Here is a 72,089-nt window from a genome sequence, read left to right as displayed (position 1 = left end):
TAGGATTTCTTCTTTTTTTTTTTTTTTTTTTTTTTTAACTTAGAGATATCCTAACTTTTCGACTAGACTAATTCTCTGAGAATGTGTAAAGTGAATGTGTAAAGCCCTGCTCCAAAAATATACAATAAGATAACACATGAAAGTCGATCACGAAATCTGCTGATAATTACCAGACTAAGAAATCAGTTGGACTACCCGCGAGAGCCCGTAGGATTTCTAAGACAGTTTGAACTGCTTTTGTACTTGTAACCATGCGAGATTTTATTGAGAAGAGATATGTGCATACTGGGGTTAGTTCTCAACAAAGTCTTGGATGTTTTCTTTTATTATCAATAACTAACCTTAGTTTGCCTAAAGAGAGAGGGAGAGAGGGATTATCAGTCTCATTATTGTTATATGGGTGTTTATTCCATGGTTTACGAGTTATTATGCTCCTATGATTGGTGGCATGCTATAAAACAAAACAAAAAAAGAACCAAGTGGCTAATGTCCATGTTCTTTCGATGTACGTCAACAACCCCACAGGCTAACGTTTACTGTCCATGTTCTTTGGATTTAGGGCATAGAGTTGAGGTAGATGGAGGGACCGTGGCCCCGCAACTTCACCTGCATCAAATTGAAAACTTCTGTAGATTTATTGTGTCTTAATTGCGATGAAATCTTCTTCGTCAAAACTTTCTAGCAAGTACCCTTGACTCGATTAGGTTTATAAAACAACAAAAGTCTGATTCAGGCTGTTGAAAAAAAAGTACCCTTGACTCGATCCAACCCCAGATTCATGGTCCTTCTCTTCTAGGAAACCATTATTGCGCCAAGAAGAAGTCAAATTATCCATCAGCCTTATCTTTCTAGTTGAATTCCTACTATATATAAACGCTGTGCTCCGCTTGATTCCAAAAGTAGGTATAAACATGGCTATGATGCAGAGCTTCAACCTTTTCAATCTAGAAATGGGTTCTGCTGCCTCTGAATTCTTCCCATTTGAGTCTTCATTCTGGTGGGATGATAACGTTTTTCTTGACGATAGTACAACTTCGAAAACCGAACATGAGAGTGGGGAATCCAAAGCCACAGAGTCAATCAAAACAGGTTCTTGCAAAGGAGTTAGTCATGAAGAAGAGGTCACCTCAAGCTTGAAAAAGAAATCTAACAAGAAAGAAAAGAGTTACATAGGAGTCCGGAAGCGTCCATGGGGAAAATATGCAGCAGAAATCAGGGATTCAACAAGGCATGGATTGAGAGTTTGGCTTGGAACATTTGACAGCCCGGAGGAAGCTGCTTTTGCCTATGACCAAGCAGCATTTTCACTGCGGGGTCCCATGGCGTCCCTCAACTTTCCAGCTGATCGAGTCCAAGAATCACTTGAAGGGATTAAGCACAATTGGGAGAATGGTTGCTCACCAGCTGCTGTTCTCAAGGAAACACACAAGATTAGAAGTCTGTCAAAACGCAGAAGAAATCAAAATAAAGACATAAACCCAAAAAAAATTGTTCTGGAGCTTGAAGACTTAGGAGCTGATCTGCTGGAGGAGCTATTAAGTTCATCATCTGAAAGTACAACAACAACTTAGGGAGTTTGCTTATTTTGGTTTGCCTAATTGTATGTGATTATGTCCACAAATCCCGCGTTTGCGTATAGTTGTTGCTATAAAATGTAATTCCATCCTACTGCTCTTGATAAATTACTTTCTTTTCTTCTCTTACATTAATTCGCAGTGTCAAAATAATTTTTTTTTTTTTAAAAAAAGAACTAATACCATATCTGTTAGTCAAGACTAACTGAATCAATTAATAAAAATCATGAAGCGCTCCACTCACAATTAATTAGTTTTGCGATAAAATATTTAACATCTCTCGCTCATCATCCATGTAAGAATGAATTTAATCTCTCTATCTATGTTGGTTCAATAATTCATCACCATTGACATTTGCACCTGTTAACTTTTGAAAGTAATAGTCTGAGGAATTTTGGGCAGAGAAGACAAGAAGCAAAAGTGGTGGTATGTGTTCTGTCAATTGGGGGCATCCAGTGAATTAATGTTGTGTACTTGTTTTAGATTGAAAATGACACCTCTTGAGAGTCTTCTATTTTGCAATGCCAACTTTGTCTCAAACTAAAATTTATACCGCAGACTACAAGGGCTTTGTGGCTTTCTACGCAATCCTAAGAAGCTACGTTTGTAAACATTTCTTTAAAGCATAAATTCGTTTAAAAGTTCCAAAGAACCAGCTGTTGTTTTAAAAATTATTTTGATAGTTTCCTCCCATAATCAATTTTCAGCTTTCTTTAGCACATAATTTCAGCTTCAAATGATTCAAAAGATCAAAGGAACGTTTATTTAACCAACACACCTTTACCTAGCTTGTTGCTTTGTGAGAGCTTCCTTGGTGATTTAGTGGTTTTAGGAGAGAAGAAGTTCGAGCTCCTTATATGAGCTTGTGCAAGCTTGAATTCAACCTAAAACGCGGTGTATTTTTTAGCCAAGAACATGCTTAATGTTTATTGGTACAAGCTGGGAATTAAGTACAGAGCCAAGAAAGATGGAGCCTGGAGGAGGATTCTGTTCCTACTAGTTTGACAAAGTAAGGATTAAGGAACTATTGTATTATGTCAGATCCATCTGTTAAATTACAAATCTGTAATGTCTAATGCATGTTTAACCTATCATCAGAATAGTAATGTAAATCAAATCAAACTGGATGAATTTCAGGGATCTGTTAATGAAATTTGCTTTTATTAAAGAAGAAAAAAAAAGAGTACTACCTAGTGAATCGATACACTAAATTTGGTGGGCTGATCTTAGGTGCAAAGATGTAAAGGTTAACTTGGGCTGAACTGGTCCGTTTCTCGGTGGCGAAGCCCAATTGACACCATATTATTAGTAAATAAATTACTCCAACCACTGCCTCCTTACTCCCCAACAATCCCTACCCAGCTTAGGATAGAGGGAGATGGAGATGGAGATGGAGGGCATGGATGGATGGCTACACGGCCAAGAAGCATCAGAACATTGAGAACTAATGGAGTTCTTTATGTTTCATATGCTGTCGTTTACTTCTAGCTACTTCGAAGCTACATTTTTTCCAGTTACTATATTGATATCTACGAGCTCAAATTAGTTTTCAATCACTGCAGAACACCGAGGTCTAGATTTACCTAGGGAAGTTACAGGTTGATGTTTTGTTTGACATGTTCTATACATTGGCGTTTCTGACGTTTCAACTTTAATAAATTTGATTATCCAGATTTTGAATTCTATAAGATTCAATCTTTAATATTCAAACTGTCAAGTTGAACTTCTCCACTATAATGTTTATGTCATGTCTTCCAGAGAGATATAACTTGCGCAATTTGGTAAAAAAATAACAATGTAGATAAGACATATCCCAAATTGAGGCTAAACAACAATACATGCAAAATTAGAACAGGAGAAAAATGATATGCATATGCAAGCCATCAAGATCGAATATGAAATGTTGTCTCATATTGCAAGCATTGCATCTTGCTCCTCCTGATTTTGACGATCATTTTGCCACTCCTTACAATTGTGATGATCATTGGTGCAATAAAAATCAATAGATCACTATCACAAATTAATCTGTGTACTTTGCATACCTTTGCCTTGATTTTCGTGTGATAGGGGAAGAACCGAAGTTGGTCTGCACCGTTGCCCGTTGCAGGAGCTGTGAATTTTCAGCCTTGACCCCGGCCCGGACTCTGGGATTTGCTTTACAATAATTTGGTTTAGGGGCACCCAAAAGGATACTGCCAATACCACCAGGTCATGACTCGGACCAAGCATTCATGGTAATAAAGAAGAAGTACTGGGTCCGATACGTCGATTTTCTATGGTTTTTGTGCTAAAGTTTTTAAGCTTTTATTCCTTATTCGACGCGGAGGTGTCCTCGTGCGGAATCCGCCGACGGAAAATGACAAAGTTCAGGGTCATAATGTTCCAAAAAAAAATGACAATCTCATTAGAAAATTAATCTCGATTGAGGGCCAAATTTGGATGGGCACATTATATTACTTGCTTCATACAAGGTTGAAAAAGAATTTTTATTGTAAGGCCAACGTCACCATGCACACGCCAGCTGCAAATGAAAAAAAAAAACATTCATATCATTAATTTATCTACCATATATATATAGTTTAATGCTCTTGAATCCTGACCTAATTTGGAAAATAGGTGGTTTTCTTTTCTCTCAGTCTGAAATCTGCCGCATTTACTGAATGATAGAAAAACTCTAGCTTTCATTCATGATTATCTTCCAACAGAAGTTCTTATCCAAAAATCTGGTTGCCTTGTTTTCTTTAAGGGATAATTTCACAAACCTCCGCTGAGTTTTATGACAATTTCACTCCGCTTCTCTCAAGTTTTACAAATTACACTGACCTCTCTTGTTACAATAAAATAACTATAATGACTTTCACTTAATAAATAATTCATAGTATAATAAAATAAAATTTAAAAAATAGAAAAAGAAACCTAACCTATTCGGCTATTCTGTTTACAAGTTATAGCCAACAACGATTCTCTCTCACTTACTGTTACTCCGGTTTCATCCATCAACCCCTTCCTCCTATAACTCGCTCTCAAATTACCACCAACCATTGCTTATAATTGCAGCCAATCACACCACAAGTGATCTCTCAAACTCTACTATATATTCCTATTCCTCCTTTCTTCTCGTTGGAATTGCCAAATCGCAAGTTTAGTTAAGGGATTAGATTTAATGGTTGAAGTAAAATCTGATTTTATGGTCAAACTAAAAGGAGATGAAGAGGTACACAATAATAATGCAATCATCGGCCAAAAGAGGAAGAGGGATTGAAATTGGTAAATTTGCTAATTTGTCTATCATCCATCCAAAAAACTTTTTAAGATGTTAATAAGTACATTAATATTTCTTTTTGTACTTGACAATTTTTGGTTATGGTTTCGCTATAGAGATAAAGTTTCTTCTCTGTGTTTAAGACGTTAACATGTTTGAAGATTTAATGGTAGGCTAAATTATTTTATTTTGAGAAGGTGTGGGCATTGGGTTTGAAATTTGGGGTGTGATTAGTTGCAAATAGAATTTTGGTTTTTAACAAAATGAATTTCTTGAAAATCTCTATAGTCATAATGATGTCTTTCCTTCTCTTAAACTTAATTAATCCCATCCATGTCTAAGTCTCCCCTAAAGATTTTCTTCAAGGCCATAATGTGGCTCATGTAGTAGGAGTTGAGCCACTTATATGGAATCAAACCATGGCATCCTATGTTAAAGATTATGCAAGCCTAACCATCGGGCAGTTGATTGTGAGTTTAACCATTCCATGGAACCATATGTTAAGCATATTTCTAAAAAATGGAACGAACCTTCAGAATTGAATGCATGATGGAATTGATTGGGTTTAGAATTTGGAATTAGAGTATTTGTTAGACCTGTTTGTTAGTATAGTGGGTTTGGTTGACAAATGGAAGAAAGCAATTGGCAAAATAATTTTTATTTTATTTTTGTAAAAAAAGGGGTAGTTTAGGCTTTTTGAAAAAAAAGAAATAGTCTTTTAGGCCTATATTGTTGTATAAACGGTAAAAGCAAGGGAGATAGGTGTAATTCAATAAGTTTGAGGGGAGGTCTCTGCAATTATTAGAAATCACAGGGGAGGTTTTTGAAATCATCCCTTTCTTTAAATCACTAACACAAATACTAATATACACATCAGAATTTGGTCCAAGTCGTTTATAATGGATATTCTCTTTTCAGTTGCAGAAGAGGATTCAACTTTTTCCTAAGAATATTTTCAGGCCAAAGCCTCCAGTTGGAGTCCAATTGAAGTATCCCCTTGAAAAGGAAGCTGCAGAGAATTTCGACCGCTCCTGCATTGTACTAATTAAAAGAAAACAGTCTCGTCAAGAGAAAGCCAACATGTGATGACTGAATATATATATATATATATATATATATATGAAAATTTCTATCCATAGATTCTTGCAGTCAGAAAATGGCTAATTAATTCTCAAATTGTCTTCCGGTGTACTATCTGTTTTTGTACAAAATCATCAAAAATCAAACATTAAAATTAAAATTGGATAAGGTAGCAAGGGCTCATCTAATTTTGCACCGCAACTACTTAAACCATTTTGGCTGTCAATATTAGCATCTTCAAATTTAAGTTGTTTGGAAACTTGTCTCTCCAAGATATACTTGGCTTCCTAACTTCTTTATTGGTTGTCATGTAGTGCACCATCTGTTCCTTGTGTAAAATCATCGAAATAATTTTTAATTTTAACGTTAAAACTGGCTGTTGTAATATTAATTCATGCTATAAAAAACTGTAGATGAGGATTTTGGTATAGAATTTAGTCTGTATTATCAATAAATGATGCAAAAATTATGAGGAAGGCCAATTAACCTTACCTCTTAACCCAGTTTAAAAAAATAAAATTTACGCATTCCCACCCAAATAAGAAATTGGTCTTTAAAAAAAAAAATGCGTTTGCCCCAGAATTCGCAAAATATTTATTGGATTGAGCTATAGTATTGCTAGTTTTTAAAAATCTTTTGCAGCTTTTGATCCAAATCAAAGCAAACAGAAGATGAAATTAACAATTGCTAGCATAAAATTGACGGATCAAACTTTCCACGTAAAGTCCAAAGCGCAACAATTTTGGGTTCAAAGTAGAATTACTCGGTAATCCCAGAGATAAGAGAAAGCCATAAAAGCCACAGTAGTTATCACGCAAGCCCCCAGAAGATAAAGTAATAGTAGTAAAACTAACAAAATAATTAGCAGAAAGAAGAAGGTAACGGGGCAATAGTTCAAGTTCATTTGCATATATATATACTAGTTTTTTAGGCCTCGTACTACGCGCGAGGTTGCCCTAACTTGTGTTAATTTAATTTAATTTTATGGAGTAGGTTAAATGATGATAATTGGTAATATGATTGCATTCGATAATTAGAAAGTCATTTTGTATAGAAGGTATAGATGTATCAGTGTATGTATATAGATATATACATTTAATGTAGAATGAAGATCAACTGATTCTTTAAAGACGTTGGATGAAAAAAATGTCAGATGTGTAAACAAAAGAAACCATAGTGTTTCGGTACTGTGTTATCACATAAGAATATAGGTCGTTTATAATAACGAGCTCTTCTTTCACTTACACTATAAAAGAAAAGAGGGGGGATGGAGTGATAGACTCAGATTGATTTCAACCGTTATATGTAGTTGTTTTTAAACTGGTTTTTTTTCCTCTGGTTGAAATATTTATTTTAAGTTAAACGTTCCTTTGTTGGAACACAAGGGAAATCGTAGTGAAGAACAAATTCAGTTTATCATGAAATTCTTGCTTCTCAAGGTAAAACAAAGCAAGAAAGCTAAAGTGGGAAAACAAAAATGTTGGGCTTGAATATAAAGTATGGAGTAGAGGTGTTGAAATGGGTGACTTTGGTGGGTTTGGGTTGGATAAAATGGGTAATGGGTATAAGTGAATTAACTCATTTATACCTATTTAATTAGATAGGTATAAATGGGTAAGTCAAAAAATGAATTGGGTAACTCAATTACCCATTTACAACTTATTTATTTTAACTTTTGGTAAACTCATTTAAATTTATTTTTGCAAAACAAGTTATCAATTTATACCACTCTTTGTACCCATTATTAGTTTTCAATATTTATTTATAATGTTCAATAAATTTAATTATCAATTTTTTTCATTTATACTCTATGTTACAAAATTATCTATTATTTAATAATTGAATAATAAGAATATAAAAATTTGAACTAAGTACTATAAAAATTAATATAAAAATTTAATTCAAAAATTTTGAACTTATACCATCTATTCATGGACCGGTATAGGTAAATTTAATTAGGAGGGTTGATTTGTCACCTCTAGTATCGAGCCATTATAACAATTGGTTTGAGTTTTATTAATATTGTCAACAAAATGGCTACGAAAAATGAGTACGAATTTGGGTTGGATAAAATGGGTAATGGGTATAAGTAAATTAACTCATTTATACCCATTTAATTAGATAGGTATAAATGGGTAAATCAAAAAATGAATTGGGTAACTCAATTACCCATTTACAACTTATTTATTTTAACTTTTGGTAAACTCGTTTAAATTTATTTTTGCAAAACAAGTTATCAATTTATACCACTCTTTGTACCCATTATTAGTTTTAAATATTTATTTATAATGTTCAATAAATTTAATTACCAATTTTTTTCATTTATACTCTATGTTACAAAATTATCTATTATTTAATAATTGAATAATAAGAATATAAAAATTTGAACTAAGTACTATAAAAATTAATATAAAAATTTAATTCAAAAATTTTGAACTTATACCATCTATTCATGGACGGGTATAGGTAAATTTAATTAGGTGGGTTGATTTGTCACCTCTAGTATCGAGCCATTATAACAATGGGTTTGAGTTTTATTAATATTGTCAACAAAATGGCTACGAAAAATGAGTACGAATTTCGTCCAACATGGTAAGTTGTTTCTTCTACAATCTATACTGAAAATGTTTAAAAGGTAAGATGAGGGTTTGAAAATCAAAGTCAAAGGTAGATGCCACGAGTGCAGGACCATCTCTCGCTCTCTCTATCTCTGTTGGGCTCAATGTATCCAAAGTGGCAAAATTGTGGGATAGCAGGAAATTTCCAGCAAAGCCACCACCACTGAATGCCGAAAGACCAAATCACCCCTCAAGTTCACAGAAATCACGCTATAACCGGCCCACTTTCACTGTAGCTAAGCCAACTGACGCCTTTAGTATAGTAAAGATATATAAGTCCTTGTTGTTGAATCTTATATTTCTAAAATTGTCATCACCTCGAAGGAATCCGCCGACGGAAAAAGACAAACTCTAGAAGTCAAGCCCAAGATTACACGAGCATGAAGTAACAGCTTAAATATTATACTATATCATCGTGACGCACAAATATATGCTGCTACCCCAGTAATCTTTTTTGATGTGATAGTTTCCATTCATTAAGAAAACAAATTACACAAATGGAAATTTCCAATTTCCTAGCAAAAAGAAGATGAAGATTGAGATTCAAGAGCTAGCCACTCCCTTCTCAGAGAGCAGTACGTGAGGAAGGGAAAGGAACGTTACCCGTCCAGCTGCGCTTTCCCCCTGAGGGGAAAAGATAACTCGTAGCTCATAGCTCATAGCTACAAGAACTGATAACTCAGGATCGGTACGAGCCTTTGCTGGTTGAATCAAATCAAAAGTATTTAACCACAAAAAAAAGGAGGAAAATGGAAAGTGATCTAGAGACTCTTATCCTGTATAACATCTTAAAAATTAAGATTGTAAAAATGCATGATGTATCCTCGAATGCTTAAATCTAATATTCTGAAATTGATTATCTGACTGGGAAGACAATGCAGGAATAACTAACTAACCCATTAACCTTTTCGATGTACAAGAAAATTGCTGCAATATATGTTTGAAAGTGTCAAGAAGGTGTAAACAGTTTACAAGTACCTAGGGACACTCTTTCAGTGTTTCTGACAAATTATTCATTTCTGTGATTGGAAATAAACGCCGGGGGGGGGGGGGGGGGTTCCCAAATTTTGCATGCCCTTAATAGCAGAGAAAGAATAAGTCGCCTTCTTTTAGGTAAAAAATGTATGCTACAGTATTATGATGTTTTCCATGCTAGCTTTGGCCTGTAAATATTGGGGTTTGTATAATAGAAAAATTACACTAATTGTCTTTCACATATTACTGATGTAAAGTTTTAGTTCCTTAGAATTAAAATGAAAGATTTTAATTCCTAACAAATAAAAAGTGCTCTTTTTTTTTTGTCATTTGTCACCTTTTTTGTTAAAATTTGGTCAGAGTAGATCACGAACCCATTACATGAATAATTTTTGAGGGGCAAATTTAGTAACTCATTTAGTGTTGATCTATTTCTTACCTCATCCACTATTTCTCCCAATTATTCTCCAAGTGCCAAACTAAGGTTCCGTTTGATAACACTGAATCTGAATTCTGAATTCTGAATTCTGAATTCTGAATACTGAAATAATTAATTTGCTGAATTTTAAGCACTGAAAAGAGATATATGAATGTCTGAATCTTAATGCTGAATCTATTTATACTATTTGATAAATATTCATAATTTAATGCTTAATAAGCTAGATTGTACAATTTTGCTCTTCTATCTTTTAATCCAAAAAGGAAATAAAACCTATGATTTAATTAACTTAAAATTGTTAGGTATGAAAATGACAATGATTGTGAAGAGCAATGCATACAATGACAATGTTTCTTTGTGTGGGAAAAGGGTATGGTTTCATCGTTTTGAGAATGGGAAAATGAGTTTTTAATACTCTAAAAGCACGTTCAATTACATTTCTCAATCTTGCATGTGCTTGGTTAAAGCGTTCTTCTTTTGATCTTGGATGAGAAGCATTTCGAAAATCAGACAACCAATATCTAATATTTCGATATAGTGTCATAAAGCCACGTGTGTGTGGATAAGCTGCATCACATAAATAATATTTATCTGTACAAAAAAAATATATATCAAAATATAAATGTTTGTGGATGAAAATTACTGCCAAAAAATACTATTGTTAAAAAAAATTTTTGAATAGAGAATATCACGTTGTTTTGTTTAATTAGATAAGGATTTTGAATAAGGAATATTAGGTTGTTTAATTAGATAAGGATTTTGAATGTAATTAACAAACATGAATATATTTGGTAGATAAGATAAAGTAGTTGAAGTAAATCTCTTGATTCTTATCAAATTAAGCATTCAGCTACGATTCTTGTGTTGAAAAAAATACATACAAATTCAGCACCACTTAATAAGTTCAGCAGGTGAATTTTTATTTATCAAACACCCACAACTTCTGAATATCTGAATGAATTCAGTTTCAGCACTTTTTTATGTTATCAAACAGGCACTAACTAAAATGACACAATTTCAGTAAAACTTCATTCTTTACTTTCTTTCGTTTTCTTTTCGTTTTCCTTTTTTTTTTTATCATCTCCTTCCTTCTATTTTCTTGCAAAGCTCACAAGAGCTACCATACCAGATTCCGGCAACATCTACAATAGAACCACTGTATATCGCCATCTTGTACTCGCAAAATTCTCTCAAATTATTACTTTCTACTCGATTTGACAAAAATGACCAACATGAAATATACAATACCAGTAAACCCCCAAAATCACCCATATAACCACAAGAATCAACAAAGTAACAGCAAATGTTTGAAACTTAACAAAACCATTTCCATGGCTTTTAAAAATTAAAGGGCGAAAGAAATAGATCTATTTTCAAGACCCATAAGATGGGGAAAGAAAAGGAGGAATGAGGGAGAAAGGGAAGAGGTGGCGAGAAAGGAGTGAGAAGGGGACAAATGGCAGTGGTAACAGTGATGAAAATGGAAACGGTGTGGAAGGACGGTGGTGGAAGAGAAAAATGAGTGATGTTGATTTGGGTTTAGGTAGAGAATAATTAGGAGAAATGGAAGATTAAGTGAGAAATTGGTTCAATGTTAAATGAGTTACCAAATTTAACTTTCAAAAATTGATCATGTGATTGATTCGTGACATATTTTGGCAAAAATTGGCCGAAAAGGTGTTAAGGGATTAAAAGTGAGTGTTTTTTATTTGGGTATAATTAAAATCGCTTATTTGAATTTTGAAAGACTAAAATTTCATATCAGTAATATGTGAAGGATGATTGGTACAATTTTCTGTATTAAATTTTAAAAAAGGACATTAAGGGGCATTGCCTTGCTATTACAAGTTTTTGTGTTCTAAAAATTAAATTGTAGAATTTACTACTTAATTAAGGACTTGTGCTTCAGTGTCAAGACCAGGCGAAAAATCCACATCAATGTTGATCTTAATCAAATTAGTTCTTCGTTGAGTGGAAGAATCAAAGGCTTTTCAAGGAAAAATATCATAATTTTATCAATGTTTTTAAACCTGGACCGGAGAGTGAGCCGGAAAACCTTCCGGTTCACGGTTCGATCGGTTCAACTGGTTCAATTCCAGTTCAAAGGTTTAATAAGTTTTTATTTATTTTAATATTAAAATTTTTGAATAAAATAAAGTATTTATTTTAGAAAATAAATACTTAATAAAAACCGGTTGAACCTCCCGATTTTTACCGGTTCAATCGGTTTTGACCGTTTTAATTACTTTTTTGAGTTTTTAATTAAACCAGACCGGAGGCATGGTTGATTTGCGGTTTAACCGGTCGAACCGGCCAATCTGGTCCGATTTTCAAAACATTGAATTTTATTGATATGCAGGACAATTTTACGAGTGTAGTACTCATGTTCAAAGGAACATAATACCCAATCAGTTGTCGAAGTAAACAAGAAAAAAAATACAGAAAATACTATTAAAAGCATCTAAACTACAGTCCAGACTCCATTGCCAAATCTTTGTCTTAAGGTAGCCCCAAATAATTCACATGTAGTCTTAATTTTTCATTATAAAATGAGGATTAAATATTTTCACACTTTTTCGATTTCACTGGGTTTTCCTTTCCACTCCTCCATATATAAAGTATTTTTAAAAAATAATAGGTTTCATTCAATTAATAATAGCATTTAGACTTGTTGAACTATCTTCCCTGAAATAGGGAAAACAAAAAAGATTCAGTTACCGATCCAGATATACTTAGATGTTTAGTCTTATTAGAATATATTGAGTTTGTTTTTGTATCCTACATCGAAAGTTTATAAAGAAATATCTCCTCGTGGTAGTTATACATATAGTGAATTTAAATGAGTTTAATTATGTTAAGGGTACTAGCTCAAGAGAATTTTAAGGGGTTTATGCCCTAGTCTAAGAGATATTTTAGCTAGGCATCAAATCAAAAGAGCAAGTTATGGGCCTTTGAACCGTTAAACATTTTGTGCTATTTAAATTCTTTTGTATTTTCACTTTTAGGTGTCTTTTGGATTTAGAAATTATTTCCTAGGTTTTGTATTCTCTCTTTTGTACTTTATTTTGTTTTCTGTTATAGTATTTTCTAGTTATTATTTGAATTATCAAAAACCCTATTATTCTCATTTGTCTTATTTGTCAATTTCCTAGGACCAGAGCTAATAGAATAGTACCTCACTACATTGCCAACTGTGGTGATGAAGTTTTGTATTAGGCTGAATTGAGTGCTATAGATTTCACTTGATACAAGGATGCTACTAAAGAAGTACAGTACCATAATTTGTCATGAAGAAGAAAAAAATAGTCAGTATACTGGCTTTGCCTTCAAGAAGGAGTTCACTTAAGCTCTTGGCAGTGTGAAACCGCATGAAAAGAAAACCAACCTTCCAAACACTTTGGTTCTATACTTTGATGTGTTATCCTTTCAAAAAAAAGAATACTTTGATATTAAACTAGCTTTAGGACCAGTTAATGACTATTGGTCCACTTTTCAGTAGTAGTATTTGTAGCAGCATTGGCATCTTGTTGGATGAAAGTAATTGATACTTTTATGCAAAATGGAGATGTGGCTGTTATACAAAATGATTACATCTATACTTTTAAGAATTATAATTGGTCAATTCTTCAAAGTATTGAAGGGATGCCATCCACTAGTATGTTGAATAGTTGCTTCTCACATAAACAACAAATCAACATGTTTCTTGACAAAAGACTGATACTAAATCCGTGCATTTTATGAACAAAGAATGTAAAAATTATGTTGTTGAAAGTGACATTTGCAAGTGTAATCATGAGTAGGCTAACACACACATCTTTGTCGCAATTGCTAAAGGATTCAAATTCACAGATAATCTTCTATTTTAGCTGGAATTTTTATTGCACATGACGCTATCAATGGAACTGTTTCTATGCTCAAACAAAAAAAAAAATCTTATCAATACTAAACATCAGCAAAATTAAGGAATTTATTATGGCCATTGACCACAACAAAAAACGGTGCCACCATGAGAATACTGTACTCATTATTAAGGAGGAAAAAGCCTTAACTAGTTAGGACAATCCCGTGGTAGTATGCTCTTATATAATCATCTCTCCGAGAAAAATGATACAAAATAAGCTAAGGCATCTGGTTTTTGTTCTCAAATTCCAGTGATGGGGAAAAATAACTCAAATATTTAAAAAGAAGAAGAAGAAGGAGGAATCTAGTTCTATGATGTCTTCACATCTTTCGTTTAGTGGCACAGAAAAGGAGCATTTTTTTGGGATTATCATTATCCTTTTTCAAATCTCAACCAAATCAATCATGCAAAGGAAATGGATGGCAAGAACAATAATAATTGGAATAGTTAAGAGGGAGGACTAAAGAAATGCCTGTATAAAAGTCAGAAAACTTGGGGGTGGGGGGGTGTTGAGGGGGGGCTGAAGACAATGTCCTTTCTTATAGTTTAGTAGCTTGGTCCAGCAGTGACATCACAACAATACCAAAAATTAATGCTTGGTAGTACTAATTGTGCATTATTTTCTCTAAACAAGCCCAAGTTGGGCATGAGGAGAAAAGTGAGAATCTATGGCAAAGTTAGTTTTAGAGAATCATGACAGCCATTACCCTAACAAGATCTAACGACTGATGCTACCCCTACTACTTAAAAACTTTAATTTCTCTGGAAATCCTTGAAATACTCTCCAGACATATGATTGCTAATCTCCAACTGAAAGGACTTAAGCATAGATTTTTACTGGAGAAATGGACCATGGTACTAAATCCTTTCCGGGTGCAAGTTCATCGTCTAAGGAAATCAACGGTGAAGAATTCACCCTAGCCCGTACCAGGGCTAAAGAAGATCAATATGGGAAGGAGAAGCATTACGTAGGCGTTCGAAAGCGGCCATGGGGCAAGTTTGCAGCTGAGATAAGGGATTCTACAAGAAATGGAATGAGGGTTTGGCTTGGAACATTTGATACTGCAGAAGAAGCTGCCTTGGCTTATGACCAAGCTGCACTTTCGATGCGAGGTCCAGTGGCTGCCCTTAATTTTCCGACTGAAAGGGTCCATGAATCCCTTCAAGAAATGGTTCTTTTTAGCTGTGAAGATGGTTTATCACCAGCTGCTGCCCTGAAAGAGGCACACAAGATGAGAAGTATGTCCAAACGTAGAGGCAAAAGGAAACAGCTGGTCAAGGGAGATGATCTGGTGGTGTTTGAAGACTTGGGACCTGATCTGTTGGATGAGCTCTTATCTGAATCTGAGAGTTCTGGATGTAAGTGAATCTCACATTTGCTGTAGTTAATATCCCATCCCTTCTTTCGTTTTCCTCTCTCTCTCTCTCTCTCTCTCTCTTTTGGGGTCCCTATTTCGCTTCATCGACCTCTATTATTTTCTCCCGGTGAATTGGCAATGAATCCGTATATCATCTGGTTCCACACTTCGACCAATTTGTTTGAGTCTAAATTACTCTGAGATTAATGTGTCCTGGAGTAGGTTCTTTTAATCAATCAAGGACTCGTTGATATTCTCATATGATTATAAGCTAATGAAATAAGGAAAAGCTCTCTTCATTTTACCCTTTTCATTATTTAATTTGCAGCTTATCAATCTCCAGCTCTCTTGACGGTAAACAAAGTGCTTTAGTGATTTTGTATGGTATTGACCTTAGGCCCATAGTACAGAAGCACCGTTTGTTTTTGTCAAAAGTTTGGCATATAGGAATTATTTTTTCAACTTCACACTGTGTGTAGCAAACTTCAGGTACTGTTTGATGATGGTTATGACAGTTTCATCTCATTTTTCTTTTCCTAACTATTTTAACTCTTTGTTTTCGAACGTAGTATTCATGTAACTGTGTCTGATTATATTGATATTTTCATTGTCAAATCCCGATTTTTCTTTTTGGGTTGGCCTTAACTCATCTGATATTTCCACAAATTGTATACGAACTTGGTGTTGATGACGTCCAATTAAGTTTTAGCACTGTTACAAACCCACCACCGCTTGGCTCAGACATTTTGTGTCGAACAGCACCTTATTCCAATAATTTCTTCTGATAGTTGGACATAAATAGTGCACGAGTCCATCAATAACTTTTCCCCTATATTTGCTTTTTTGTTTTTTGGGGTATCTATTTAGGGCCATTTTAGACTTAAATCCAAGAACTACCTTGGCTTATAGGTACACTAATTACATAATTGTGAGATCTTTAATTCAACTCCTAAATTCTCCTCTTTCCTTTTCCTCTTTTACATCATAAGATTTGAAATATCTCTTCACTCAAAACAAAGTAGCAGACTTAAATTAATCTAGTCTTTTCCTTTTGAATGATATTCAATGTCTAGTTACAACAGTGGCGGAGGCAGCTATGGGCAATCTGGAGCAATGGCCCCCTTAAGTTTCAAAAATTTCTTTCAATCCTTGCTCAGCTTTGGAAAATTTTGTAAGAAGTCCTTTTCTTGCTGCCTAAAATTTTTGATATATATAATACCATATGCTACCCCTATTTTCTTAACTTTTGCCTTCAAGAAAATTTTATTGTGACTTTTGCTCTTATTCACAAGTCCCCTCCCCCATCCCCAAAATGGTACGTTACTGGCTCAGCCACTTCTATTGGGGTTCCAATTAGAAATGACCGTGAAAAAGTTTCTCTAGAATTTCCCTTTACCCACCGTTTCATTAGATAAAAAAAACTCTTGGCTGCTTTGCAACGTTACTGATTCAAAGGAGTTGCAATATTAACTTTTTCTGGTAACTCGATGTGGAGCATATTTGTACAAGGAAAAGTTGAGGCACGAAAGTAATCTACATAAAGTTCTTTTAGGTAAATTAATTAATATTGAGAAACTTGCTTTCTTAATTACTTCTTGTCCGCATAGCTCTTTAGTTGCTGCTTTGCTGTTACATGTTTATTGAGAGCTTATACTAGTCTGTAAGCACTCCATTCTCAAATCAAAATTTTTAACTTTTCGTCCAATAAAATTAAAAGAATACTGGGCAACCATTCACTATGAATGTGAGAGGTTTAAGGGGTGCTATAGATCCAATTATACGAAGTCCCTAGTTCCTATCTGGAGCCATCTTCAGTTGCCTCAGTTCGAGCCAATTATTAGCTTTAAACGCTCTTAACTCCAGTAGTTTTCCAGAACTAATGAGATGTAGCAGACAGATTAAGCTAACTAATGGAAAGGTGGTTTTCTTTTTATGTGTTGATTATTATATTTAAGACCTCTATCTAGTGACTAAGGTTGAGACTTAGGAATTACATGTTTTGGATTCTAATCTTCTTTCTCCTCCCGCTTCTTAAATCTCACCTTTCTCCTACTGAAAAATTTTTTTCATGAAAAAAAAATTAAGTACCACTAATTAATCGATAACTGTGATTTCTTGCATGGATTATTACAACCAGTTTACAGGTAATATCATCGTAAGATTTTTTGAAAATTAAGTTGTTCTGCCTTGATTACAATCTTTCCAATTGAAAATCTGTGTAAATATTGAAGTCTCACTTGCAGTAGGATAAAGGGTCGGATTAATTTTAGTTTCCTATGGCAACATGCAAATTAGCTATTACGACTAGTTGGTTCTCTTTCACTTTGTTTTTTGCTCCATACATGGTATCTCAGAAAATTTTGACAGCAACAGCTAGATTTAATTATAGGTTTACAGGTCCATTTAAATCTACGAGCTGAAAGATTTGCTTACAAATATGAGTTTAAAGATACTAATTACAGTAATATTTTAAGAATTAACATGTCTCCAGCTTTAAATTTTGTTCCCCACTCAATTTGTTATTATCCTGCCGAAAACGGACACATCTATTTTATAAGATAATAGGTGCTAAGTGAGGATACATTGTGCTGAGTTTTGTCTGAAAAACGAAAATCAAGAATCGGTGAGCAAACAATTGGCATTTGACTAAGGAAAAGTGAGCCAGCCGCCGTATCTGAGAGTAGCACTTGTATTTTGTAACCTGTGTGAGTTAGTCACATAACAATTGGCTGATGGTCCAAAACAATTCTGTGTGCCTCTCCATTGAGAAAAATATATTGGTTTTGCTCATAGCCAACTAACTACAATGTATTTCGTGCTCAGCCACCTCAGTTGTTGTTGTCCGTTGTCTTTCAAGGTAGCTATGAAATTTAAAGGTGCAGGACAGATATTCACTGGCGTTGCATCCAGTACTTTATACAAGTTTAATTACTACAACTTAGCATTGCTTGTATAAGCAAGATTTGACTGGTAAAAACAAATTACCTAAAAAAGCATAAAGCTTGGGATTTTTCCCTTTAATTTTTTTAATAAGTGAAAAATTTTAAATCCAAAATCTTTTACTTGCAATTCCTTTCATCTTATCACCAAACTCAACCTTCCTCCCAAAACTTGGGATTTCTTCAACCTGAAACTTCAACGTTCTCTCTAATAAACAGTGGAATACTAAACATATTTGGTTTGGTGGAGCGATGAATACATTTTCTTCATAATTTTTGTGTAGTTAATTTATAGTAAGGATGCCCTCCTTAGGCGTATACCCATTGCATTAGTTTATTTAAACATCTAGTAATTTAGAATAAAATTCTTAGTCAATGGAAGAATTCACCATCCAAATGGATTTTACTTGAAAGGTTTAAGTCTTCGAATGGAGATGCAGAAACTAGCAAAGGTTAAGTTACACATGCTTTTTTCAGAGAGGTTTTCTATTTGCCGTGAATAATGCACATGCACCAAGTAGTGGAACTTTCAAACTGAAAAGTACATATGTGCTTGCTAGGCCTAATAACATGATTCCACCAAGACGTTGAGATTTCCATCTAAAACCCTTGGCTTTTGAATATCCAATAGGAAGTCTAGTCCGGACGTGTTATCAGCCAATGCATCTTCTTGCTACCCCATTTTTTTTTTTACAATATCGATGTCAAGAATCTGACCTTCGTCACGGACAACTATCATTTACTCCCTCCGTCCCATTGAAAGTGTCATACTTTCCTTTTTGACCTGTCCCAAAATGAATGTCACTTACCACAATTGACAATGAAAACTTTCCCCCATTTCCATCTCATGCCCTTAAATAAACCAGATTCTTTTAAGCTTTTGATGGGTCCCAAAAAATTACAAGAATTGCACTTAATACGCGTGAGTTCCACAACAAATGCAAACAATGGTCATGCAAGGTACTTTTCCAAAAAACGGTTGAAGACATTCTTGAGGCATGGGTCCCACAGGTCTTGTCACCACTCCATTGTCTTTCCGCTAGTCAGTCAGTTATACTCCATAGAAACTGAACAAGGGTATTGCTGGAAGTTGCACCAAAATCATTTGAAATCTTGGCACTGTTCAAAATAAGCACAAGACCCGATAATTATTTCAGAATGGAGGGCGTATTTGAATTGAGTTATCAAATAAGGTATAGTTGAAAATTTTTTATTTGATTATGTAATGTTGACAAGATTCTAGGCTGGACATTTGGTGCGCACTTCAATGGCCTACTTCATTCCACTTTTGGGCTGCCTTGGCCTGTTGGACTTGTAAGATCAGAAATCGGCTGTATACTGTTTACAGTGCAGCAATACGGATGGAGTCCTATCATCGATCCCTAAATGAGGCTAATGCTTGCTTAAAACTGTCAGAACATTTTGGGTTTGGGCTACAGCCTGCGGTTGATTTTCAATAAGACACGAAATAACTGTTGGATCCAATCAAGCCCCTTGTAATTTTTTGGCAGGAAGAACTAAGAAGAAGGTGAAGGAGAATTTGTTCAGGGAGAGAGAGATCCAATTACATCCAACAACTTACTTGAGAACTTGTTTTACACATCTTTGAGACCCCGATTTTGCATGCAACTAATTGGGACTTATTTAGGTATGTTAATTGAAAGTTAATACTTTCTTCTGTCCTTGGACTCAATTTTTAATCCCAGAAACATGAAATATAGACAATTTGTTCATATAAAAAAAAAAGCTCTATTATACTTTTACATGTTACATTTGGAAATATCATGAAAGAAAGAATGGCATTAAGTGGATGCTCTATAAATAATTATTGTCAACCCTTGCAAAGTGAAGTAAAAGATTTGTTAAGAACTCCGTCTCACAAATATTATCGTGTACTTATCTCATTCGCGATATTTTGCGAATTAGCCATAGATAAGCAGTGAAAAGAGTTTTTTTTTTCTTTCAGCGACACAATTATACACGGAAACTTAAATATCTGTACTGTTCCTACTTTATCCTCCTATTCAAGAGAAATGGATAATCCAATGGAATTGTATAAGGAATTAGAATCCGATAAAACTCTAAATTAAATTCAAGAAATACACGACTAACTAGTACGCTCCTATGAACCCTTTTTTTTTTTTAAATTGTAAGTGCAAGTTTCAAATGCAGTCCAGGATAAATCCCTTCTTCTAGTCTAGTGTTTAAATTACCAAAGTCAAGTTACTTACTTCTAGTTAGATTAGATTCTTTATACAAGTCCATATAATGTCATTCCAACTCGAAATCAAGCTTCAATGCGTGGATCGTCATTGGCTCATGGTCATCTTGTCTTAAATGGGAGTCCCTCGTGAAAGAAGCCTGGCATCATCATCCTCCACAAATTATGATGTCTATTTCCTGGTCAATTCACAAACCAACTTCAAGAAAATATGCATAGACTATGATCTTAGGCCCATGGCGCAATCTGATTTTAAATCCTCCGCACTGCGCCATTGGGACAATTTCCCCACATATTGGAGAATCTAATGCCAAGAAAACAGCAACTCCTAGGCATATACCACTCCAAAGTTGGGAGTAGGACCAACTTATCCTCAAATATGCCACACATGTCACAGTTAATTAATCAAGATAAAAGCACTAAAGCATCTGAATATTTTAACTAAATCTCTCTTGCCCCTACCACTAGCCCTTGTAATCTTGGTGGGAGAATATATATTTGTACCTAATAACTCATAATGACTATTCAATTAGAGCCCGTGATTATACTAACTTATCTTTGTCACTCCAAAATCGTATATGTAATCTTGAGTCAGTGATATAAAGGCTAAAGTTTTGAGTGGGAAATGGTGGTGGTGGTAGTGGCGGTGGGGTGGCGTGGGGGACCAAGAGCTAATAGGCAGTAGGAGTGGTGTGGCTAGCCTTCGAGGCTTCGAGGGGCACCAAGGTTGGGGACAAAGAGCCAAAAGCGGCGTCTCAGGGACCTCGGGCAGCGTAATTTAGAAGCGGCCACAACATCAAAATGTTGCTAATCTCAAGGGTTAAGAGTAATTTAATCAAAAGTAGTGCTGCATTATTCTGATAAGATTAACTAAAGAGGCAAGTACTATGTTGTTTTTAACGTTGTTCATTGGAATTAGGTTCTGTTGTGTGTTGCGGGGTCACGTGCATGTTGTGTGACGTTGAAGGGGAACAAAGCAATAGTAAAAAAGCTTCCAGGCTCAGTTAAAAACCTAGGACATGGGAATGTTTATCCTTAAGATGGAATTCCACTCAAGAACTTGATTAGTTTTTCTCAACTTGGAATAGAATTCCGTGTTATTCAACCTAATGGATTGAATAAACTTGGCTAGATTGTTATGTAATTAATACGTAACTTAAGTCAGGTTAGAAATGTAAATGATCTATCTAGTCAAGAAGCCAGAATTATATCGAGTAGACTGATTCACTATTGAAAAATAAAATTTGTGTATGAGATTGAAAAATGGAGTGGATTCCAAAGTGGCCCTTTTACATCCAAGTTAAAGATCTTCCACTCCTAAATTAGCCCATGATATCTGCAGGCAAGGAAAAAGACGTGCAGAGGTTAAAAAAAATAAAGTTAAAGAAGAAAAGATTCAGTTAGTCTACTAGTGATTTAGCCATATATGATACCGTCCTCCCTTTTACTAATTTTTTTTTTTTTTTTACCTGTGGGTCATGAACATAACCCGGGAAAAAGATCGTCGAGTTTCTTGGTCAAGGATAAGGACTAACTTTATGTGGTCCGTTGTCAAAATCAAGTTTTATGAAATTTCTTGGCGAATGATAGGTTAATCAAGGGATCAGAGGTAAGAAATAAAAGGGAGACAGTGAAAGACATCGTACGAGGACGTAGCACAGGTATAAATTATAGGATCAGAGGTAGATTTTCACAATATCACTTCGCTCCTCTTAAATTTCAAAAATCTCATGTATCTTTGCTAACAGTATAATGTGACTGGATGTCCCAATCCGAGACTCTCAAAGTCTAAATACTTTTTAAGAAGGAAAAAGTTGGGAAAAGAAATAAATTTGTGTCCTGTTACAAAGTATGATGCTTGTCGAATTTGTTTTGCTCCAATATTCTAACTTCGATACATGTCCCTTTTGCATAGCATGACTACCTTCTTGCTTTGGTTACTCAGGGCATCCTTAGGGATGGCAAAGGGGGGCTAATGGGGAGGGGGTTGGGGCGGGGGCTTTGGTTACTTAGGGCGTCATTAGTGATGGCAATGGGCGGCACCCGCCCCGCGGGGGGCTAATGGGGAGGGGGTTGGGGCGGGGGCGGGGGCGGGGGGAATTGCCCCCGCGCTTAGAAACAGGGCGGGGGGCAGGGTAGTGTACCCCCGCCCCATCCCCCGTCCCACCACCCGCTTTAAAAAAATAAATATATAAAATATATATGTATATAATTATATATAATTTAATTAGTTACAAACTTATGATAATGATATTATTAGTTATATGTATTATATGATCTCTATTAGTATATATAATATAATTGATATTATTAATTATACTAATAATTATATATGTGCACTAATATAAATTATTAATTGGTTGTACTAAATTTACTAATACATTTATACTAAATCCCTAATTACACTTAATACAATAACATTTTTTTCTTAAAGAAAGCACAAGCACAATAATGAATTAGTGATTGCATTTGTGTCAAAAGTGAAAACTTGACTACTTTAGTTATATTTATTTCATCATGTTGGATTGTATTCAAATAATTTTTGTTTGATTATTTTTATAAGTTTCAATTATAAAATTACAATGAATAATAATTTGATGATGTGTTGATATTTTAGTACTTGATTATTTGCTAAAATTTAACAATAATAAAATTATATAACAAATTTTTATTAGCCCCGCGGAGGAAGCGGGGCGGTGCGAGGATGGGGGATGGGGCAGGGGCGGGGGGAGTTTGTAGGCAGCGGGGCGGGGGATGGGGGAGGTTGCCATCCCTAGGCATCATTTTTATTCCCTTCATACCAATGAAAGAAATTGCACTTTGCAATGTCAAAATAGAGCTGATTTGGATTCTTGTCAGTTTAAAAAATTATAAATGTCACGCTGTAATTACATTCGAAACATCAATGTTTATATTGGATGATGTTGGTGAATTATAAGATTCCCCTATGCTTAAACTTTTCGTATTGTGTTATCAATCTTCTTCCGTTTGCTCATACTTTGCCCCTTTGTTGCCAAATTTTTGCCCTATTTTTATTTTAAAGCTTTTTTATACCATTGAAGGAGCTACAGAAGTTATCGTTAAAATAATGGTTTTATGGCTAGTTTGTTAAACCAAATTTATTATTTTGTTGTACCTATACTTCCTGAAATTCTTAGTTTAATATTTCATCCTTATACAGTTTTCTATTCTTATTATAAAAATCATGAGTTAAATCATGTAAGGATAGATGAGGAAAGACAATGGGACTGTTTGGATAGCACAAATATCTCAAATAATATTTCGCTTGCATCATAAACACATTTCCCAACCCACCTTTTTTATCTTTTCAATTACCTTTTTATCTCACGTACATCACATCATAAAAAGTGCTATAGTAATTATTTCAAGTAATATTTCAAAAAATCTCTTCCAATATATTTTTTAACAATACGTCTACATATAAAAACTTACAATGATACACAGCATGTCATTTCAGGAAAGGTAAGAGAGATTATCTAAACTTGCAGGGGCGCTGAGTGATATTATTACAAACCTCAGGTGAGGTTTCTGAAATTAACTCTAAATTATAATCTTAAAAATTTTGGCACAGTTAAACAGTCCGGTCGCTTTCTGTCCCCAGGTGTTTCCATTTCCATGTGCAATATTAGCTTTCTTCCTACAGCCACACATGGGCTCAGAACCTAGAAGCCGTACACGGTTAAATACGCTAACAGATCTGAAAAACGGTACCACTCGAATAAGCCAAAAGAATTCAACAACTACTTTTCTTCTTTTGTGCTTATGTTTTTGACTGATCGTATGTGATGTGCATGTGTGCATGAGTGGATCATGGGGCGGTTTTGGAATGAGCAAATTCAAGTATGCTACCTAGTTTCTCGGGCTAACAAGTCACATGTATCTTGTTTTCTGCTATCTATTTCTTTGGATTGTTTCACTATCATAAGAGATATATGTTCGTCCTTAACAATTGATTGATATTATTGTAAAAACTCGAATTTCAACGTCATGATAGTTTTTGAAAAATACTAAAATTATACATTTTATGTCAAATCGAATATGGTCATAGGTTGATTTGAAAGGGCTAATTTTGCCTTGACAATTTGTGTAATTATTCTTGGAACAAATTTCAATAGCAATAATATGAATGCTATGTGGTATTCTTTACTCAGCCCGATTCGACAGTTTAATTGGTTAACTCGATGAACTAATTACTTGAACAGACTAGGTTAGTAATTGAATCAAATAAGGAAAAAAAAAACCTATTAGCCAATTAACTACTCGCCAGCTCAATAGGCAAAATATAGAAAAATCTTTGGTTCAACAATTGATTCAACCACCAATTCAACATATATATTGTTTTTAGTAATTTAAATATATTGTTTTATGATGTTATATAACCATCGGTTGATTGAATCGTAATGTTGCATTTGAATCGCTAATCCATCCAACCCATGGCCCTGGTTTAATAACTATGCTTATTTCAAGCACCTCTTAGGTGTCATACTTATTTTATATGAAATATCTTTGTTACTCTATGTGGGCATCCTATAATAAATATCTGAAATAGAATTAAACTTGTTTTTTTCAACTTCATATTTTCTTCTTGTTCTTGTTCTTGTTCTTCTTCTTTTTTGGTGGGACACTCAAGTACATTCTGGACAGGACGGCCACTAGCTTTCTAAATCCCAGTGTGTAAACTGTTCGCATCATTTTACGTACTGTTGGAAGATTGCCATTGACTTTCATTGCAAAGGAGATAGTACTCAACAAGTCACGCTTTAATAATACTCAAAAGAGAACTTTGGAAATGTCGGACAGTGGAACTGTGTCATGAAAAAGATTTAGGGACATTTTATCATGTCTTTTTTTTTTTTTTTATACAGGGGTGTCCGGGTCAATCCTTACGGGTAGGGGTGGCAATTCGGGTCCAAATCAGGTTGGCGGGTCGGGTTCGGGTCAACCCGTCAGAAAATCTGTTGACCCGAACCCGACCCGTCAACCCGTGACGGGTCAGGTATGCTGACCCGAACCCGAAAATTGGCGGGTTGGCGGGTCGACCCGAAATGACCCGAAACTTAATTTTAATTTATTAATTTATCACTATAATTTCTAATAAAATCAATTTCTCACAAAACTAATTACATAATCAAGTAATAAAAATTTAAATAAATAATTCCAAACCAAATCTAAAATAAATTAAACACCGTAAAAGTGTTTTATCCCAAACAAAATATAAAATAAATTAAAACAGTATAAAAGTAAAAAATAATATAATATATTATTTGTCCAAATATAATAATTTCAACTTCACACAAATTAAATAAATTCATTTAGGATTAAGTAATTAATGACTTTGAAAAAAAGAATAACTTAGTTTAGTTAGATAAAATTATTTTTATGTTTATTAAATTATTTTTAATTCGTAAACGGGTCATATCGGGTCATATCAGGTCACCACGGGTTGACCCGAAATCGACCTGTTTTCTTTTCGGGTTCATCGGGTCCAACCCGATTCTGACCCGAATTCCCGAAACCTCAACCCAAACCCATTAATTTCGTGTTAGGTTCGTGTCGTGTTTTCAGGTTGTGTCGAAAATTGCCACCCCTACTTACGGGGCCCGATTAATCCTCTGCGGCCCGGGCCTTGGCGCCCCAACCCGACCCAAGCACGGTAAGTGCGCGGAGGAATCCAGCAGCGCAGGGACTCGAACCTGGGACCTAGAGGTTCACCAGGGGAGGTGCTGCCGCTAGACCATTCACGCGGGGGCTAGGGACATTTTATCATGTCAAAAGACCCTTTTTTATTTTTATTTTTTTTCACGTCCCGTCCAATAATCTAAAACTCATTCCATCTTCATCTTCTTTCTTTCTTTCTTTTTTGAGATTTTGACTGCTATAGGAAGGGTTCATTCATTGTTGCTTGCAGGCCCAAGATAGTATCAGGCAGTATAGACTGCAATTTCTCAGTACAATCACATAAGCGTCTCCATTGGTAGTTATAATTGCTGTCTGTCCCTTAATTTTGAGTCTTCCTAGTTGACTTGTTTCAATCGGCCATTCATTAATCCCACTTCAATTTTTCTTAAATTTGAAAGTCACGCAGTTCTAGCTATAATTCTCCAGTTTAATCCTAGAATTCTTTAAGCCTTGGCTCCACAATTGCAGGTCTCTTTCACTACAAGTCCAAGACAGATATTCAATCAAGAATGGAGCAAGCACTTTAATCTATCTAATTCACGAAATATCAAATGCAATAAATGGTAGTACTTGTGACACTTTCCTTTGTTGCCACACGGAGTTCCACTTGCTTTAACTCACTTTCCTGCAAAGTTTCCTATACATGTTTCAATCATCAATCTTTTTTAATCCGAATAGACATCCTTTTGTCTGCAAAGTTAACCTTAATTTTGAAAGTAAGTTCTCTGCATTTGTGCTACTCCAAAGGAATCTAGGCGGTCAAACTAGAGTTCTACATCACTATTTTGACCACTATCACCACTAGTTAATCACATTAAAGGTTGTTTATACAGTGTAAGCCTGTCCACTTTTTCTAGTTAGACATTGTTAAAGTACACAACTCTTCTACCAAAAAAGAAAAAAAAAAAAAAAAGGGTACACAACTCAGAATCTAGAGAGAGGAGGAAATGGGATGTGGAGAAATCAGAGTGTTTTATTGCTAGAGAAAATGGTACTTTTAACCACTTGAACCGGTCTTTACTCTCCTATTCCTTCCTTTTATCTCTTGTATCTATCCAAGATCACTCCAAAAAGAATTCTTTCACTTATTTATTCTTTTATATAATTCTATCTGTTAGGTGTGTGGCAGCAGGTTAGTGCAAGAAACTAACAAAAGTCAATTATTGTAGTATCTGATCAAACTAAAGTCCTGCTAATTTACTATCAATAATATTTGGTATTTGGTAAGAAAATACTCAATAATAATTTATGTCACTAGTGATTTTTGTCATTTCCACGCGAAAAGATGATAATAAATGAAAAAATGGACCTAATACAAAAGCCATTCCAAACTCATGTTGTTTGGACATGGGACAAGTTGCAGCAGCATTTGATGCGTCTCATAGAAAAACCAAGAGAGAAGTGGCTGCACTGTGATGTGTGAACTAACAAAGTAGAGTAAGTTTTGAGGCCTTGAGGGACATGTCCTATTTTGTATTTTTGTGGGCTGAAGTGATAAAAACTAAATATGATGCCTACTTGTTTTGCATGGCTTGATATGATGCAGAAGAAGTTATGATGGACATGCAGAAAAGTAAGTGATAAAATCAAACCGAAAATGTAAGCCTTCCCAATCCCGTGCGTTCAGCTCAGCTCAGTAGTTATCTGCAGCGCTTTTGCAAGTGGGCACTCGTACATGCAACACATAGTTTTAGAATCTTTGGGAAATACTAATGAGTTAAACTGTACTTTTGTTTGGTTTTGATCCCACCCTTTGGCTTCTTTGTATTGTACAAGTTGAGTAAGCAGTTGTTTCGTTCTTGGACAAAGCCCAAATTTTTAACAAACAGGGAAGATTGATGGAGGCTGTTTGAAGAGTATTATGTCATCTTCATTTCCATCATAATTTTTCCCCAACACCTCCTTTTCCCCTGACTTCTCTGACGTCCCACCACTGTCCCCCACCCCCCCACCCCCGAGCACCCATCTCTTCTTTCTACCTTTGCCTTCCTATAATAAAACATCAAACTCCATCCCTCTCTTTCCCTCTCTCTCCAACCATTCATTTCTTTTTTTCTTCATTCCATTTCTCTCAAGTGGGGCTTTAATAACTATTTGTTTCAGAACCACAAGAAGACCACACCCTTTGCTTTGTCCTTAAATGGTGTTCAACTAGAATTGAGCTCATCAATCAGAAATCTGCTTCATACTACTTGTACCTGGTAAGTTTCAGCTCAGGTTCTCCTGATAATTCTGTACTCAATGATTCAGCTTCTTTCTTGTTTTATTTTTTCATGTTTTTCATTTGGTTGTAAGATATCTGTTTGAAACAACCATTTCTGAATCTGTTATTGGCTTGATCTTGTACAGAGTTTTGTTTTTATCTGCTGTTTGCTGTTACCTTATCGAAGACTAATTTTGTAGTTCTCATCTCTAAGATTAACATAGTTGTGATGGTTTGGAAAGATGTGTATAGATTCATATCTTTTAATCTATGGTGGTGGATTAATCTTTTAGAGAACTGTGATATTTCACTGCATGTAATTCTTTTGTTCCAGGAAATATCTTTGCAGCCTCAACCTTTTCCCCTTTTCAGATGCTGGGGTTATGCATAAGCTCCCAAATAGTTAGAATTTGTTGATAGTTCCTCATGAACATTAGGAGTTGGACCTGAAGCTCCCAACTTAACCCTTTGACGATTAGTCCCCAATGAATCAGGGGACTCGCTAGCGATTTTGTTCTCAGAGAGTTGATTTTCATCTGCCAACTTAGCTTTTCATGCAACTCCTTCGTCTGCTTATGTGTGTGTTTTCCATAATTTACTAGATTTCAAAGTGGTTTGTTCAGATTAAATTACTGTTACTTGACACGTAGCTGCCTTCTTATGCATCAATTATCGAGTAACTGAAACTCGTCAATTTCTGTGTCTTGCTTAACTTGACTCGGAAAATTATTTGAGAAACAAGATTCCAATAATCTTCAGGTAAGGAAGAAAAGAGCATATTTCATAGATTTGTAACAATAGTTGGTTTTGTGATCTTCCCTCTTATCCTCACCAAAAACAATTCAAATCCATCATCCAAAGCCAGAGCCAGAGCCAGGATAAAGACGAGAAAATTTGGCATTGGCCCTGTAGAAGCCAGAAGGTTATCTTATAGTACCTGGAAAAAATAACAGAAGAAAGTTTATATATCAGCTTTGAGGTTTGTTTTTCTTGGGTTTCCATCATTCCGCACATAAGATTCCCAGTATTCTGAATCTTCTAATGGCTGTTTACTGTTATACTAGTTGCAGCCTTGATTATATAGCAGAGTATCTCTTTTTGGTAGTTGAAATGGGAATGTGTTGTCATTTCTTCTGACAAAGGATACCAGTAGTATTTTTTTTTTTTTTTTTTGGTCAGAGTACTTTCTACTTCTTTTGTGTTTAGCCTTTGCCTGAAATTTTATGCACGTATGATTTTGATCTTTGACTCTCTTAACTTTTTCCCTGAATGCAGACCATGAGATCAATAGGGCATATATGGCAACATTGACTATTATTTTTCAATCTGGTGATCAGAAATTCAGAGTATAGATTTTGCTCCAAATAGCTTCCTCATCATGGAACATCTGAAGTTTGATCTTGAAAAGGAGGCCTCTTATGAAAACAGTTCTGATATTAGCAGCCAGGTAGCATCCAACATATCAGTGCAAGAACACTTCATGGATCCCCGCAAGAGCATTTTGTCAGAATCTTCTCAACTTACAGATGTGACAACTCAACTAAGTTCAGAATATTTATTACTCGACTTATCTCTCAACTTCAAATCAAGTACCAATGAATTAGCTTGCCAGGAATCAAAAGGATTTTCAGTTTCCAGCACAAGTGAAAGTAGCAATGAACCCGCAAACCAAACCAAAGTGGCTGCCAGCCCACGAGTTTTTCCATGCAACTTCTGCCAAAGAAAATTCTACAGCTCACAGGCACTTGGTGGTCACCAAAATGCACATAAGAGAGAGAGGACATTGGCAAAACGAGCAATGAGAATGGGAATATTCTCAGATAGATATGCCAGCTTGGCATCCCTGCCTTTGCATGGATCTTCATTCAGGTCCTTAGGAATAAAAGCACATTCTTCAGTTCACCACGGCTTTGCAATAGCTGGAGCAGGAAGGCCACCTGATTTTGGAACCAGTGCACGATTTGAACAGCCATACATGGCTCAGCCTATATACATGGAGGATGATCCAGAGCTGTTGTGGCCTGGTAGTTTTCGACAGGTAGCTGATCCTGGAAACTCTCCTCAAAGTTTTATAGTAACTGGAAGTTCAGGCCTGGATTTTGCAGAGCTCAATCCACCACTGGAAGAGGATCATTTTGCACCTGATCTCACTCTTAGACTTTGAAAAGTGTGCATGACAGCAAATGGCTTTATTGCTTTGCTATTTTCAGTTTTTCTGTACAGTGAGACATAAATTGGCAAAGCCGCAAGTTCTGGAGTAGAGCTTTTATTAGCCACTTTTGGCTTGGTGATCATTTGTTTCATGATTTTCAGCATACAGGATTATTCAGATTGATGATCTGCAGCTACTGTTTCTGCAGTTAGACCTTTTACCAGGGCCTCAAGATCACGACTGATATGCCATCCAGTGATCAGATTGATGTATTGAACTACTGTTAGATTTCTTTCTCTTCTTTTTGTCCTTAACTTATGGTTAACAACTTGATGTAATTTGGGTGGACAGTGTCAAGAGTTTGTACCGATAATCTAGTAGTATTTAGATTATAGATTGTGCATTCTCACTTTTGTTCACTATATGAAATGTCACTCCTGTAGTCCTGTTAAATTTTTGTTGTCAAAAGAACTAAAACAAAAAAAAAAAAACAAAAGAGGGAGAGAGCTGATGAATGAGAAAGGAACAAGATTGATTTTACAGCACTCCTACTGGAGTTAGGCTATCATATATACTGGTAAATAATGTAACAACTAAAATGTTGAAGAACTTAATCATAGAGAAGAAAAGTTTTGCCCTAAAACAGAAAAAAAGTGTACAGAAGTTGCCAATCATACAACTAATTGCTGGGAAAAATGAAAAACTGAAGGAATGAGAATAACATGTGCCATGGAAATTAGGTGAGGAAGACATATTAGTATCATTAACAGAAATTGAAGTAAAAAATATTTAGTACAAGCAATTAGGAAAATAGAGTATTTACACAAGAAGAAAGTTAGAGGAGTTTTTTAAGTCATGGGTGCATGGGTGGGAAGGTGATCAGTAATGGGCCTTCAGATGTGGACTCCAAGTGGAAACTTTGGGAGAAGTGAGAAATGTCTTGAGCATCATGTCCTTGTATGATGTATCCTACAAATCACTGGATCAGGCTAAGGATTAATCCAATGTCTTGAGCATCATGTCCTTATATGATGTATCCTACAAATCACTGGATCAGGCTAAGGATTAATCCATCTTGTTGGGCTGTCGAAGCTCAACTACAACTCCATTTTGTTGCTGTCTCGCATTAGCCTTTACAGTATTTTCTTGAGAAAATATATACACTGTACATATATCTTTTTTTTTGGATTAAAAAATATCATTTCACTCTGTACTAATGTGTACTAATGATAGAAATTACATCAACCATACACAGATACAAACAAATAGATCCATATACAGATACAACTAGATAGATTTGACGAATTTATAGATCTAGAAAATCAATAGAATATTATATTGAAACTCCAAAAAACTCAAAAGATAAAATATTTATAACCTCAAAATCATCTGTGTATGCTTCTAACTATATTGCTTGCTTCCTCTCAGATCAACTAATGAACTGATTTAAGTTCAGATATTAAGGTAAGATCTGACAAGATAAATCTAAGATATCTAAGATCCGACAACCAAATTCGAAAAGATATATAGATCTAATAAAAAGAAATAGATTAATTACCAAATCTCTCACTAAACATGAGACAGAGGGAGATCAAAGGAGACCAATTGACCTCCCTTCCAAGGAAGAAAGAAACTTTTATTAGGAAACACTAAGAGGCTAAAAAAGACTTTATTGTAAATACAAAAAATTAAAAGAAAAAAAAAGACATGGGGGCAGTTAGAGAGGAGGAGGAGTGTTTAGATTTATATACTATCTATATTTATATCCACAGGCATCAGAAATCTGAATCCCTTTTTATTATAATTTTGAATTTATTTTAATTCAATAATCCTTATCTTTTCCCTATCCCTTTCCACTCTTCAATTTACGTGACCCATTAACCCACAAAATTAAAACTCTTAAATTTTAACTAACAGATAATAACCACCCCTGCAAAATGATATCTGTAAATTCCAATTCACGTTTTACGTTTATTACTGACACTTACCATATCACTGATAGCAATACTCACACTTACCACATGACTGATAGCAATAACTAACTATTAATTTAAGAAACTCGCAACTATGAAAATCACATATCCAAAATTTAGAAAACTATTTGAATTACAATTTTCACAATTCTACGTATTTTATTGTCATAATGTATTTTACTCTCATGATCATTCATAAAAACTGATGATCACTAATCTATTTTACCCATTTTCATTTGTCATTGCACAAATAAAATACAGTGAAAAAAGACTATATATTATACTCCCACCATGAATGAATCTCACTTACAAGTATTTCAATCAGCGACGAAACTAAAATTTTTTTTCTAGAGGGACTAAAATTTTTCCTAACATAATTATTTTTATGTGTTATCAAAATAATTTTCATCTATTTAAATATATGATATCTAAAAATATCAAATATTAATTTTTATTATAAAGGGATGTAAAAAATAAATAACTTTTTAAATAAAAATTAATTCAAATGTAGTTAATTCACACACATACGTACACATATACACACACACACACACACATATATATATATTCTTATAATATAAACTAAAATTGTAAAAAATTAGAAGGGCCAACTTTGTTTTACATAAATATTTACACAATATGAATTAAAATTTTTAAAACTTGGGGGGAGGGCAACTATGGCCCCCATGAACCCCCATTGGTTCCATCATTGATTTTAATGGCATCTTAATTCCAAATATGTAAGATTACAAAGGAGAAAACAACTGATCACAAAACGAATATTACACCATAGTGATTCAACTGAAATATTTTAAAAAGATTCAGCAAGTTTATTTCCAAGAAATACAAGTCTCATTGAACATTTTTTTTGTAGCATGAACTCCACAAAATTCAACAGAATTAATTAAACCACCAATATTGATTTTCATACTAAAAATTAATTGATGTAAAAAATGTTTGCATCTTTGCACAAAATTATCAAACCGAATGCGTAATGTTTGTAAGTATTTTATTTTGAAATAATTTATATATATTTAAATATATGACATCTAAAAATATCAGTTATTAACTTTAATTATAAAGGGATGTTAAAAATAAATAACTTTTTTAAGAAAAAAAATTAATTCAAATGTAATTAATTCACATGCACACATACACACACACACACACATATATATTCTCATAATAAAAATTAAAATTGTAAAAAATTAGGAGGGCCAACTTTGTTTTACACAAATATTTACAAAATATGAATTAAAATTTTTAAAACCTAGGGGAAGCTATGGCTCCCATTAGCCTCCATTGGTTCCATTAATGGTTCTATCATTGATTTCAATGGCATTTTAATTCAAAACTTGCAAGATTACAAAGAAGAAAACAACTGATTACAAAACGAATCTTACACCATAGCGATTCCATTGAAATATTTTAAAAAGGTTCAGTAAGTTCACTTCTAAGAAATGCAAGTTGTGACAGCCCCACCTTCCCCTAAAGCGAACCAAAGGGTTCGGCGGACCGCCTGCCCAACTCTAGTCGGGACTACGGAGTCAAATTACAAAAACCCTACATAGCGCACAATCGAACCCCAAGAAAACAACCAATCGAAGACTACTAAGTCGAAAACATGATTTCTAAATTGTAAGGTACAATGGTACTTCGATTAAACGCCTCAACGGAAACGAAAATGAAAACGAAAACGCAAACGGAAAGCGGTCACGTCACAATCCGGCCAAGATCTGGCCGGATTCGAGGCAGTGAGCAACCCAAAATTTTCAAAATCCTCTGCTAATCCGGCCGGATACACGGGCGGATTCGATGAACAGTTCCCGCCAAAAATTTTTCTTTCCTTGTTCAAACGTCGCGCTCGTCCGCTCGTCCAATGGTTGCAAATAGCATCTCAACAAATCCAAAGGTACCATCTCAAACGAATACACTTAATGTACATGGTTAAACACTTATACACATACATTGAAAACTTTACAAATCAAAACGTGATACTTGATTAAAAGACAAATTAGGGTTTTGATTACAAAAAGCTTATCAAGAGAACGTTTATACTAGCTCAACCCTTTCTTCAATATCATGGTCCAAAAGGGTTGTCCCCTGTAAGGAAAAACAAAGATAACAGGAAGGGGGTGAGCTTACGCTCAATGAGGTATCAAAATACAAGTAGTCACGAATCATGACATTTCACTTTCAAGGCACATATACCCAACATATCAGGAAATGAACAAACACCTCAAATGGAAAGGATACAGGTGGCTCTCAGGAGCCAAAATTTTCATTGCAGTACTTGATCCAAACCCGTTGACTCTCCGTCAACGTATATTGAATAAACATGTCCGTAGACCCTACTTTACACCAAATTTCGTCCACCAAACATATCCCTTACCGGGCCCGAACATCTCAACAGTAACAGTTGGTGGTAATACACAAGTATTGTGAGGACTCGCAAAATTTACTTATTTAAATTTCCTATTTCTAGCTTATTTAATTATTTATTTGGTCATTTATTCAAAATATTTTGTTTTGACCTTTTATTACTCAATTACATAGAATAATAGCTCACATGTATTTTTAAAGTGAATCGTTTCAAAATTAAATTTTTGAAAATTCGTTAAGTGAGAATAGCGAATACGCGTTTGGAAACAATAACCGATTTAAGAGTACTATGAGTTTGAAAAATTGGAGACTTATACACTAGTCTTAAAATAGGTATTTTTATGTTTAAGTACTCAAGTATTCGTTAGTGATACTATCGTTATAAGAATTTCGTGAAAATTTCACTCTACCGCGCACAAATTGGAAGTACGCGTTTTTATACACGCAATTTAATTGAGGGACTTTAGACCCTTATTTTTAGACCATTAAGAGTGAATAATAATAGTAGGAATACAAATGCATTAGAGATTTAGTGCACAAGTGAAACAATCTCGAGAGGAATCGAGCACGAAACGCGCACGTACGCGCGGGAGAGAGATTTGACTTTTGAACCAATTTAGAACCACACATTTTAGTTTCTCTTGGAAGCTTCATTTGCAGCCAAAACCTCTCTCTCTCTTGCTCTAAGACAGCCGGCCATCCAAGAAGAAAAACAACCAAAGTTCTTCATTTTCCTTCATCAATCCTTGATTCAAATTTTCACCAAATCACCTCAAAATTCACATACACTTTGCTAACCACTTGGAGATCACCTCAAGTTAGGAAAAGGGGCTTGCTCTCACGGTTTTTCTTGAGTTAAAAGGACCGAAATTTCTGCCTTGATCATCTAAGAAAGTAAGTGATGATCAATCTCTCAAATCTTGACTTATGGAAGTTATATTGCACTTATAAACTCATATATTCACGTGGGTAGCTTTATTTATATTGAAAATTTGGTGTGTGGGTTCTGTGAATCCCACAATGGCTTGGTGGACTGATTTGATGATATATGATGCTATTTATATTGGATTAGTGCTTAATCTAGTGGAAATACGGTGGGTTGTGAAGGAAAACTCAAAAGGAGAGAGTTGAGCAAAAGTGACAAATCTGCCTTGTTATTGCCGTGACCCTTAGTACATTTTTTTATGGTTCAATTGACTTGTTTATGATGTATACATGTTGTGTGGGTTGTGTGGAAGGTTTCCACAAAAAATTATGTGATTTGGATGATTAAATGTTGAGTTTTTTAAAATTTATCAAAGCTGGAAATGAGTTCCGTATTACTCTGGCAGTGTTTTTGTTTCCGTCATAACTTTTTACTTCGATGTCGAAATCAAGTGCCGTCAGTGGTATTAAAAACTAAACATTTCCAGTTTTCCAATGGTATAAAATGTATGCCCTGATTCCACCTGAGTGAACCATACCAATCATTTGAACATGACTGTCCTGTTTCAGTGATCCACTGGAGTGCAGGTCATGAGCTGCAACTTGATGCTCGAATATGGGCTAGTTGTGGATAGATTTTTAAAACGACTCCTGCTGTGAACTTTTAGCCTTATGAATGTAGTTTCCAACGCCACTAACTACGCTCAATTCCAAGTTAAATTGAGTGAGTTGTGGCCGAAATTCGAAACTGATTCAATGGTTGAAAACCCTCTTTTTGACTAGTAAATGCCTAAATCTTGATTGGGACTTGTTGTTTTGAAATTTTTGGTGTTGATCACCTACCAAATATATTTTGGATGTTTCTCAGACATTGTCTACACAAATGGACCGTGTTTGAGACATTTTGTTGGCCAAACGTTTTGAAAACGGAACCATAAGGCAGTTTTGTCTTGGAAGTTCTTGGAGCTTTAATGATTTTGTTAACCAACTTCCCATACGTATTTTTCTATGAAATTTGACAGAGGAATAGCCTTATATGGTAGTATAATCATACCAAATTTGGTGTCATTCCGAGTCCATTTCGAAACTCAAACAAAGTCCCAAAGTACGTGATTTAAACCTGGAATTTGCTTAACAGTTTCACTTTTGCTGCAACTTTGAGCTACCATATCTTGGTGCCCAAAACTCCAATTCTTGTTCCACTTGTTGTGTTGAAAACTTTGATTGTAACTCTAATTGAGTTTCAAATTTCAGAGGCTAGTTCACATTGTGTGAATTTTGCCGAAAATCAACCCAAATCTGTCTTGACATTCCAAAATAGCCACTTTGAGCTAAATTTTGAATATCTTTCTTGGAATCATGGAAAAGTGTCTTCTAGAAATTTTTAGTAGTTTTGAAAAAGTTTTCAACGGTACCAAGTTTTCCAATTTTGGACTTGTAGAGAGTGAGATACGATTTTTCAAAAATTACTCGACAAATCTGAAATTTCCAAACTTAAAGGAAATTGAGGGTTTCGAACTCTCTATCTTCTTTGGTATTGCTAGACCGTTGTATACTTGATTTCAAAGATGAAAAAAAAATCAGATTTTGCTTGTGTTTTAAAACCCTATTTTTTGAATCTCGATATACGAGTAATTAAGGCTTATTTTCGTGAAATTTTCTTAGATTGTACAAGTGTACAATCTTCCTTGATAATTGGGGTTTATAAGTGATAGTTTATTATTAATTGCTCAGGCACTCAAGAGGACCTCCAAGAGGATCTCACGGGAGACGCCTAATCAATCACTTGTACTTGCTACTTGAATCACTCGGTAAGTGTCAAGTGTGTGAACTATATGATATACGTGTTACGTGTTAATTGTTATCAATAATAGAACATTTTGAAAATACTGAGTCGAGTGTGTACTTTATCGCACTCGTTCTCATTTAAGTGAAGTGTACTTGAATTTCGTGACATGAAATACTTGAATTGCTTGAAGTGATTTGTTAAGTGAATTTAAGTGAAATGTTTAAGTGTTTGTTTATGCTATGGCTGCATAAGTCGATCGGAGTGAATTTCCTCGACTCAAGTGGTAAGTGGGAGGACGCCCAAATCTCACTGGCTAACCTTGGACTCGAGCCGGCATGGGATTGATCGAGCTCCTTGGTGAACCATGAGAAAAAAATAAGTTTGACCTATTGAGAGGTCTTGCTTGACATACTCGAGCAGTATCGCCTCAAACAAACGACAGGTGGGTTCAATACAGGGGTATGTAAGGTGAAAGGAGACATGATAAGTGAAGTTCTACGGACTAAATCTACCCGGTTGACGGAGTGTCAACTAGTGGAGGTTCGTGATCGTGCAAGTGGAAAATAGCTCATGAGAGTTCCTATATTCTTGAATTGTTTCTGTTTACTTTTCTCGCTCGAATTGTTAATTATTGCAATATTATTGCTCTACTTGTAAATAGGGATTGTTACTTGAACAACGTGTCTGCATGTGTGTTCTTGGCCTAACGAGCGTTTTGCTCACCCTATAGATTTGTTTTCCTTAACAGGAAAGGATATGGAATGGATCTCGGAGAAACCCTTTTCGAATGTACTTTTGTATTAGGGTTTTTCAACGTATTTGGCTAGACTCTGGATTATTGTATATTTTGAGAACTTGATGTAAGGATTGGATACTTGACGTATTTTGGAACTCGTGATGTAAGTTTGAATGTTATTTATGGGAGTGACCTCCCTTTCTTACTTATATCATTGTGATGGCTGGTATTTTATTAAGTTTGAACGGGAATTGTCTTGAATCCTGGCGAGAGTTAGGTAGGCGTCCCGCGGATACCATTTGTTTCGCCTTAGGGAGAAGTGGGGGCGTCACAAGTATACCAGAAATTCAGGGTATAGCTTAGTCCCAAATCAAAGATTTTATCCCTGGTGGTGATGGATAACACAACAAACTAGCACAACGGCTATATTTCACCAGGGAGCCTCAGTTCAGGATTTTGTCCCTGGCGGTGCTGGACAACACAATAAACTAGCACAACGGCTATACCTCGTTAGAGAACCTCCAAACGACATCAGATCAAGCTCAGATAACATATTCAAATTTACACAATAATCAGTCACACAGGCAAGAGAACGAGTGTGATAAAATACGCTCTCGTCTCATTCAGAATAAACAAAGTTCACAGTCATTCCAGTCACAGATTTCAAGTACAAATAAACCAAGTTAAGCAACAAATGAGGGAGTGGTACACTCACCATCAATGGCAACACTTCACTTTCCTTGATTCGTCCCCATGAATTCACTCGAGTCCTGTGATCACACATTATATTACAAGGCTAGTGATACCAAACCAAAATGCATGAAGAAAGGAAGGTTTCTAAGACTCCATGTCCTCTCATTCAAACCTTACTTCCACTTAACACCATACTAAAATGATTTACCAACTCCGAACTTAAAGTGGGAATTGAAAATAAGAACAATCCTAGAAAAATAGATTTTTTTTCAGTTTTACACAACACTATTTAAAAAATCATATCTCAAGATTCTTAAGTCCAAAATTGATAAAATTTATACCGTCGAAAAATAGACTTAAAAGAGGTACAATTTCTCAGAAGACACATTTATAAGATTCAGAACACAAGTCAGTCAAATCTGAGCCTCAAATTGCTGTTTCATCCAGTAAAAGACAGAACAGGTATACAATTTCAGTCAATTTTGAAAAATCACCATAAATCACACAGACAGAACCAGGGTCTGAAATTTTTACTGTTTATAGCCCTATGAATCTAGTTTCAAACACAATAAACAGAACTCGATTCCGAATTTTCTACATCAAGTTATAACAGATTTCCTGAGACTGCACAGGAGTTCCTGTGAAAATTTTGACAGCACCTCCCATTTGTTTTTTCTTTACTTTTCCAACCACACATTAATACCAATCACTTCTTCATTCAACCACAATTGCACCCACAATTCACAAGCTATCAAACACCCTTAATTAGGGCCACAATACCCTTCATATCTCACCAAATGAGAGCTCCAAAACCAACCACAAACAAAGTCAAATTAGAAACCCTAAATCTGAAATTTTCAAACTCAAGCTGGACATTTCTTTAGGTAAAATAACCTAGCACTTAAACACTAGATTTCTCACATGTCAAATCTAGTATATCATAGCCAACCATTAATCATCACATGAGGGCAGAAAAATCACCAATAAATCTGAAATTTACTATAACCCTACCTCAAACCATGAAATCTTCCACAAAACAATATATTCAACAACTACAAGCCAATAATTTGCCATTAGTAAGAATAAAGAGAGATTTTTAAGCAAGATACCTTGAAATCTCAAGAAAGATGGTAGTTTAGGCTTCTTCCTCTCAAATTTACTCCACAACTACCTTGGAAACTACCTTGACTAGCACTTTTATGGAGTGGTTTACAAAACTAATGGTTAGAATTCAAGATTTGAGCAAGAAATTGAAAGACAAGGTGAAGGCTCTCTCTCTTGTTTTTCTCCTCAAGAGGGCCGGCCAAGGGAAGCTTAAAATGGAAGAAAATTGGGTCAAAATTGGAGTTTAGAAAAGTTAAATAAGTTTGGTCAAAGTCCACCCTCTAATAGTGTAAAGACACTTGGCTCTTTAAAGTTCATTCTCATCCTTTAGTCTACCAATGATTCATTTTTATCTAACTAGTCTCTAATTATCTCCTAGCACCTTGTAAAAAAAATAATATCCCTTTATGCAACGTTCACTCATTCGTCAAAATGTATCGTACTTAACGAACAAGCGGGTTCCACATCCAATATACACTACTAATGTCACATAAACGAACTTATATTAGAAAAAATGATTTTTAAACTATACTTACTTATAAAAATCTCTGAAAAATACTTATAAGAAAGTAAAGTAATGAAAGTGCATTCGAAGAATTAACATAAAATAATATAAAAGAAAGAAATTTTGCGGGTCCTCACTCAAGTCTCGCTGAACATTTTTTTGTAGTACGAACTCCATGAAATTCAATAGAATTAATTAAACCACCAATATTAATTTTCATACTAAAAGTTGATTGGTGTAAAAAATGTTCACACTTTTATAGAAGATTATCAAATTGAATGCATAATGTTTGTAAGTATTTCATTTTGAAATCAAATAAAATATGCAATTACATTTATTTCTATCAATATATCATTCATTTTCTAATATAAATTTCTATTATTATTTTAATATCTATCTTCCGCAAAAATGCAATTCTTGAATGATCTATATATTTTGTCACACTTTGAACTATTGTTAGACAAATTTTAAATTTTAATTATGTTGGTATATATTTTTTTAACTTTTTTTCAAATTTACCCTCTCTTTTAATTTCTTTTAATAACGTAAGTACTGTGCGTAGCACGGGTATTCACATTAGTACATACCTAAGCGGGAGGTAAATCATGATTTTAGACTGCAATCAAAGCAACCTAGTTTTCTAGTATGATAGATTACATTTAACGCCACAAGTTTCGGATTAATCCAACAGCCAACTCGTCAACATTACAATTAACAGCAATTCAACAGCTAATCAAGATCAAAAATATTCCACATTTGATGGGACAGGATACATGGATATTTTTCTTGTTATACACAATGTACGTAGGATAGTCATGTCCAATTGAAGTGGATTGAAAACCCTCCATTCGGACCAATTTAAACCACTCCATGAAGCGTTTGAATTGAGTTCCAGACCGAATGTTTTTAGTCAGAGGTCGAACTGAATTATATAATTGCTAATTAATGTGCTGGTCTTGACTTAATGCAGCTGCAATTAAGTGTGTAGAGGAAAAAATTGTGAATCCAGACCAACATCAGGGAATATAATGATGTATAGTAGGCCAGAATTGAATTCTACTAGAATATTAGTGGTCTGGTTGCCTCTAAAAATCGGTCATAAGTGACAGTATCTGCATTTTGGTATTGAATTGGTCTCCGGTCCAGTCCATGTTTAAATGAGATAATTGGTCAAATTGTATTATATAATAAATCCGCATTCGCCACTGGATTAATAACGAGATTAATCCTTCATAAAATCACAGCAAATCTTTTCTTTTACAGAACCATGTGATAAGAATCTTGTTAAAGCTTCTGATATCATGGCATGAGAACTTCAATTATATAATTTGGATTTGTCGGCCAAACCCTTGTTAATTTCATCCTTCTTCAGTTGTTGATGTGAAATATTCGAATTTACCAACCCATAAAAGGGAAAAAAGAAAGACAGATATCGTGCGATAGAAACACGATCTCATAGTTGCTGATCATATTAGTGGAAAATTTATCTGCAATTTCTGGCTGATGACCTTGTTTTCTTTTCTCTTGATTTATGACCTTGTTGAACACTGTGAAGAAGGAAATCAACTTTAACAAAAGAAAAAAGTTTAACTTAAAACTTAAAACTTAAAAGACCAGTACCATTGTAACATATAAATTGTAACTTCCACAGTTCTACTTGTTTATTCATTCTAGTCAAGATAAGAACGCATGATTTTATTCCTTCAAATTCTCCATTGCCTGAATGACCACTTCAAACTTCTTCATGGGAGGCTGGAACTATTAATTAGTTACCATATATTGGTGCTTATAGTGGATGCCACTATTTAAACCACATTTTTCTGTTCATATCTCAATGCAAAAACTGTGCGAAATAATGACCGGGGCATTATTCAAATACAAAGCCAGAAAAAGGAAAGAAAAAAAATGCTGACATGGTATGGTAGTATAAAAAAATTCTATAGGTTTTTCCTAGTTTCAAGAGAATGAAAGGATTAATCCATTGGATTTTAAAGATGTATATTTGACTGTTGGGTCTTTTTAGTAAAGTAAAATAGTCTATCACTTTTTTTAAATTTAATTTTCTTTTTCAGAGTGAACCCATCTCTGGTGCTTGACATAATGAATATCCACCCAGTCATCTCTGATTTTTTTTTTTTTACTTACTTCGTCGCATTCCCAGTTTCATTTTTCCGTCATTTACAACTCCATTCATACTCCAGAAATTTTAACGTTTGATCTGGGCATTTCATCTTCTCTTGTAATTCAATTTTCTTTTTCCATTTGCAAATTTTAACGCGTGAACTGGGAAATTTGACTTGGGTAGTTTTCACCATTTTTTCTAAGTGATAGTGGAAGCTATTATAGCTGCGTTGAAAACTTAACTTCAGAAGTGGGGTTGGCCAAAGATCCACTGCAAAAGCTTCCAAACTTTCTGCTCAACCGCCTCATAATCTTAACAAAAATTACTGATCAAGTATAAAACGCTTGCTAATTAATTACTCTTTTTGATTGGGCAAACTGGCTGCATGCAACTGAATTATTGATCATTGACTTAATGAGAGAATTAAAGAATGCAGTTCCTGTATTTTGGATTATAGTGCTCGGTATTACAGAAATTCCGTCCGTGCGCCAACAGCAATTGACAATAATTGAAGTAAAATAAAAAATCTAGAAGCTCAAAAACTAGTGGTTGACTAGTAGTATTGTACTAGCTAGCAATACGTTTTCCATCCCAAGTAAATTCCATATCATATAATAAGTGTGTTTTTTTAGGAGGTTTTTACTAGACAATTTTTTTTTTTAACAATTTTGTCTACTGTAATCTCAAAAAACAATTCAAAATTTTTAAAATACACAACCAAAAACATAAAAAAAACACACACCAGCAGTGGCAGCGGCGGGAGGCAATAGTGAGGAAGGAGAGGAAGGAAAAACAAGAAAGAAAATAAAAAATAAAAAAGGAAAGTTTTTAATTTTTCCAAACACTAAAACTGCACAAGTTTTTCTACTACTTTTATTGTAAATTACAGTAAAATTTTATATAAATACTCAAAAAAAAAACACACTTTCCAAATGGATTCCCAACTGTTTTGCAATTTCATCTCATCAATTATAATATTTGAACATGTTAGAAAACAAGTTAAATATAGACATGATGGACTAACTAACTAATGATAGGCATGATGGGAAAAAAGACTAAAGAAATTCCTAACCACATAAAATCGTAACTCTTTACATAAATAGATTATATTCAATTACCCAACAAAGACACCATCTGCCCCGAAGACTTCAAAGTATGTCCATTTATTGCAAAAATTGATTATATTGAAAAGTTTTATGCCCCTATCCCATATGTGGACCTGTGGCTAATTTTTCAGTTTTGACATTTCCTGCTTCTTGCTAGAATTCAATTTTGGCTTTCTGCACCCGGCATTGTTTCCTGCTGCATTATTGGTTTCTCCAAAGTCCGAAGTTCATATTCCCCTGACGTTTTTGTGCTTCGTTACACCCTTTACCTGATACTTATTGACTCTCTGTGCTTCATTATAATAATCAGTTGAATTGTTTTTTCTTTCCAAGATTAGCAAATGAAAATGTATGAGCATGTCATCAGCTGTTTTTCACGTAATTCTGAATTTGCTTTAAAAGGGGTCATTCATCAATAATAGTCAAAGGATTCATACAACTTTTTAATAATATCTCGACTTTTAGAAAGCAAAAGCTTAGGTGCTCCATAGTCTAAGCTCTTTTGAACGTTCAATTAAGGAAAACATTCACCTTAACAATCAATTAGATCGCAAGAACCATTCTATTGGCCGCCAACTCAGTTTTGAATCATTTGAGTTTTATCATAACAAGAATATTGGACCATGTACAAGCGACAACTAACGAGTTCAGCTGAAGCCAAATCTTGCAAAATGAGAAATGGGAGGAGCTAAATCCCCAAATTTTACCCCGATATTTAAATCAGAAAATGTTGGGAGTTATATTGAGTGAGTTAAATTACATACCTCTCAAGTGAGCAGGGTATTGATAGTTATGTTAGAGGAGATAGACAGTGAAATGATGAGGTCTATTGGTAATCTAACCTCGTCGGATAAGACATGGCTGTGATGTCAGTGGTATGACTGAATTATTGGGTGATTGACTATCACATCAATCATATCAATTACCAGTCATATCATAGTGACGAGTTGAGACTTTTGATATTTCGGATAGATGGGTCATTCCGAGACGAGTTCTTGGTGAGTTCTTGGCACGGAGCAATTGGACCGAGATATCCTCTGAGACAAGTTAACCGATATGTTGTCTTAGCCGAGATGACTGAGATATCCACAGACGACATCTTAATTAGCACTCCATATTACAAAAAATCCTGTGAAAAATCACTCCAGGTAAAGAATCACATGAAAGTACTAACTTTTAAAAAAATTATGACAGATTATCATACTTAATTATGATAAAACGTGTTCTAGCCCATTTACTTTCTCATTTGCCTGCTAAAAATATCAAATGTTTGTCCATTTATTGCCATAATCGACTAGACGATTTCGTTCACATGTAAGCTGGTCTAAATAATTATGAGAAGCGTTGGCTATTTTCTCTGAGCAACATTTATCCTTGGCTTTTTGCACCTTGTTAATCTTCTCACGACTCTATTTGGTTTTTCCAATGTCCGTTTAGCCTATTAATCTTTTCTGTTTCTATTTATGACATTATTGTTGTCTTTCTTGTCTCCAGTAGACTAATACGTATTGGCTTCCCTCATGTGTGATAAAGCACGTGTTTAAGAACTTTTGTACCAAGATTAGGCTTGGAAACACAAGGGGTGATGAATTTGTTTGTTTTAACTTTTCTAGAGTTGCTCAAGTAAAGGGATTCGTGAAAATTACCAAACGAATTGATAAGATTACTAAAATGTTTTAGTGGGATTTGAGTGAATTGCACGATATAGACACTGTCACAATATATGGCACCATGATAATAAGTATATGCATAAACCACAATAAATTGTGACACTTTTTGAACTTTGCATTCCAAAATTAGATTATTACATCTAAATTCAAATTGAATAGTCGTCAATTATATGGTGCCATTGATACGACAATTGTAGGGATCTTAATCCCAAAAAAAAAAAAAAAAAAAACTGTTATCTAAGTATCTTTTGATAATGAGTTCATTTTTATTTACAATAACTTAAAAAAGGTATTATGTTAAAATTAAGGAGATCCCATCAAAGATTTAACTTCACAAAAGTTAAAATCTGCTTATATAGTTGACCTTAAGCTAACAGGTGGAGATTCATCATTCAAGTAGACAAATAGATAAAAGAAACCAGTACAATACATAACAAGTAGAGATTCAATTGCAAGCATGATAACTTTCAAGGACCTATTAGTAAAATTTTTTCTTTTGTCCAATGCCAGCCAGAGTTCCTCATCAATATGTAGCAAGCTCTACATAATTTATATATTTTCCTAGCAGACAATACATAGGATAAGATGGCAGGCTTCTTGTGGCTCTTGCCACTTGCAATTATTTAGCTTGGACCATGCCATTTATCGGTCCCAGAAATCCATATCATTCCATCATCAGCTCTGCCACCATGTCATACTAATCCCTCAATTCTGCACCGTACACTAATATTTGACAGCTCCAAGAAAATCAGGACAACCATGGGAGCAACATTTTGGAACTTGGCTGTGCTGATGATTCTTGTTGCAGTATCAATCTGCTTGAAACCAGCAACTTCAGACCCGCAAATCAATTTACTGAATCAAGGGTGCAGTCAGTATAATGCTACGAATACTAGGAACTTCTTCAACAATCTCAATGCCACCTTTGCTGATCTCAGAAACCAGTTATCCCAACAGAACAAGCTCTTTGCTACAGCACAGCAGTCCAGGTCATCTGACCCCGTTTATGCCATGGTTCAGTGCAGGGATTATGTTTCCTCGGCAGATTGTGTTGCCTGTTTCAATGCTGCAGTAGCCCAGATTCGGAATTGTTCTGCTGCAAATGGCGCTCGTGTCATATACGATGGCTGCTTCCTCAGGTACGTAATCCTTGTTCTTGTACAATTTATTTTTTGGGGGGAGATGGTGACGATGGAACTCTTGTTTTGTTCTAAGAGAGAAATAAATTAGCTCTATTAAACTGGAGATTTTTCCGCAAAATGATATTTCAGCCACGTTCTTTAATTATCTTTTTATCTCGTAAACGCTTTTATGTGAAAAAAAGGCGACAGTCCTATGTTTCAAAACCATTTCTTAAAAGCGACACAGGAGCCCAGCTGAAAATTTTTGCTAAAAAAATTAAGTGCAATATTAATGGATAGACTCCTTTAAATTTACAGATTTTCTTTTGAGTGTAGATTAAGACAGAAGAACATGAACAACCCAAAAAAAAAAAAAAAATTTAAGAGCAGAAATTAGGTGGAAGATGGTCTGAAATTATATTGATTAGGAGTTGGTTAGAAGTGATATTGTTGTCTGTACAAAATGATAGTTAATTCAGATTCCTCATCATGTGCATGCGTTATACTTGGCTGCTTCTGTAATATCTGCGTCGTACAATGATGGTGGGGTTGTTAGCTATCCTTAATAGTTGCTTCACTTATTGGAGCACTAAGTTTTAACTTCCGCTTTCTTGTGGCTTGGTTTTTTGAAGATAACTTTGCCCGTGTGGAGCAGTAAGTTGACTTTCATGCGTCACTACTGGTTTTTGCAAATTATCCACGGTGAATGAAGGAAAAAAATGGGATTATGGAATGTAAAAGTGGAATATGTTTGTGAATTTATACTTGATCTTTGTTATGGCAGCTCAACCTCGATTTTTATGATGTGGAAAAGATTATGACAAAAGTAAGTTCCATCATTTTAAGAAATTTTGATGAGCCAAATCACTAAAACTTGCAGTTATACTTGATATGATAACCTGTTCTGTTCCAATTTTTTATTTTTCTTTTAGGATTATTCATTGATCAAATATTTTGTGAACTTTCTTTTTGCAAAGGTACGAAAGCAACAACTTCTATGATCAGAGTACTCTTCCAGGAAACGTTCAGATATGCAGCAATCGAACTGCATCACAGGCAACTATATTCGGAGCAGAGGCACAAGCCCTGCTGAAAGATCTTCAACTTGCAACGCCGAGGATTAATGGTTACTTTGCAGCATCTAAGAGGCAAGTGAGTCCTGATGTTAGCGTTTATGGGGTGGCACAATGTGCTGAAACAATCAGCGAAAGTGGTTGTGAAGATTGCTTGACTGTGGGGTACGGCAACATACAGGGCTGTTTACCCAATGCAGATGGCAGAGCGATTGATGCAGGCTGTTTTCTTAGGTACTCACAGACTTCCTTTTTCCCAGATAACCAGACAACCAATATCACACCTTTCCTTGGAGGCGGTAAGATATCTTTTGTCCTTCGTGTATGTCCTTCAGGATTTCTTAATTGAACATTTTCTACTTTTTAACTTTTTGACAAACAATACGTTTTTATGAAAATGGAGATTTTCTGTCCTTTTCTCTTTCTTGTAATCAAAATGTTAAATCGCAGTCTTCAATTCACTCCCTTATCTGCTACATTCAGATGGTGAATCACTGTAAGAGAAAAACAAGCTGTCAGTTCATTTTTTACGTGTCCTCAATATGCACCATAGATGCTTTATTACAATTTTATTTGCATTGAAAACTTCTATGAAATTGGTGAGATACTGATGTTGCAACCTTGCAGGAAAATCAAGCAAGAAGAAGGCTATCATCGGTGGAGTGGTTGGAGGTGCAGGCCTTCTTATGGTTATGGTTGCACTTGCTTTGTATTTATGGTATCGATTGCATAGAAAACCGAAGGCAGCTCAAAAAGGTATTCTGGTTAGAATTGCAAGATATTCACATGTACCTGTGGGCTTTATGTTGTAGCTTTTGTTTGAACCACCAGCTTTAGAACAACATTCATCCAGGCGGTTCTTTTTTGAATTAGTCATCTTCCAAATGCTTTTAGCAGACAATACTGGCAATTACTAGATAAGAAGTTGCTATAAAGATTTGGCATTTTAATATCATTTTGTATTTTGTTCTTGTTATAACTTAGTAATTTGACATATTACCTGATCTACCAGGTAACATATTGGGTGCAACTGAGCTGCAAGGTCCTGTAACATACAATTTTAATGTTCTTAAAACTGCAACAAACAATTTTAGCGAAGAATCTAAGCTCGGAGAAGGAGGTTTTGGTGAGGTCTACAAGGTATAGTATGTATGCAGCTTCTGTTTACTAGAAAATTCATCAGACCATTATCAATTAGGATGATCCAACTGAGGATTGATTAAATTTACTACCAAGGTCGCTAACTTTGACTTGTTCTACGTTATAAACTTCATCATTTGATCTTCTCACCATTTGTCATAAATTGTTCACCACTTCCTTAATTACTAGTAAATTAATGCAGAGATTTTCCTATTTTTGTCTTCATACCACTTCAGGGTGCTCTGAAAAATGGAACTATTGTTGCTGTCAAAAAGCTAAACATAACTTCTGGTAGAGCAAAGGCAAATTTCGAGAGTGAAGCTAAGCTTATTAGTAATGTTCATCACCGAAACCTCATTCGCTTACTTGGATGTGCTAGCAAAGGACCAGAGCTACTCCTTGTTCATGAATACATGGCAAACGGAAGCCTGGACAGATACTTATATGGTAAACCTTATCTCTGCTCTCTAAAAGATGAGGGCATGGTTGATTAATTAGAGCTTCAACATATACTTCTCTTTTACACCATCAGAAAGTAAAATTCAGAAGGAGCCAGAAGCCAGTAGATAAACTCCTAATTGAGAATTTCTCTTTCTTAGAGCTTGATCAAAAGGTGCCTCCGTTCAAGAATAATAATCAGAAGTTGGTTATTCTCTCAAATATTGCCTTTTTATTGGAAATGTAAAAAATAATCATTGATTTTAAGAGTTATGCAGAAGTATGGAAGTCTGACTTCTAAGAAGTTGACTTCAATTATCTAAAATCAAAACACATATTTCTTCTATACTTCACCAAAATTCATGTCTCAGCCTGCTCCCTCAACCTTATGATGATGCTCCTCTCATATTTTTCTCCTTCATATAAATCTTTTGATTGAGTTCCATCATTATCATATGTGCTCGAGTCAAGGGTTGTCGATCCAATATGATCATTACAAAATGTATTGACTGTTTCTTTTTCTGATTCTTCACACAGGTGATAAAAAGGGGTATCTCAACTGGAAGCAACGTTTTGATATAATATTTGGAACAGCTAGAGGTCTAGCCTATTTACATGACCAATACCATGTTTCTATTATTCATCGAGATATAAAGCCCAGCAATATCCTCCTGGACGATGATTTTCAGCCAAAAATTTGTGATTTTGGATTGGCAAGGCTTATGCCTGAAGATCGGAGTCATTTGAGCACTAAATTTGCTGGTACCTTGTATGTCAAACAAATTGTTCACTCCTACTTTAATTTCGTTAAAAAGGCTGATCATGCATGTGGTCTAATCGGCTGAAGCCTTTTGATGTGTCTCTGTATAGTAGCTTTTAATACTTGCTATATCTGCTATTCCTAAGTTTAGAAAATAGTGATGTCCAAAAACTCTGTGATTTCTTGGCCTCAGATTAGTTTCTCTTAATTTCATTTCATTTAGAGGTCTACTTTTCTAATCGGAACATGATTATGAACCAAATAATATCCCATAGATAGTGATTTTCACTTTGTAGTGTTCCACTATGAGCACAAATAGAAGTCTGAAAAGTTTGTATTAAGTTAACTCTGGATCATATTGCTTGAAGTCATTAATTCTTCCTGATATGAGGAACTATAATGCAACAGGGGCTACACAGCACCAGAATATGCAATTCATGGACATCTTTCTGAGAAAGTTGATACTTACAGCTTTGGTGTAGTCGTCCTTGAAATAATCAGTGGCAGACGGAGCAGCGACATGACCATTGAGCCAGTCAGTGAGTATCTTCTTGAACAGGTAAATTTCTACTCCTGATTAATCAGTTAACCGGTCAATTTGCTTTGTTTCTTCAACCTGGTCCTTCTCATTCACTATTTCATTTGCCTGCTTTTTCAATGTCACTTTTACCATAGGCATGGAAGCTTTATGAAAATGACATGCATTTAAAGTTGGTGGATGCGACTCTGGACCCCAACGATTACAGAACCGAAGATATGAAGAAAATCCTAGAAATTGCTTTGATTTGCACTCAGTCACAACCTTCTGATAGGCCAACCATGTCTGAGGTAGTTGTCATGCTTTCAAGCGAGCGTTCATCAGAGCAGCAACGCCCCATTAGGACTGCAGTGATCGGTTCTGAAAGGAGGTTCAGAAACATATCTGAATCTACTGAGACTACATCATCAACCTCTAATGCCACTGCCTCTTTTACTGATTTCACTGGCCGTTAGCTTGTTCATCTTCAGAGTGCAGTAATTTCACTTACTTTTTGATATTCATCTCGCATAAGGATCTGAAATCCAAGCAACTACTAGATGTCGCAATTATGTACATAGAGGAGATTATATAATCATATGAAATGTGAATTCAGAAGCAAATGATAGCTCGAAATGTCTTGGCCACGTCGTATCTGGTTGCTAGTGCTAGTGATTTAGTTAAGCAGTTCTCGGACCATTTGACATTTTGAGTTCTGTTTCACTTCTCTCTTCTCTTGACATACTTTCCATTGTAATCTTACATTTCTCCCGAACTCTACCTGCCAATTGTTTTGGGTAGTTTCACTCAGAGCCTAATATAGTAAAGACCAAACAAATTCTCAGATTAGCACATCGCATGTCTTTATCTTGTAGCTTCCCTGTTGCTTTCTAATACGTGTTTTTGGTCCTTGGTAGTGGGAAATTGAGAAATGTATAGCCTACCAATTGAAATGGTAGAGGAATGGATAGATTCCTGACAAGTGACCTTCCTTCCTGTTGTATCGGTAGCAGATGAACTAGTTCAGATCCATTGATCTACCTGCTAAAATAGAAAATGCAACCAGTATAACAGTTCATAACTTCTGATCCTCGTTAAAAATCCTACAGCAACCTTTGCACAGCAAAATGAAGTATTTAACCGATACCTAACATTTTGCTACAGGATAGTAGGCAAGGTCCTTGCATCCTGTCTATGCCATGTTTCCTGGTAGAAATTCTGTGTCCACAAGGAGCACGAACTATTTTTCTTCGCCTACTCGAGAAAGTGCAGAGCTAAACTGCTAATGAGAACGGTAGTGGTGTCAATGGCACTCTCCTTGATGTAATTCTATGATAGACATCGTCTTCTTCCTGATTTGGAACAGACAAGAAGCTGATTGCGAAGACTAGATATTCAGAGAGGAATGCAATTTCTTAGTACTCAAACACTACTAGTAGGTAGGGCACTGCAGTTGCAGGCATGTTCCACCATTTGTGACTAAAATCACAGCAACATCGTTTCCATGGGAGAATATACTAGTTGACATTTATATACACTGTCAAAACAGCAGAAGTCATAGTCTCACAGTTTAATAGATTTCACTGCCATAACTATGGCTTTTCTCCATTTTGCAAAGGCCAAAAACATGCCCCTGTAGCTGGCTTAGCCACTGTTATTGTTACAAATGCGACGCAGTTCTGGAGATTCATTCAACGGGAACATAGACATGGTAGGTATCAATAAACTTAAACAAGAGTAGTTTCAACGTTTCATATGCAAGTAGCTTTTTGTTTATATGTTCTTTTTTGGTTCGCAATAACTCAAGTCCATCATGTCAAAACTTATTAGATCACATCAAAGATCCAAGCAGCAATTTACTATCTTCACAAAAAGAAGAAGAATCAACTGATGATTGATGTTGACCTAGAAAGAACAGGCTCACTAGTCACTAGAGAAGAAAACCATTTAAACTAAACGTAAATAATAACTCTCCGAATATATTGAATGTTGACAATTACTAAGGTGGCTATTGAGATTTTAAAATTTTTAGGGGAATACTTTTAATTTTGATAAAACTCGTTGAGCTATCATTACTTTTCCCTACAATGGTCTTATATGAATTCAGTTTTCGCTCCATGCCCGAAAAGAATCTTTTTTTTCCTCAACAATGTATTTGTCATTTAATCAAATGGCAAAATTCAGACAAGGGAAAATAATTCAAAACGTCCATCACATTTTGTAAAATGACTTTTTTCATCCTTTACTTTTAAAAGTATAATTTTATGTCCCTTACAAATTTACATTGGTCAAATTTGGTCCCTACCTAGGTTTTCGACTAGTTTTTAGCCAGAATCCACCACGTGTCTTGCACATGATCATTTTTTAAGGGCAAATTTGTCAAATCAAATTTCACATAATTTGATTTTTTCGCCCCCCACATTTTACAAAATGAATTTTTTCGTCCCTCACATTTCAAAAAATGATTTTTTTCCATCCCTCACATTTCACAAAATGAATTTTTTCATCTCTCATTGATCATGTGTACAAATAATTTCGTTTTTTTTAAATCCATATATATATCTATTTGATTTCACCTGAACAATATGAATATCATGTAATATATCTGTATTTGATTTAATCTACAATTACAATTAGCTTATTCAGGTGAAATTAAATAGAGACATATTATATGCTATTTGTATTGTTCAGGTGAAATCAAATAGACATATATATGAGTTTTCAAAAATAAGAAAAGACTATCGCACACATGATTAATGAGGGATGAAAATTTTTATTTTGCAAAATGTAAAGGATAAAAAAAATTATTTTGTGAAATGTGAGGGACTGTGGATCAGATTATGTGAAATGTGTTTGACAAATTTACCCCAAAAAATGGTCATGTGGTAGATTCCAGTCAAAATCTAATAAAAAATTTAGATAGGGACAAAAATTGATCAATGTGAATTTGTAAAGAACATAAAATTATACCTTTAAAAGTAATGGACGAAAAAAGTTATTTTACAAAATGTAAAAGACATTTTGAACGATTTTCCCTTCAGACAATCTAGTTCCAACTTTTGTGTACAATTACGATGATTACTGGAATACATTGTGCTTGATTTTGATATATGAAATATATATGGAAAATATTAATGGCACTCCTGATGCTTTGATCATATAAATCATACCCCTATCTTCCGTTGAATTTACAACCATTCGTTTTATGAAATTGTAATTTGTGTGAACAATCGAGGCATTTGTTAAAATTAAGATGTAATGGAGAGAGAATAATAATGTAATGGTGAGAAGTTCTCTCTGATTCTCCGGATTCAATGGAGAGGAGCAGAAGCCTACTCCGTTCTTTTGGTTGTTGCCATAATGCGATTAGCTTTGACCATCTCATTTTTCCCTTTCCTGAATTCCACACCATCCCACCATTAGCTTGGCAACCATGGAAAATTGATCCTCAAGTCTGCAGACTGCAAAAAGATCAGCACAACCATGGGGACAACCTTTTGGAACTTGGGAGTGCTGATCATTGTCATTGTTGCATCAATCCTAATGAAACCAGTAATTTCAGACCCACAAATCAATTTGCTAAACAGAGGATGCAGTCAGTACAATGCAACAAATTTTAGGGACTTCCACAACAATCGAAATGCCACCTTTAATGATCTCAGGAACCAGTTATCCCTGCAAAACAAGCACTTTGCTACGGCACAGCAGTCCAGGTCACCTGACCCCGTTTATGCCATGGTTCAGTGCAGAAACTACCTCTCCACAGCTGATTGTGTTTCCTGTTTTGATGCTGCAGTGGCCAAGGCTGTGAAATGCAAAGATGCAAATGGCGGTCGTGTTGTGTATGATGGCTGCTTCCTCAGGTAGTCCTGTTTAATCTTTTTAAAAGGGCAGAAGATGGAAGAAAAGAACTAGAGAGATTGTATTTGTACATGAGGATAGGACAAACAGAAACAGACTCAATTTGGTTGGTGATTTTGTTATATGTTTTTTGGAGGCAATGGAGGCTTTCACTGTCAGATCTCAATGTGCATCAGCTGAATATTTGGAAACTTTCTTGTTTTGCAAGGTACGAGAGCAACACCTTCTATGATCAGAGTACACTTCCAGGAAATGTGGAGATATGCAGCACTCAGACTGGATCTCGAGAAAATGAATTTGGAGCACAGGCACAAGCCCTGTTGAAGGATCTTCAACTTGCAACGCCTAGGATTACTGGTTACTTTGCAGCATCTAAGAGGGAAGTGAGTCCAGGTGGTAGCACAGTTTATGGGGTGGCACAATGTGCTGAAACAATCAGCCAAAGTGGTTGTGAAGATTGCTTGACTGTGGCCTTTAACAATATACAGGGCTGTTTACCCAATGCAGATGGAAGGGCTGTTGATGTCGCCTGCTTTCTTAGGTATTCAGAGACTTCATTTTTCCCTGATAACCAGACAATCGATATCACGCCCTTTCTACGAGGACGTAAGATATCTTATCTCCCTAACATACGTCCTTGAGGATACATTGATACAGCTAATTACCTTTGCATTGTATTATCTTTTGGTGTACTGAAGAATATGCCATTTACTTGGAAATTCTTGATCGAACTTTCTCTGCTCTTAGCGTCTTCACAAACAACCTTTTGATGAAAACAGAGACTTGTATGTCCTCTTCTTACTAGTTATTGAAATGCTGATTCCATTGTTTAATCATACTCATCTGCTTACTTCAGACAGTGAAACATTCTGACATAAATAGGCTTTCGGTTCATTCCTTACACGTATTCCTCCCGGAGATGCTTTAGTACAGCTTTTATCTCAACTTAAAAAACTCCCTGTAATTGGTGACATGTAAATTTGCATTCTTGCAGGAGGTTTAAGCAAGAAGAAAGTTATTATCATTGGAGTGGCTGCCGCAGGTGGTGGCCTTCTTATTATTATTGCACTTGCTTTGATTCTATGGTGTCGGTTGCACAGAAAGCCAGAGGCACCTCAAAAAGGTATTTTGGTTCTATTTGCAAGATAGCCAATGTAGGCGTGATCTTTATGTCGTAGATTTCGTTTGAACTGACTGAACCACCAGGTCTAGAACAGCATTCTTCCCTCTGTTCCTTTATGAATTACTCGTTTTCAAAGCAGTCCTTGCACTGTTTTAGATAAGAAGTTGCTAACAAGATTTTTGGCATTTCAACATCATTTTTTTCCCTTATTCTTGTGTTAACCGTAAGGTAATAATTTTATATATTACCTTATCCACCAGGTAACATATTCGGTGCAACTGAACTGCAGGGTCCTGTAACTTATGATTTTAAAGTTCTGAAAACTGCAACAAGAGATTTTAGCAAGGAATGCAAGCTTGGAGGAGGAGGTTTTGGAGAGGTTTTCAAGGTATAGTAATATATGCAGCTTCTTTTTAACCGGTAATAAAGAATTCAATAGACCATTATCAATTATGATGATCTTCTTCAGAAGAGATTGCTTTTACCACCATGGTCGCTTCCCTTGACTTGTTCCATATTTCAAAGCTTCATTACTTCATCTTCTTAGCAATTTTTATAAAATTTAATTGCTTGCTTCACTGCCAGTGGTTTAATGTAGATATTTTCCTATTTTTGTCTTCATTACACTTCAGGGTACTCTGAATAATGGAAATATAGTTGCTGTCAAGAAGCTAAAAGCAACTGCTAGTAGACCAAAGGAAGAGGTTGAAAGTGAAATCAGAGTTATTGGTAATGTCCATCACCGAAATCTCATTCGCTTACTTGGATGCTCTACCAAAGGAGCAGAGCTACTCCTTGTGTACGAATACATGGCAAATGGAAGCCTGGATAAATTCTTATATGGTAAATCTTAACTCTGCATTTTAAAGATGATAACACGATTGATTGATATGAGCTCGAACAAATACTTTTCTGTGACACTATCAGAAGATTCGGAAGGAGCTAGTAGATATCAGTACAGAGAGCTTGATCGAAAGCAAGCTCAGTTCAAAGAATGATGAGCAGAAGTTATCACATAAAGTTCATATATCTACCTTAAGAACCCAGTTTTGCCCTGCTAAATCAGAATGCAACCTTAGAAAACAGAGAGACAAATAAAGCAACTAGCAAGGAAGTTTTAATAATCAAGAGAATCGCTTCATCATACTTCCTATCAGGGTTTTAATCTACCATTACAATTCCTTTAGCATTTTGCTTCTTTATCTAAATCTTGTTTGGGTTTCATCATTTGCATACGTGCTTGAGTGAAGTATAATGCAATATAAGGGTTAGTTTTCCTGATATATCTCTGAATGTGACAATGAATACGTGTATTGAACTTTCTTCTTCTTCTTCTTTCTTTTTTTCACTGTTCACAGGTGATAAAAGAGGGTATCTTAATTGGAAGCAACGGTCCGACATTGTATTTGGAACAGCTAGGTGTCTTGCCTATCTGCATGAACAATACCATTTTTCTCTCATTCATCGAGATGTTAAGTCCAGCAACATTCTACTGGATAATTATTTTCAGCCAAAAATTTCTGATTTTGGATTGGCAGCACTTATGCCCGAAGATCGGAGCCATCTGAGTAGTTTTTCTGGTAACTTGTATGTCAAACTTCACTCCTGCTTTTCATTTCATAAAAATAACAGCTCACCAGAGACATGGTTGATTAAGATGAAGCCTTTTTATGTATCTTTTGCAGTGGTTGTTTATACATCCTACAATTTATATCGCTAAACCAAATGAAACCGATAGTGATGTCCAGGAACTCTGCATTTCTTGGCCTCGAATTTGTCTCTCAGTTTCATTTATTTTAGATGTCCAGTCTTCTAATCGAAACATGATCTGGTACCAACTGAAATCGCGTAGATAGTCATTTGCACCCTTTACTGTTCCATTAAGAGTATAAATGCGGGTTTGAAAAATAAACGAATTATGTCGTTGTCTTTCTGAGATGAGGAATTTAATGCAACAGGGGCTACATAGCACCAGAATATGCAATTCATGGACATCTTTCTGAGAAAGTTGATGTTTACAGCTTTGGTGTTGTCGTTCTTGAAACAATCAGTGGCAGAAGTAGCAACTACAAAACAGTTGAGCCAGGCCGTGACAATCTTCTTGAACAGGTAACTTTCATTTGGCAACGTTAAACAGCTAACTGTCAGTTCACTTTGTTTCTTCAACCAGATACACATCTCATTCAGAAATTCTTTTGCGTGGACCTTTCCATGGGTTACTTTTGTAGCAGGCATGGAAGCAGTATGAGAATGACATGCATTTGGCATTCGTGGATGAGACTTTGGACCCTAACGATTGCAAGACAGACGATGTAAAGAAACTCCTGGAAATTGCTTTGCTATGCACTCAATCACAACCTTCTCGAAGGCCCACCATGTCTGAGGTAGTTGTCATGCTTTCAAGCGATCGTTCATGGGCGCAGCAACGCCCCTTAAGGACTACAGTTATCTGATCAGATGGGAGATTTTCAGCGAATCTACAGAAATTGCATCATCAAACTCCACTGCCACAGCCTCTATTACATGGTTGCCAGGCCATTTTGCTCGTATTCAAAATGCAGCATTTTCACTTATTTTCTTGTATTTCACGCATATAAACATCTGAAATCCAAGAAATCTCATGAAATGCTAGAATTATGTGTACAGAAGAGCTAGAACAAGGAATCTAATAATAGCTTCAGACGACGTACCTATATCTGAACTGGTTTAAGACCATCAAGATCTATGGATTTCTTTACTGCATTCTGCACCAGCTGAGATTGTTCTACTAGTTTCCAGCCATTTGGAAATGTTTTTGTTCTTTGGTAATCTCACCAATTCTTGAACTATCAATTACTCATGGAAATGAAGGAGCCACTTGAGCTTCCTGAGGTTTCACCTTCCATCCAACTTGGAGAGCCTGAAACTTGACACCGGATGCGAAGCTAAGTGCAGCAGTATTCTCTTCAAAAGGGATTACGAAGTCTTTGACATGAAGAGTTGCTTGGTTGCAGTACAGATAAACCCACTTTTTTCTCCGAAAGCAAGGAACGGTGAAATGTACCCGCAATATTATATCCAGCTGAATTTAAGGCAATTGCAAAGTAGAGAACTTAAATTCTTTTGGCAGTTTTAGTCAACAATATACCACCGTCAATGCAGTCCCAACCTGTATCTCCCAATGCACCAAGTCCATTTAAGTTGCTTTTTCCTCCTACTGACATCTTCAAGAAATCCTAGAGCTTGTATAATGAGCTATGGACATTGAAACCTAAGAAATGCAAATGAAGAATGCTAAAGGGAATAGAAATCAACTTTGAGAAATAGCAACAACAAAATTCAGTGTTATTAATTGCTATTTACTCATGATAACTTTATCTGCAATTAAAAGAAAAACAGAAAGCTTGTACTATGAACTGCAAAGTTTAATAAATCATGTTCTTAAGTCTATCCAACTGCCAGTTTATTAGACACAACCACTTAAAAAGCAGAGAAATATTAGTGCTCTTGCAAAGAGGGAATGATCACTAGGCAGACAGAAATTCACTGTGCCTGCAAGTAAGCTGAAATGAAAAGCAACTAGGGAACTTAAACCAGTACCAGGTAGTATCATAGTTCTTTCCTCCCATTCAAATTTCAAGGCGAGGCTGTCAATATGCATTAGTGTTAGCAAAGGAAGAAAGAGCAATTACAAAAATCTTCTACCTATAGACAATAGCAATTGACGAGCTCTAGACAAATTCACATTCAAAGGCAAGTCCCTTCTATATATTCAGGCTGAAATATAATTCCAATACTCAGGATTGAGAAACAACAGAAAGCAAATAAAAGGAATTTCTTATGCAATACTAGTAACTGGGAAATTTTCTGCTAACAAGATAAAAAGCACCCAAACTTGGAGAAAGGAAAGATCAGATCAACATATTACAAGATTCTATTCTACACGCAAGTAATAACTCCTCACTCAGGGAGACAATTCACTCCATCATGCCATCATCATCAACTTCCACGTCACTTAATTCAAGATCAGCAAGCAACTCTTCTAATGGAACAGATGGGACTTCCTCCCCATCAGTCACTGATGCCATTTCTGATGGCTGGTATTCCTTATTCCGGTACAATGATACGTTAAACCTCAACTCAGGGTTTTCCTCCAGGTCCCTCAGGAACTGCTCATACTCTGAGTTCACCTTCTCTTCATGATCTCTGCCTTTAGCTGTGTTATCAACTTCCATATCAAGAGATTTAAGTTTCCATGCACGAGGCTTCCCACGCTTCTTCTGGCGCTTCTCCTCATAGCTCTTTTTAATCAATACAACTTCAGGGAGGACAAGGCCTTTGTATTTGTCTAGTTCAATATCATTGCTATTGGCCGCATACAAGTCATAGCCAAGAGCATTGTCCCCAGGGCTCAAAAGGTGGCCTAGATGAGTTCTCACTGAGAAAATTGTGTCATTTTTCCCAAAATCTGATACTCGAGCTACTTGTGCATCAGCTAAAACATACCTTGAGCCACCAACCACAACTTCAGAAGAAACAGGCTCCACATCTAATACTATATACTCTACAAGCTGCCTGCTGGAAAGCAGAGACTTGAAAGATGCCCTCCAATACTGATCAGCGTCCAAGAAACAGTGCCTCAGAGTGAAGGGGTCCATTAAAGCAATGCTGTTACTAATTTTAGTGCAAATGACGAGTGGACCAAGATTACCCAAACTAACAGCAACCTTTGGAGGGAGACAGATCAGATCTTCACGGCAAATCGGGCATATTTCAACAGAGAAGGTATACTTGTAATTGTAATTATTGCTTTTGGGATCATGGGAAACCAGTTGTTTATCATTACGATACCTAACTGGTGCAACTTTACCCAAAAATTCCACAAACTTCACAGCATGACTCCGGTTGGAAAAGAAGAAATCTATCCCCTGATCCATCTGCTTAATTCTTATGCAACGTGCAGCAGCATCATGCTTAAGAATTAGCTGCTCCAGGTAGAAAAAAGTCCTTCTGTGAGAAACATGCTGGCGTAGCTGCACTGCAGCCACCCACTGATCAGGGTTGGCCTGAACCCTCGTACAAGATTCACACATTTGTTCATGTACAACATACTCCACAACGTAAGACTGCTCAAGTATCGCTCGGTTTAGAACCTCTTTCTGAACCGTCAGCTTAACTTTGATCCTTTTGGAATGAGGCTCGGTCCAGATGAACTCAGCATGTACTAACCGGACCTTGTTCAGATTCTTCAACCTCTTTACACAAAACGTAAGCAGCTCTTTTGATTCCAACTGAGCCTTGATCCAAGTTCTAGGAGGCTGCAGGTAGCTATCACATTCGGGGCAATGAACAATAACCACATGCTTCTGTAGACCTTCAGTGATATCCACCTCAGAGCGCAAGCATTTCGTACACATATTAGCTGGATTGGGCTGCATCAAGATTCCACATTTGCAGCACAAAACGCTACCAATAGTTTGATTTACAGTAAACATACCGGCTTCTAGCGCCATATCTACAAATAACAACCACTGTATAAGCAACAGAACTGCTGAAACCCAACAAACTATTGACATTACCAACGTTTAACCCCTTTTAGACCAACAACTGAGTATTCAAAATTTAGCTATCAATTCCCATAGCCAATAAAAACAATTTGTTCAAACACCAGCTAGAAAGATGAAAATTATCACAAAAAACCAACCACATAATTCCATAAAAGCTGGAATTTTTAATTTTTTTTTTTTTTAAAACTGGCTGGAATTTTTATGACCAATCAATTAAATTCGTCTCCTTCTCTTCTTAAAGTAAACCGAGTTAATACAAACCTAAGCATACAAATTTGCAACCACTAATAGCTAAATGCCACCATTGGTTTTGTAAGTACACAACAAAATATCAGAAATTATCCCAAAAAAATGTAGGAAATAACATATAAGCGTCAAAGAAACAAGGGCCGAATCAGTATCTAGCAAACCTGATGTTCGAAGGCTCGGATTTAGAACAATCTTAGCGGCAGAGCAAGACTGAAATGGAGAAGAGGGCCAGGGATTGATATTTATGCAGACGCAGAACTGACAGAAGAATGATGAAATGGTTGGAGGCCCTCTTGTTTCTTCCTGAGGCGGCTTCTTCAGCGTTCGAGGTATAACTCTATGATACAAGGGGTGAGGTCACGCACAAAAAGCGTTCCAGCCGCAGCGTTTTGCCGACCTAAAACGTGACTGTGAGCGGAATAATGACTTTCTCCTTTTCTCTTTTCTTTTTTTTTTTCTTTTTTTTTTTTGATATTTAGAATAGGCAAATGGCCGTCAATAACCTACTTAAATTTTTTTCTTTTGGTCATTTACTTAGTCAAAATGGTCATTTAACTAATTAAAATACATATTTTGTGATTAAAAAATGTGTGCTTTCATTAGTTGAATAATAATCAAAGCATAAGTTCTATTAGTTGAGTGACAAAAAATATAGTATTTTCTTAATTAAATGATCATTTTAACTAAATAAAAGTTTAGTGCCCAAAATAGGAAATTCTAGTAATAGTTTAAACTATTTTTGCCATTTGTTGTAATATTATGTGCTATAATCTTGTATTTTGTTTCTCATTCAGTTACCAATTTCCTAAATTGTCAGTCACATAATCATGTGATTGACTAACTGACCTAAAAAAAAATCATGTGATAAACCAAAAGAAAATAGAAATTGTCCTCCATGAGGTAGTATTGACATTAGTCAAATAGTATTAAAATCTACATTGAATCCAAGAAATCCTATACATAATTAATTGATTGTTCAAAAAGTTTGTAGAAAATATTTTTCTTCTTTTGAAGAGACACTTTCTAGCTATTTCCTTAAGAAATTAGATTGGCTTGCCTTTTAAAGAAATCAGAATGGTTCTTTTTTTTTTCAAAAAAAAAAATAGTTTGGTTCCGTTCAATCCAACCTCACACTAGGCTGGTTAGATATTATCACTCATAACAAGTTGCAATTTCTGACTGAGTGTACCCTCCAAAAAAAAATTTTTTTTTTGTGACCAACTATCGGGCCTATTGGCCAATCTGTTATAAGAATACGGCCTGTTACATTGGATGTATGATCAATTACTGAACAACAATGGCCCAATAGGCCTCGACTAAATAGTTGTTCACACGTCTTACTGAAGTGTCTTAACCCAATCAGTCCAAACGGTGGAAGCTTATTAGGCCTTTGCTTAGAACGAAAAGTCCTTTGCTTAGAACGAAAAGTCTGTTGCAGCTTCACTATTTGACGGACTCGATTGTAAGTAAAAGGATTTGAATTCAAAATCTCTCACTAATTAAAAAATTATAAAATTAAGAGTAACTGCAAAACGTATACTTTTTAAGAAATACATAAATTGGGAAATCCGTGTATATAAATCTGCATGCAAATGCTAAAAGTAAATAGAATCTATGGAACTAGCCATGATTTTCAAAATTAAGATAAATAAATTGTGTTCTAAATTTTCATTCTAGTATATGGAATATACTCATTGTCTTGCAATGGCTTACTTGATAAGAAATTTTTGGAGATGATAGTGTATAATTAATTTTGATAGGTTGTACTAATTTATGATTCAATACATTACTAATTTGCAAAATAAAAGCACTATCTGAAAACTATAAGATAAAAAAAAGAAGTCATTACGTGTAATATGCATCAAAGTACAATATAGTTTATAAATTTGAGTACTTGTTGTAGACACCAAATTTTTAAATAATTTGTATGTTGCATCTAATTCATGATTTTGTTTTAGATTATCTGCATTTTAGTTGTTACCTTTTTATTTGTCTTTTATTTGCTAATTATTTGTCATATTAATTTTGTTCACGTTTTAGTCTTAGTTTTAGTTTTAAGTTTTAACGTAAAATTTGTGAAAAAAAAAAAGGAAAGAAAAGAGGAAATTGATGAAAAATGGAAAATTGTGCTTTCGTGGATTTTAGTTTATTTAGATTTAGTTTCTATCCAATGTTAATTTTTTTGTTGTTTTTGTTGTTTGTTATCTATTTTTATTATCAGTTTTATTTAATTAATTAAAAAAAATCAATCAAAAAAATCACAATCCTATTTCTGCCGAATCCATTTCCACTTCACATTCTAGCACCTTCCATCCTTATTGCCGGTTCCATCTTCCATTATCACACACTATTATATCAACTACCACTCACCACAATATCTCCAGATTCCATTTTTGCTTTTCTGCCTTGAGCCGTGAGTGACTAGCTACTTTGGAGTTAACGACCGAGAAAAAAAAAAGGGAGGACTTAGCTTCATTCCCAGCTTCACCGTAAGACCAACCGAGAGAGTGTGAGTAAGAGGAAGGGTGCGAACCGTCTGCCTTCACCTCCTCCACCACTGCTGAGATGCCATTTTCTTCTTCATCTTCCATCAGCTGAGCTCGACCACAACCACCAACTCCACAGCTTACACAAACTGAGCTCAGCCTTGAGCTGAGACGCAAGCTTGAGCAAGGGAGAGGAAGAGTTGCGGGCTGCAATTTCTGGACAGCCGAGAGGAGGGAAATATTTTTTGCAGCTAGCCGAGGGTGTTGAGCTCCAAACTGAGGTAATTTCTGGACCTAGACTAGATGTTTATAGGTTGATGAAGTTGTTTAAGGGCATGCATGTGAGGATTGTGTGGCTAGATGATAACTTAAGTTATAGAAAAATCTGTTTGTGAAGAAAATGGTTGCCGAGAGTTTAAGCTGGAAATTTGCAGCTTCGGTTGACCAAGTTTTGATGATCTGAGCTATATGTATGTTTAACTAACCAAAGTCTGGATGATCTAGCTCTGCATGAAGCTAATTAACTTGGATTAAACAAGAAAATTGAAGGAATACCAAAAATCCGGTTGCATGCATGTCAATCGAGAGAATTGGGATGAATTTCTGGTTAAATGGTGATTTTGATGACATTTGAACTTGATTTTGGATCCAATCTGATAGATAGTTTGTTATTTGGTCTTGCATGTGATCTTTATGGCTGGGAATTCGGTTGTATGGCTGGAAAATTTTATTGGATGTTGCTGGATTGTTAAACCAATCTTCCAGCTTAGCCGATGGAGTTGTTTTGGGTATTTTAGTATGAAATTTGCTGGAAAGTGCTTGATCCTCACTTGGTTGTGTGTTTAGCTAACTAAATACTGGATGATTAAGCCCTGCATGAGATTAATTGGCTGTGTGTAAACCAGAATTTTGAGTGAAACAAAAATCTGTTGCACGCATGTTTATTCCAGAAGTTTGCATGATATCTTCTTGGGTTTCTTGTTTGTTTGGATTATGATGGTGGGTTTAGTTGTGGGCTTGGTCTAAAGTTGTGACGTTGAGTTTAATTACATCTAATCAAGGTTGTGATAAGAATCTGAGTTTATAAGAAAATTGTTGCAAAGTTGTTTGGCCGGAAACATTGCTGAAGCTGAAACCTTTTATTGTTGCTTGCATGTTATTTCAGACCTGAATATGATGTTTTTCTGGGTTGTTTGCTTGCTTGGATCATGGTTGCTCAAGCTAAAGTTGTTTGTTGCTTAATCTTGGTCAAAGTTATGTATTTGAACCAGAAAATTTGAGTCAATTTGCAAGTAAAAATGCAGCAGATTTCACTTTCAGCTATAGCAGTTTTCATTCTTCAATGTTTGCATGTTCATTCTTCAATGTTTGAATGATTTCCACCTTTGTCTTTGCTGATTTGGGATGTTAAACTTATGTTTTTACTGTCTAGTTTAAAGTTTTGGATGTTAGCTTTGGTTAGGGTATGTGATTGGATGTAGAGTTGGCATTTGGGAGTGAAACATGAAGGAAATGCAGCTGAATTGGCGCAGAAATGAAAGGCTTCTACGTGTTTTGCATGTATGGATAATTTCAGAATTGTCTCTTAACCCCCCCCAAGTCTCCCCTTGTTCTACTATGACCCAAATTTGAGAAAAACTAATCAATTGGGTCCCTGAGATCTTTTGCAGCAATGCATTATGGCCCAATTACATTTCTTTTTCTTGCATTAGGTCCTAAGGTGGGTGTATTTTGAGTCATCATTTGGCTTTTCATTGTTTTGAGACTTTTGAAGCTCTTAAATTTTTCAATTGGTTTTTATTTGGTTTGGTTGATTAATGGTTGCTATTGAGTTTTCAAAATGCATGTTTAAATCATTCATGGACCCTTGTTCATTCTTGGACCTTCGAATTTCCATAAATGTTTGTTTGGATCTTGTTATTTACTTGGAGAACTTTTTGTGTTTTTTTTTTAATGTTTCAATTAAGTTCAAATGATTGAGTAGTGCTTGCTTTTGGGTCTTTAGTAGATGTTATGCTTGGGAATCGGATGATCATGCCTTTTGCCTTGGTCTTTAAGTAGTTTTGACTTCATTGAGTTGCAATGGAGGGAAAGTTTGATGTTTTGATGGATTCAAATTGTTTAGTTTATATCTTATCACTAAATTGGTGCATTAATCTTTTGTTTTTGGTGATTTTAGCCTAAGTTAGTCTTTTCTTGGTTGAATCTAGCCAAGTTGAGTTTGTTTACTCCCTTAGTATCACCAACGGGGAGGTATAATCTCTTTTACCCCTTTTGTTTCTCTCCTATGTGGACTAATGTGCTAATTGAGAATTACATGTTTAGTTGGCTTTCTTAAATTTGCTTTAATTCCTTTCATTTTAAGTATTTCTTTTATTTATTCATGGGGTATGTGTACACCTCTTGGCTTGTAATAGATAGGGCATAGCAAGTAATTTGGTCCATTTTCCCTTTCCCTTTTGTTTTAATTAGCAAATGTAATGGTTGCATGCCTATGTGTTATATGTTAAACGCTTTATTAGGATTTTGCATCTAGTCAAGCATGCTAAGTGTTATGTGCTACGTGTTTATAAGTGAATCGCATGTCTACTCGCTTTTTGTAGTATAGATGAATGGAATGGATGAATGTACGTCACCACACTAGTCCAACGCTAGTTGTGGCTTTTTTATCGTTTCCACTAGTCCAACGCTGGTCGGAATTCATAGAATGGGCTAGTCCAATGCTAGACCCAATAGGTTCTTTTTTTCTTTCCTTTTTCATTAAGTGCATGATCACCACATATCATGCATTTCCTTAGTTTACCATTTGGTATGTTCCTCAAACCCCTTCCCCTTCACTTTAGGACTTGCATCTCATGCTAGTTAGGGTTCATTTGCTTGAAAACCCCCTTGGGTAAGGGAAACGAGCGAGTGTGGCTACTCGATAGCCTTAGCACGCTAGTCTTGCCTTCTAATCAAAGGGAAAATCGAAGTCGACAAGTTAGGAGTCATTCCCATACCCGACCTGATGCATTCCCTTAGGTTCATTCATTCTCATTTATCACTCACTCATTCTTTTCAATTCACATTTCCTTTCCTTATTGTTCATTTTGATTTCTACTTCACGAAATTGCATTTAATTACACCTATATGCACTTATCACTATATTTCATACACTTGCACACAAACACTTGGATTTTTAAATTTCTTTTCATACACTTCCACACTTGCACATTTGAGTCTCATTTGCATTAATCGACCTCTATGGGGTTTTCCTTTGTTGGCCGCCACAATTCATGTGGTTTGGGATCAAAAGCCTCACGAGAGACATCGTAGAATTTAGGATTGCATTTTTCTCTCCGTTTTGCATTCATATAGTCATATCCAACGTGCGAACATATATTGGGTAGAAAATTAGGAAAGGTAAGGTTAAGTCGCGCAACTAGCCTTGGCTAGGTCAAAGGGGTGCCTTGGATTCTATCCTTGCCTTCCCCTTTGTCAAACGTGACCCCCGAACCTTTTTCTTTGGCTTATGTGGACTAGGAGTCGTTTTAAAAAGGGTTTTACTACTTTGTCTTTAAAAAACACTTTTTGGGTGACTTGGTACACCCCAAATCTATACCAAGTGGCGACTCCGTTTTCATATTTAAAAAACCCTTTTTAAAATTTCAATTGGCCAAATCGTCGCTTTCCAAAGTCCCATGGCCTTTTTACTTTTCATTTTGCACACGTTCACACCACACTTCACACACACATCACTCACACAATTCACACATCGAAAAGTGGGGCGCGACACTTGTCATTAGGTCTATATACTATATGTGACATTTCAGTTTTTACTAGCTAGGGAAAATGTAAGGCCTTTTTTGAGAATGCAGTTCAACACTTAAATTTAATAAAATCAGATCTTAACATATTCAGACCGTTTGATAACCAAAAATTGAACATCTGAATTAATTAAATGGCACTAAATTTTTTAGATAAAACTTATTTCCAAAATTAAGTGATAAGCTATTCACTTATCACTGAAATGTGATATGCACTCAAATGTATTAAATTTAATACTTAACAATTCAATAAATTAATGGATTCAGACTTCAAACTTTAGTTTTATCAAACGCACTCTAAATGTCAACCATTTGTTATAGTTAAATCATATCAAGGAAAAAGCGCAATGGCCAAAAAAAAGAAAAAGAAAAAGAAAAAGGATATCCCACTCAAGAAAATGTAAACAACACCTTCACTAATTTATTGGGTTTCTCGAATGGAAAATGGTTGGCCGGCCGCCAGCCCATTGTTGTCCAACAACCATTTGGGCTCCTACGGAAGGGAGAAAAGTAGCATTCATTGGGCTCCCTGCCTGTAAACCAAAAAAATCTTTGACGTATTAAATCAGGATGGAACTAAAAAGAGCTAAAAAGAAGCTGGATTATCACTTGTTGCTAGAAAATTGCTGAAGCTAGCTGATGCACTTTTCATTAATGAAGCAAAAAAAAAGAAATGAAAAAAATAATAATAATAAAGAAGAAAAAGCTAATGCTCCTTTGAGGAATAAAATAAATAAGTAGAAGGGGTCATTTCACCTCAAATATGATATCCAATGCCAAAGGATGTTGTAGTATTCCATATTTTTACAAACATCCCCCTACAAAGTGACATGAAGAACGAGGTGACAGAGACCCCACAGCGGATGTTATATCAAAACCCCAATTTGATTAAAAAAAAAAAAAATTGGGTCCACTTTTAATAAGAACCCTACAAAAGAAAAAGGAATGAAAATGAGTAAAATTGCAGGTACAACCGTGACACTGCATGGCCAATTTGACATCAACATTTAGTTTTTTTTTTCTTTTTTTTTTTTTTGGGAAAAATCAAGATTTAGTTATTTACTTGAGTACCACAACACCACAAAGGCGCGCTTTAAATGCGGGTAGACAAATAGGGTCAGCGACTTTGTGTGTAGGACAATGTCAGCCCCCTACCTTTCTGTATCTCTCTCTCTCTCACCCAAACAAAGATGTGAAAGCTCATGCATATACCCCATACATCCACAGTCCCCTCTCTGTCTAATCTCCATCTCTATATCCGTAAGCCATATATGAGGTCATTTATGTTGCCAAATAGCAAACTTTTATTTTGCATATGAACGAATTTTGAATCTGTAAAAAGTTTGATATTTTCTTAACTAATATTGTACGGATTAATCTTAATTTAATGCACTGTTGGCGTGGAGATTTTTTTTTTTTTTTAAACATCTGCAGATGTAAATGCATGTCACTGTGTCCAAAAAATGAATTTTAAATTTGAATGAAAATTATGTACCATGCATCTAATACGATTAATAATAAAGTTTTATACTACATAGTGAATTAAAGAAATTATTCTTTTGTTGCGTTACACTCAATATTTTACTCACCGGCGAAAGTAAAGAGGAGAGGGAAAGGAATAGAAGGCGGGGATGGGCAGCCCTACCTCAAGATTTTACAATTTCTTATATGTTTTCTTCAAAAATTACATATTTTCGCTTAGAACCTCGTAGAAATTGGACTTTGCCCCCTTAAGATTTTAGAACTGATTTTACATCATCTTACAATATTAATTGTTTTCATTGAAAGATTAGCCTTAACCTCCCAAGCTTTTGATAAAAATGCAAGATTACGCCTCTTAAGTATACAACTTTACCAGTTTTGTTCCCCCAAATCTCAATTCTTGTTTCCACCAGTAATTTTATTCTTATATTGGTCATTTAAATTTGCTTCCACAACCAAAAATTCTTTTAGCATGATCCCACCAAAAAATCACTAAAGAATATCGGTCAAAAAGTTCTAAAGACAGTTACTGGTAACAATTTACAATGCTCTCCGGCAAAGAAGTCAAGAAATGAAAACGAAAAAGGAAATTCCTTTCCAATCTATGCATGCATGCATGGAATTAATAATGCAATGCATGGTATAGCTCCCTCTCATGCCTGTCTGTATCACCTAGGGCAGTGCATTGTCAATAAATACAGCTGCAGAGAAACCACAATTCTATTCTCTCATCATAGTGCCATCATAACCTTGTGATAGAACCCCCTCTCTTGGCTTTTGTGTATCCAGAAAAAAGGTAAAGGTGGTAGAGAAAGCCTTTAGAAAAGGACTTTATTTCTTTCTTCATTGTGTGTTGTGTGTTGTGTGTGTGTCTGTTTTTTCTTTCTTTTTTTTTTGGGGGGAGAGGAGGGAGGGGGGTTTGTAAGAACGAGAGAGAGAGAGAGAGACAGAGAACTTTTTTATTAGTGATATTTCACACACACACACATCTCTCTCATCCTTCAATCATAAAGCAATCGATTACAAAATGATTTACTCTCTTCTCTCACGTCCATCTTTTCTGTTCTGCCAAAAAAGTCCTGAATCCTTCTGCCCCCTTTCATTTATTACTCTCTTTTCGAGGAATGGGCCATCTAGGGTTAGACACCTTCTTTCTTTTTCTACTAACCCTCTCTCTCTCTCTCTTTCTCTTGTCAACTTCTTCGTTGGTACAACTTTGTTCCAAGTGTCAACGTATTATATGTGAATGTCGCAATAGACTTTTCTTTACCATTTGCCATTTGGTTGATTTGTTCAACGTTTTACCAGCCTGGGAAAGCTACATCTCTTGCATTCAAAATGCATACAGTTTCAGCAAAGCACAAAATCAGTGGTAAGTAGCAATACAGTAGCAGTACTCAAAGGAAAGCCCCCCCCCCCCCCTCCATCGGCTCTGCTGCTACAGAATTTGTAGCCTTATAGGATCATGCCATTGCATGATCTTCAAACGCTAGTCTTAGTAGTCTAGCTATAATAAACTAATAAAGTACTACAATGTAAGTAAGTATTTGACTAGCTCAAACCCTCTAGCTAGTTGAGTTCACTACAATGGGATTGGGAAAGGGAAAGTGTGTTGGACTAGACCAAATTTTTTTGCCTCTGTCATTTCCTGTAAATTGTCTCTCTTTTTGTGGTCCATCCGTGAATCACTACGTGAATGTAAGTTCATATTCCTTTGTTTTTCTGATCATGGATTATGTTCCGAAAGTATGTTGTCTACCACTTTAATTTTGTTTTTTTTTTTTTTGCAGCTTTGCAGGAAAAAGAAAAGAATTGGTCATCTTAGTCCCTATATATTATTGTACAACTCCTACCAACGAATTCAGCGTCTTTTGTGTTTCTTCTAAATTGACTTTTTGATATATAGTAGCTTTATTAAGTTGTTCATCCTCCTGGTCAAAGGGGTGTGGTAAAAAGGTGGATTCTAGTCAACAATTTCTTTTGTACCACAGGCAAAAGAATGTATAGGTTGTTGGCCATTAATTATATATGCTTTTACCTGCACATGTATAGCTCTACTCTTTTTGTCAAGAAGTGGTGGTCTTCTACTCCAACTTAATTTACACTTAGATTTGAAAGCATTAATCATGTTAGATTATCTCGTAAAAAAAAAAAAAAACACACACACACACACACACATGCGAGTGAGGCATTAGCAAAGCAAATACTACTAATTTTCATGAGTTGGTATAAAATATTTCACACAATTCCGTTTGCCAATTAATGTATATATCCCAATAATTAATTCGAATTTCTTCTTCAACTGATCGAGCTATTTATGAATGTTGTCCAAATTTGGCATTAATGTGGACTAAAAATAAATGAACAACAGCCTTCAAGAAAAGTGAATCCAGATGTACTGCGTGACAGATCGATTATATATATCGATCCCTGATGCATGCTTAAATAGTAAAAGGTTTGCATGGACAAATCTTCCATAGATTAGGTGGTAGACCACTAAAACCATTAGAAGGGGTTAATTACTGCGCGCATTCTTGTCTCTTTTGCAGTCAAACGAGAGCATTAATTAATTAGAAAGAACCACTGTCCCCATTCTGAAGAAATTTGTAAGCACTGCCCACAACTTTAATTACCTTGTTTAATTCCATCTCCTTCACTGTTCATTATACCCTAATTAAAAGGAATAGACAAAACCCTAAAGCTAAATTCATCTGATGATGGATACATCCTTGAGAAATCATAATTAATGTGGTGATTCATTCATCAATTACAAACAGTATATTAAAAAAATCAATCTTTGACTGACATTTTTTGTTAGAAGCTTATAATGCATGCACAACAGCTTAATTTATATATGATATGATGATTGTATTCATCAAAACGTCACCCACAGAATAAGGCAAAAACAAAGCTGCCCACAAGAAGAAGCCATTACATAGTATAAAGTCAAATTGAAATGATATAACGACTCAAAGTTTCTATAGTGGCTTCCAAACAAAGGACATTCTGTGCTGCACAGGTCATACCCCTTCGTCTTATGTAGTCATATTGTAACTTCACA

The 72,089-nt window shown here is 35.3% G+C and overlaps 6 protein-coding genes across 8 annotated transcripts; 5 read left to right on the top strand and 1 right to left on the bottom strand.

Moving 5' to 3' along the window:
• The first annotated feature begins 533 nt into the window (after window positions 1-533).
• Window positions 534-1,703, top strand: LOC113701568 (ethylene-response factor C3). The gene has a single exon (XM_027222290.2). The coding sequence runs from the start codon at window positions 912-914 to the stop codon at window positions 1,569-1,571; it is 660 nt and encodes a 219-aa protein (XP_027078091.1). The 5' UTR covers window positions 534-911; the 3' UTR covers window positions 1,572-1,703.
• Window positions 1,704-14,417: 12,714 nt separating this feature from the next.
• LOC113701549 (ethylene-responsive transcription factor 1B-like) lies at window positions 14,418-16,468 on the top strand. 3 transcript variants are annotated; one of them, XM_072058696.1, is made up of 2 exons: window positions 14,418-15,208; window positions 16,290-16,468. In XM_072058696.1, exons 1-2 carry the CDS (start codon window positions 14,695-14,697, stop codon window positions 16,331-16,333), a joined length of 558 nt encoding a protein of 185 aa, XP_071914797.1. In that variant the 5' UTR covers window positions 14,418-14,694; the 3' UTR covers window positions 16,334-16,468. The 3 variants fall into 3 exon arrangements, with proteins under 3 accessions (XP_071914797.1, XP_027078064.1, XP_027078065.1); XM_027222263.2 differs by having other exon boundaries at window positions 16,281-16,468; XM_027222264.2 differs by lacking the exon at window positions 16,290-16,468 and adding an exon at window positions 15,536-15,771.
• Window positions 16,469-27,996: 11,528 nt separating this feature from the next.
• Window positions 27,997-30,875, top strand: LOC113702462 (zinc finger protein 7). The gene is made up of 2 exons (XM_027223689.2): window positions 27,997-28,268; window positions 29,546-30,875. Exon 2 carries the CDS (start codon window positions 29,649-29,651, stop codon window positions 30,432-30,434), a length of 786 nt encoding a protein of 261 aa, XP_027079490.1. The 5' UTR covers window positions 27,997-28,268; window positions 29,546-29,648; the 3' UTR covers window positions 30,435-30,875.
• A 15,100-nt stretch (window positions 30,876-45,975) lies between these two features.
• On the top strand, window positions 45,976-51,327 carry LOC113701704 (cysteine-rich receptor-like protein kinase 2). The gene is made up of 8 exons (XM_027222467.2): window positions 45,976-46,565; window positions 47,525-47,919; window positions 48,248-48,376; window positions 48,633-48,760; window positions 48,997-49,207; window positions 49,736-49,967; window positions 50,367-50,517; window positions 50,634-51,327. Exons 1-8 carry the CDS (start codon window positions 46,186-46,188, stop codon window positions 50,949-50,951), a joined length of 1,944 nt encoding a protein of 647 aa, XP_027078268.1. The 5' UTR covers window positions 45,976-46,185; the 3' UTR covers window positions 50,952-51,327.
• A 2,631-nt stretch (window positions 51,328-53,958) lies between these two features.
• Window positions 53,959-57,976, top strand: LOC113702051 (cysteine-rich receptor-like protein kinase 2). Its single transcript, XM_027222999.2, has 8 exons — window positions 53,959-54,338; window positions 54,545-54,942; window positions 55,331-55,459; window positions 55,720-55,847; window positions 56,092-56,302; window positions 56,818-57,046; window positions 57,418-57,568; window positions 57,691-57,976. The coding sequence occupies exons 1-8, from the start codon at window positions 53,959-53,961 to the stop codon at window positions 57,910-57,912; spliced, it is 1,848 nt and encodes a 615-aa protein (XP_027078800.1). The 3' UTR covers window positions 57,913-57,976.
• A 1,202-nt stretch (window positions 57,977-59,178) lies between these two features.
• Window positions 59,179-61,622, bottom strand: LOC113702086 (uncharacterized). The gene is made up of 2 exons (XM_027223062.2): window positions 61,416-61,622; window positions 59,179-60,953 (listed from the first exon to the last, which is right to left on the bottom strand). The coding sequence occupies exon 2, from the start codon at window positions 60,949-60,951 to the stop codon at window positions 59,416-59,418; it is 1,536 nt and encodes a 511-aa protein (XP_027078863.2). The 5' UTR covers window positions 60,952-60,953; window positions 61,416-61,622; the 3' UTR covers window positions 59,179-59,415.
• Window positions 61,623-72,089: the final 10,467 nt, after the last annotated feature.

Source organism: Coffea arabica, chromosome 7e (genome assembly GCF_036785885.1).
Source record: "Coffea arabica cultivar ET-39 chromosome 7e, Coffea Arabica ET-39 HiFi, whole genome shotgun sequence".
Lineage (NCBI taxonomy): Eukaryota > Viridiplantae > Streptophyta > Magnoliopsida > Gentianales > Rubiaceae > Coffea > Coffea arabica.
The sequence above is the reverse complement of the archived record's forward strand: the minus strand, read 5'-3'. Positions and strand labels throughout refer to the sequence as shown.

Coding starts and splice junctions, on each gene's coding strand:
- LOC113702086 (XM_027223062.2), bottom strand. CDS start 60,951: ATGGCGCTAGAAGCCGGTATGTTTACTGTAAATCAAACTATTGGTAGC.
- LOC113702051 (XM_027222999.2), top strand. CDS start 53,959: ATGGGGACAACCTTTTGGAACTTGGGAGTGCTGATCATTGTCATTGTT. Junction 54,943..55,330: donor CACGCCCTTTCTACGAGGAC/GTAAGATATCTT, acceptor GCATTCTTGCAG/GAGGTTTAAGCAAGAAGAAA. Junction 55,848..56,091: donor GTTTTGGAGAGGTTTTCAAG/GTATAGTAATAT, acceptor ATTACACTTCAG/GGTACTCTGAATAATGGAAA.
- LOC113701568 (XM_027222290.2), top strand. CDS start 912: ATGGCTATGATGCAGAGCTTCAACCTTTTCAATCTAGAAATGGGTTCT.
- LOC113701549 (XM_027222263.2), top strand. CDS start 14,695: ATGGACCATGGTACTAAATCCTTTCCGGGTGCAAGTTCATCGTCTAAG. Junction 15,209..16,280: donor TGAATCTGAGAGTTCTGGAT/GTAAGTGAATCT, acceptor TTCAATGTCTAG/TTACAACAGTGGCGGAGGCA.
- LOC113702462 (XM_027223689.2), top strand. CDS start 29,649: ATGGAACATCTGAAGTTTGATCTTGAAAAGGAGGCCTCTTATGAAAAC.
- LOC113701704 (XM_027222467.2), top strand. CDS start 46,186: ATGGGAGCAACATTTTGGAACTTGGCTGTGCTGATGATTCTTGTTGCA. Junction 46,566..47,524: donor TACGATGGCTGCTTCCTCAG/GTACGTAATCCT, acceptor CTTTTTGCAAAG/GTACGAAAGCAACAACTTCT. Junction 50,518..50,633: donor GTGAGTATCTTCTTGAACAG/GTAAATTTCTAC, acceptor CTTTTACCATAG/GCATGGAAGCTTTATGAAAA.